The sequence below is a fragment of the Chamaea fasciata genome, unplaced genomic scaffold, assembly GCF_029207755.1.
Source record: "Chamaea fasciata isolate MVZ Bird 193981 ecotype frontalis unplaced genomic scaffold, bChaFas1.0.hap1 SCAF_12, whole genome shotgun sequence".
In the NCBI taxonomy this organism is placed as follows: Eukaryota; Metazoa; Chordata; class Aves; order Passeriformes; family Sylviidae; genus Chamaea; species Chamaea fasciata.
In genome coordinates this window covers 6,621,030-6,693,118 of record NW_027094097.1, presented here as the reverse complement: position 1 = coordinate 6,693,118, position 72,089 = coordinate 6,621,030, and the positions used below count along the sequence as shown (strand labels likewise).

The window sequence follows — 72,089 nt, the reverse complement described above, 5'->3', positions numbered from 1 at the left end:
ACAGCGTGACCAGAATTCCTGCATGAGTAACACACTGTACTCCTCCTGCAGGAAGGACTATACTTTAGCTTACCACACCAGCCACTCCTGAGAGACACCTCTGCAGCACATATTAGTGTGTGCTTCTCTTCTCCCCTCCCTTTTCAAAGTGCCACTCAGAAATAATTTACCCCCTGTTAGCTGGGATGATAAATGGAAGATATATTTGGCAACCTTCATACCAGGTTTCCTTCTTGGCACCTCCTCTAGCTTGTAAAACTCAAGATGAAATTACCATCCTACTGTCATTACTATTCCATTGCCACAAACCAGCTGGACACCTTATATAGGGTGTAGAGAAAAGAAAGGAGTAAAATAAGCTTTGGATTTATGTGTTGATTCCTACCCTGCTTTGTGGACACATGATGCAAAGCCCTTGGGTCAGATAACATATCATTTTGTGTAGGAGTAAACTAAATGAAGTGTCATGACATGAAAACTCAAGGCTAGTGCATCTTTTGGTATCTCAAGTCCAAATAAAAGTAAGAGGAATGTAGCTCCTTCCTGAGATGCATCTGCTGCATTGACCTAGTGCACTGTGTGGGCTTCAGAAACTAAAACCCAGACTCCTTGTCTTCGGCATGTGGCAAGAAAAACCTAATTATATTTTTGGTAAGATAAATAAATCATACAGTGTACTTGGCTGCTGTAGGACGCACTGAAAATTGAACTATTGAACGGGTCTTTAAGATGCCTTCTTGAAGTGGGAAAAAAGGATATGAATACGTATAATATTAATACTTGATTGTTTGTTGTTTACAAAATGAATAAGTTGTAGGTAAGCTCAGGAACAAATATTTTTAGTGAAAATGTGCCCCAAGCCTCAAACAGATGATTATAGCTTTAGAGAAGGTTGACAGTCTGCCAGGCAAAGCAAATCAAATCACAGGGGATCAGCACGAAGAACCTGTTGTTCTCAAAACCCAAAGTTCAGTTTCAAGGAACTTCAACCATGACAAATCATGAGTTTGTGGATGGCAGTACACCAGGGATGGGTCATTCTCATGTACTACTGATCCCTAGGGTGAGAGAAGTCCAGAGGGAAGGAACTTGAGTGACATTTCAGCTTTTATATCTCAACAGAGGACAGTGAACAGCTTTTTGGAGTGTGGCTGTCCATACCCCCTCCCCTTCTGATGTGGGTCTGGGCAGTGAACTTCAAAGCAGCATGACAAGAATATTGCAGAGATAAAATATCAGGCATAAGTCACTTATTTTTCCAAATAACCAGTGTTTCTCTTTTCTCCCCCAGACATTTATTCTTATCCTACTCTGTAGTAATAGCTAGAAAATGACATATACAGAGCTCCCTACCACAAAAATAGCAGCAAAAGAGAGTTATACTCCAAACCAGTCTACTAGGAACAAGTCTTTCCTTAGAAGTAGGAAAAAAGCCTACAAAACAGACAAAGCATGTGAATTAACTAGTGCCACAATTTCCAAAGCCACTGAAAGCAAAGGAAGATCCAAGAAAACACTGATATTTATAGATATAGGGGTGTTCTATCAGATCTTGCAATGTGACAACAACACATGTCAGTATCAGCACAGGTCCTGCTGGCAACACCTTGAAAACTATGCGGGGGTATAGAAAGTAAACAGCACTAACTGTGATTTCCATGATAAAATAAGAATGTAAGGAAAGTCTCTTGGGATCCATAATCTGGAATTGTCACGGGATACAGGTTGTCTGTCTTTCTGATAAAAGATGTCAGTTCCTTTTCTGGGATTTAAAGAGAAAGAAGCACTTGTGATTATTAGGCTGGCTGTATACCATGAGGGCTGTTGACAGAATCACTACAAACAGCAGATGTGTCTGCTTCAACCATCAATGTTGCTAAAATTTCTGCATCAAAAGAGCAGTGCAGCCGAGTCTCAGGCACAGAAAACGCAATTTCCTGACTCCAGAGCTCCTAATTTGCCCTAGTATGCCCAGTGGAACAAATCTAAAATTTCCTGGTATCTACACCGATCAAAAAGCATCCACTAGGTCATCCCACATTAGGCATCCATAATTTTAAAAAGCAACTGATTAATTAAGCTTGGAAAACTGAGGTGGTGGTTGTAGTTTTGCAGAGCTGGAAGTTCACACGGTGGGGTATGTGTTGTTTCATGGGGGAAGGAGGTGCCCACTGAGCCAGCACAGCTCACACGCTTTGTGGGAAGCTTTCCTGGCTTTCAGAAGGGCAGCCCAAGCTGCAAGATGCTGTCTTGAAAATTTATTAAGAAGTGCATCCCACACTGAGATTTATTATACTCAAGTATCTTTAATACTCCAGAAAAGACCTAAGACAGAAATATTGAACTCTTCTGCTGCCAGTACACTGAACAGAAAAGTAAGCCCTAAACAAAACAGGCGTTTTTCTCAAGGTTTATTTTAAAGCATAGGACTGAAAATAATTTTCCAATTGCCAGTAATAAAGCAGAATTCATATGAGCTCTCTGAAAACATGTCTTTGGTCGGCAGCAGCAGCAGCTCACATTTTGCACACCACAGCCTGGCTGGTGAAGATTTGCACAGCAAACATCAGGACCTGCACTTCTGTGAATTCCTAGTAAAGGTGCAGGGTGGAACCCCACTGTGCTTGGAGACATCACTCCAAAGCTTGAAATGGCTCTTTCCAGAGCACAGCGCTGGGCGTGAATGGATCTGTCACTGTGGGAAGGACCGTGCTCCCCTAACGTCAGACATCCTGCAAAAGCAAAGCAGAGGGACAGCAAACATGCTCTTTTCTTGTCTGATGTTTGCCCAGTTGAAAATGCACAGCTCTCAGCCACCCCACACACTTCCTCACACACTCAACCAGGGATAAATGAGGTTGCTCTTCAGTCTCTTACACGGAACCAAACAACGTGCAAACAGTGAAGTGCATAGTGTCACACACTGAGCTGTGAGTCATCATTTCTGCGCTGTTTTCAGGTGTACATCACTGCCACAGGTACTGGACTGGTTCCCTCCTGGACTACTTATAACACAGAATAACTCTGCTCAGATGAGCAACATTGCACCGGGGTATACAAGAAAAATAGAGCCTTTATTCCCCAGCATGACAACTGGGAGCCTTAAAGCATGGGTTTCAGCATTAAATTCTTGCAGAACACCATTTCCACCCATCCTGCTCTTTGTGACTCACATTTGCTTCACTACCAAGTGTGGGAGAAGTGCCTGGGCCCTGCCTGTGCTCCTGTGGCGTTCTTCCTGCTGACCACAAGGTCAATCCATCAACTTTCAGGCATAATGCAGGCACCCACAAAGCCCTCCCTGACACACACACCACTTCCAGACTGCCACACAGAAACACCATCATCCAAAAATTCTCGTTATGACTTTAATGCTCGTCCAGAAAAAAACCCACACAGTTCATAACAGTAAGAGGACCCAAGAAAGAGCAAACTCAAACATAAGTGGAGACTGGTTGACACTGAATAATAAAATCCCTACAGTTGATACCCAGTGCAAGGGCAAAAGAAGAGATAGAACTAGAATCCTCTAAAGCTGCCAGTGTTGATGCTGCTGACTGCTTCAGTTTAAGACTCTGAGATGAGCACAGTTGGTTAGAGCAGGGCACTAATAATCCCAAGATTGCAGGTTTGATCCCTGTATGGGCCAAGAGTCGGACTTGATAATCCTTGTGGGTCCTTTCCAACTCAGAGTATTCTGTAATTCTGAATTAGGCAAATATTGTTCATGCAAAGTAGAGCTATGAAGTGTTTAAAAAAAGTTCCTGTCATCAAGAATCAATATTCATGGTATTTCTTCACCTGTGTCCTCCTCTCTCTTCCCTACATCTCCACTGAACTTTTTTTTCACCCCTTCCCCAGAGCACACCAGCTAAATGCCCAGCATGTAATCTGTGTTGAAGAGCAAGTAATTTTATTAATTAATCCAGAAGCTGGATATTGCAATACTTTTCAGGCAACTTCTTTCTTTGGAAGCCTGGATGTCAGTTGATTTTATGCATGCGTGTGTTGCCAGGGGAAATCAGTGAAGAGACAAGTCAGCTTCCTTGGGGGGTGGATGCTTGTTGTCCAGAGCAGGGAGCTTCCAGGAGCCAGATCCAAACCACTGAAATCAAAAGAAACACTCTTTTTTCGTTGACTTCAGTGGGCTTTGGCTCAAATCCATAAGCTTTACTGACTCAGCACTGTTAGAAAACTCAGTTTTGCAGAATCAGAGGGACTGACTTACAAATGCCCACTCCCACTTCAATATTTGTCCTACCCTGAGAAAAGCATCATGTCATTTATTTTTCTCTTTTCTTCTTTTTTGAAAATACGTTCTGATTACACCAAAGGGGCAAATGGCCAATTTAACTGACTTGAGCCTTTGATCCTCATGAGTTACTTGTCTCTTCAGCAAAGTTCTCATTTGAAGTGCTTTCAGCACCTGATTTATTAACAGTCGGGTGGAGTTAGGCTGTTTTGCAATTCCTGAGAAGCTGATAATAAATCTGATTCTTGTATCACAGGTGGTGCTGATATTTTTAGCTGGGTTGCAAAAAAAAAAGATCATAAACTGAAACAAATGTTTCTATATTGATGCTTCCATCTTGGAGTCCAGAAAGTGACTTGTGTTGTCCATTCTGGTGGACATTTTGCCTTTCACAGATTTCCTCTCTGAATACTCTAAATTCAATCTTTTAAATGACTTCTCCTCATATTATACTCATAAATTTTATTTTAATAAAAATCGGCGCCGAACAGGCATAAACAAAAAATGCCAGAAAACCCACCTTAATTGTTTTTCAAACCTTTTGCACATTTTGTTTAAAACAGATGTTTCCCTGACTTGTCATTGTGATGAAAGGAAATCCAATATCCCCTCTGCTTTCCAGTGCAGAGCTGCAGAAACAAGGAACAACAGAGGAAGAGCAAGAACCATCTTGACTGAGGGGTGATTATTACAGCTAGAAAAGAAAGAGCAAGGACACATGTTGGTGGTGCAAGCTCATGTATTTGAACATTCTTGTTACCTTTTTTTCTCACAGTCTAGATTAATTTTAAAGACTGCATCTGTGTGGTTCAATACTCCAGCTGAAACAGAGTCAAATAAACTCCACCCACCTGTTGGGAAATATTCTGCAAATCCAGTATTAATGTCACGTTCCTAATTATATTTCACTTCTCCTGTTACATTTTTGCTATGATCCTGTCTTCACTGAAAGCAGCTTTCATCTTAAACAGTTTTTCTCTTTCTTAACTTCCCACTTACTCCCCCAAACACCATTCATGATCCACAGCCCTGTAGTAGTTCTGATTTTCATGGATAATCTTAATCCCACGTTTACAGTAAAGTATTAATTGTATGTTTTCTTTCAGTCTGACTCATCCTCGACTGTCTTAAACCATGCTCAGTTTATAAAGCCATCAGAAATGGTGTGATACACTTGAACAGGAGCCAAAAGCTTTGTAAAGATCCTTTGCTGCTTACAACAAAGCAAAACTGTAATTTTTTTCTTTCAACAAACTGCCATGTTGCCTTCAATATGAAGGGAATGTGAAGCAGAAGAGACCATTTGGATGATCAACAAATATTTCTCCTTTATCAGAGGGTATTTTCTGCCTGGTCAATGTGAAAACTGGATCCTTTACTGCTCATTGCAATTGCTGCTTGTTCAACAAACAATACAAGCCAGTGTCTAATATATGTAACTGCTAAAAGGGTCTTATATGCAAATGTCAGGTATTTAGGTCCAACAGGTTGGCAGCCTCATAAGTAATTTCAAAGAGGTCTTTTTGTTTTAGGGCAATGATGATTTTCTTCTCCAATGCCACTCTCTTATAATTTGAGAGTAATTACACCACAGATGGAGGAGAATTGATGAGAATCATCACTCCTCTTAAGGAAGCAGTCTCTAATTCTAACTTTTCCCATTCTTTTCGCCTCTTTTTGTCCCATACTATACTCAAGGAATCAAGAAAAATAGCTATATTGGTTTTCTTTTCTGAATAAACAGTGTTCCACGGATGTGCTTTTAATGTGAAACACAAGCTTTGTTGTGATCATTTCCTAAGCATGATGTTTAAATGGAAAATAGAGCACTTGGGAAAACCAGTCTGAATTCCCTTCCCCAGATGCAGCCTGCTGATGTAGAATTCAGATTTAAACAGGGAAGGAGACTTTCTCCTGTACTGCAGACATAAATCTTTTCTCAGCATTGCTGGAAAAGGCTCTCTTGCAGCTTACATAGGTGAGACAGCTGTGAGGAAATGAAGAGGGATTTGCTATGGGAGAGTTTTCTGCCTGCAAAAGATAAGAGTTCAAGTTGATAGGCATCCTACTGCACAGATGGCAATGAAACCACTGTGTTCTCCTTCCAGAAAAGCAGGAAGAGATAGGATCTCACTGTGGGTGCTGCTTTATATTTCATTCTCCTTACACTTTTTCAGTTTGGTTTGGGGTTCTTTGGTAGACAACTGCATATCCATGGAGAGTTTAAGATACTTAAGGCATTTCCTAACATTGAGCTCTTCTCTTCTTAGCACTGAGCTATGGCTAGATCTCTACTTTCCAGTTTGCAAAGCTGAATTTATCTGAGGGTTTGAGAAATCTTAAATCTTATTCTCACTAATCGCTAATGGGTTCCAGACTAGGAATGTCAGTCTCACTGATCTAGCAAAAATTTTACCTTACACCAGCGATTTACTCCCCAGCTGTCATCGTCTTGTTACCCAGGAGCTGCATGAATCTATCATAGCTGCTCTCAGAAGTGGGTAATTTGTGCCTCTGTATCAACACCCAGATGCCAAAAAAAGAGAAAAGGCCAAAGTGTTCTCAGTGAGTGAACTGCACTTGCATCGGCAGATCTCAGACCAACCAGCCTTCGCAGAGCAAGACAGTGCAGCCCCTGACTTGCTGCAACTGGCAGCAAACGTTTATAGCTGCAAGGAACCAAGATTGCAGGCAAAGATTTTTCAGATTAGCATGTCCTGGCTGAAGTCAGAACATTGTTATAGGGATGTGACACAGGAGTTACAGTGGCACGGATTTCCTACCCTGGGCTCCGAGGATGTTAATCTCCAGAGGTTTGAGGAAAGATTTGCACCAAGAGAGCAGAGCCAACAATCCAGAATGAAAATGTGCACCTCCTTCTGAACCTACATGCTTGTGCTGATGCAGATGTGGGCCCCAAAATCTGCGTGATAGCACTTCCCATGTTCTGCTACCAGCTGGGGACGAGAAGCAAGCTCTGAATGAAATCGCAGCTAAATTCAAAAATGCCAAACAGTCCTGTTTTTTTTCTAGAAGAGAGTTTTAGTTACTTGATTTACTCTGTTTTGTTAATAGTTGTAAGGAGAAGCAGGAATGCTGGAAGTGTTTGAGAGCTGACATGACAGAATGCCACAGCCTTTCAGTGTCTCAGTGGTCGGCTGTGTAAATTAGTAGCTAGACCATTTTACAAATGTATATTATTTACCCAGCAGATGCTGTTACGGTCTCTTGTGTAAATTTGTAATTAGACTATGTACTGCTTTGTGAAAATCCTTTAATAACAAAGGTGCCACTGGGTGCTGAAATAATTAAATCAAGCCATTTGAAACAACACTAGTTCACCACTTCAACTTGGATGATATAATATTACACATTCCTATAAAAAAAGCCAGAGAAATTGAGAATGATCAGCTACAAAACATCAGATACAAGGGATAATGTTACCCATTCAGTAGCTTTGGGTTTGGCATGAGTCTAGTGTCACAGTTGAAAAAGTTGCAGCCAACATACCAACAGCACAGACAAAGAACAGATGATCCATCTCCTCTGCCATCTATCATGCACAGCATTGCCAACTCCAGGGCTTTACCAGCACTGACATTTAAAACAAAGTATGTGTCAACCATATTAAATAATATACCAAGCTGTGGGTTATTAAGTGTGGGGTAATTTGACCACAGCAATTAAACTGAGATTAAAGAATGATAAAGGCAATGTTATATGCACTGTTCAGTGGGGTTTTTGGAACATATGGAGTCCTGAATATTTCCAAGTGTGAAAGCCACATCAGATATTAAGGCGCACGTCAGCCCCAATCAACACACTCCTCCCGTGCCCTCCCTCCTCCCCTTCCCCCTGTGAGATGTTGCTCTCAAATGGCAATAGTTTTCATTCCACATACATTCAACCAATGAAATGTTTTCTGACGTCTGTCTCCAGACTGCAGCCCAAGGAGTGTTAGCAAAGCAAGGGTTTAGCATGGTAGCACAGTAAAAACACGTTATTTGTCAGACTGTGCTGTAAGGCAGCAGGGAGTGGGTAATCCACGGACAGCCACCGTGCACACAGGCCACAGACTCACAAACCATTCATTTTCAGACCAATAAGCCTGTGGAATATCTACTCTTTCCTCCTCAAAGGGTTTCCTGATTGAAGTCTACACAGGGAATTTGCACACAACCATCTTGTCTGCACAGAAACAACTGTATTCAGTCCAGGCAAGTTAAATCCACAGAAAACTAAAATCTAAAGGGCACAAGGCAGCTCATCAGCAATCTGTTCTCACTTCATGTCTGCAGGCATTACCCCTTCCAGCAGGGTGGCCAGACAGAGAAGCAGGGAAGACCTCAGGTCTGCAAAAGCCAACAAAGGAGCATTAGAAAATCAGGGTCTGAGTTTCCTATGTATGGTCCTATTCCTAGAAGTATTTTACTATTTACAAGAAAAGACAAACTTAAAATTGAAGGTGAACTCGCATTCCCAAATTACACAGTTGCCAAACACCCTGTGAAACTCTCCCCAGGTATCTGGGGATCAGACTTGCTCAGCAATTGCAGCAAGTGTGGGTCAACTATAATGCACCTGGCTTTAATGTGCAGAAATAAAAATCCTAATAAAATGTTTGAAGCTCATAATCCATTTATAAACAATGTCTCTTAGGATGATCCTGATGGAGAAAGCCACCACAATGCTCCTTTATAAATACCTCAGCCCTCCCTTTTTAATATTTCCAAGTGGCTGCCTCTGGTACACCTTTGAAAATTTCAAGTAAACAACATTTCTCTAGTATTTGCTCACCCTGAACCAGAACAGAATTCAGGTATGATAAATTGAGGTTTTTGAATACCTATCTGTTTCTTAAAAGCCCCCTTTCCCAGAAAAAAAAAAATAAAACACAGAAGAATGTTAAAGAGAATTTAAAAAATTAGTTACAGTATTTCAGAAAAATAAGGCAACATCCTAGCAAAACATAAATGCAGAGAAATACATACATTGAGATAAGAGAACCTCAATTTAGAAATGTCAAAAGAGCACCTAAAATATTGCCAGGACTGAAAGAAGCACAAATGAGGGGAAAAAAAAATAAAATCCCCTGGAAATAACTCAAATAAAAAACCTGTCTGCAATTGCTAAAACAAAAGGAACATACCCAGACCTGAGAGGATATTGACATCACTAAAATTTCAAACAGTTTATCTCTTATTTGGAGGCCTTCAGACATACTAAAAAGAAGGCAATTCTTGCATGTCTTTTTCTACTTTCTTACCTGTAAGCATAAAAGTAGTTCTGTTGCAATAAACAAGTCTGTTCATATTCTCAAAGTTGAACACTTTTCATTTGAACTTTCATACAAAAGGAAAGGAAAAGGGAGAAAAAAGAAAATATTATGGCAACACTGAATGTAGTTCCATTGCAGTGACTCCGAAGGAAGGGACTGTTATTACAAAACCAGCCTCTTCACTAAAAAAAAATTCAAAAAGTTAACAAAATTGTCAACATTTTATATTTATATATATGACACAAAATGTATGCCTTCTGCATTTCATCTCTCTCATTATTTTTACTGTCCTTCTAAGCCACGTTTATATCATTGTTTTTCTGACAATATACATTTAATCTACTAAATTTCATTTGTGTTCTCTGGACCTTGAACACATCCCAGATACTACACACCACTCAGTAATGCCCAAATGGAATTTCCAACAGTCTATAAACCTACTTTAAAAGAGAAGATCCTAGTGTGAAGCAAACTGAATTTACCTCTGGTGAAGACAAAATTTATTCTAAGGAAAGAGCAGAGACCAGAACACAGTGGCCACAAAGACCCAGTCAGTCTGAAGCAGAAAACCGGACAACTTCTTCCTCTTCTGAAAGCTTCCTCTGGGTCAGGCCACAGCATGAACCTCTTGTGATACAATGAGTTGCTATTATTATTATAATATTTTTATTTTATTATATATGTGTAATATACATGTATATGTAATATATTATATATGCATTATGTATATATGTAATATATGTATTTATTATTATTATTTATCTGTTTGCTTATTTATTTATTTATCCTCTACCATTTACCATTTACCACTAGTGTGGGCACATATTTTTTCTCATTAGTTATTGTTTCTATGCTCATAGACCATGACAGTGAAATAGAAATCAATAAAATTAACCAGATTTTTAATAGTGAACTCAGAAAAACTTCTCTCTGCTGTAATTACAAATGCCAAATTTCATGACACTTTAATAACTGAGCTATAAACTTCTCAATAATGAGTCTTGTAATGGAAATGCTAAGCCTCTCTTTACTGCTGTGGCATGAACTTGCTGCTATAATCAGCTATTTTTATCAGTTAGCTGATTACACCTTAGAAAAATTACTGCTGGCAGCACAAGTCCTGTTTCTTTAGAGACTTTCTTAAATATTCCATGTGGTAATACAACTAAGAACTACAAGAAAGAAGGGTTGGAGAGTGAAAGAGGTATTTAAAGAAAGATGGGGGAGAAGGGAAAAGTGTAAAACTTAGAGGGCAAGGGGCAGGAAGAGGGAAATATATGCAATGAGTGACAGTCTACAGACTTGTCATTTCCAGCTCTCACTAGCAGGGAAAAGTTCTGGGTTGGTTTTTTGCCCTGGGCTCTCTCCGCCAATGAACCAATGCCCTTTGCCACCCTGGCAGTGTCAGCAGCTTCTGGGCTCCTCCTGGGCACCAGCCTCTCCAGACAGCCTTGAAGTCCTGAGTTCTGTGGATAGAAGTCTACGACCACCATCGCAGGCATTGGAAGTTTTCATTCTTGATCAAGAAAACTTGTGATCTCCTGGTCACTTCAAAGGATTTTTTCTTCTCCCTGGTTTCCCTGAAGACTTCAACTGGCAGATGCTCATTCACGGTAATAATGAGCCTGCAGATGCCTAAAGCTTCGTGTGACCCAGTTTGAGTTACATGGCACATATTATATACCAGTTTAGACCAGATAGTTTATTCCCTTATCTAAGCGAGTCATGAGTTTCTTTTACTGTTTTAAGTGTGTCCATGGTATGTTGGAAGCCTACATTATTTCCTGCATTAATAACACCTAATCAACCTCCAGTCATACACTCTGGAGAAGCAGAAGAGGGCACAGGAAGAATATCAGAAGTCTGTCTTTTCCTGAAAGGTCTTTAAGAAATACAAGGCACAATGCAAAGCAGGAATATTTTATCTGCTTTCTTCTCTTTAAAAAGTAAACCTAAAATTTTAAGGCTTCATATCAAATTGCAATTAACAGCATTACCTGTGCAGGTGCAGCTACATACTGAGCATCCCAAGGATTCAGTGGCATCTTCTCCATGTTAGTCAGTGGGAGCTGGGGACATGTCTACAAAAATCCTGCATTTCAACAAGAATTTTCACTTAAGAACTCTGTTATGACTTTGCTCAGCAGTGCAGAGATATGATAAAGGGAATCCATAAGACACTTACCATACACTGTATAATTATTGAAACATGCAGACATAATCCTCTGACCTTGGAAAAAAACTACAAGTATATGTAAATATAATTATGAAGGAGACATGGTTGCAATACGACAACATACAGTATTAAAAATACAAAAGGAAGGACATTCAAAGAGGGTTTTTGCATGTGCAGAAATTGTAGCTTCTTTTCTCTGCTAGCTTCCCAGCAGCATTGTGCATTTGCAGTTAATCGTGTCTGTGTTTATGCAGCCATATTGCAATTACATTCAAGTTTTCCTAACACATCCACATTTAAAGGAGAACCATAATGATGACCATTAGAGAGAGACAAATCCCGTACTGTAAGGAGAGAAAAGCCAAACCCCATGGATAAGTTACAAGATGAGGAGGCATTAATAGCATGGCTTTATAACCCTAATCTCTCAAAAATATTTTTCTAGCCCTATTCCTCCAAACCTTCAGAATTTAGCCCATTATCCCCTCAAACTGTTTTAAAACTGTTTAAAAATTCCTAAAATCTTTCCTAAAATCTCCTGCACTGTTGCAGAACTTCCTCCTGACTTGGACAGAGCCAGGATTAGATCCAAAGTGAACTCTCTCCTCAGCCTCTGTACACACATTGCACTGCATTTCTTCCAGCCTTCAAGAACCAAAAGTCAGAGAAAGACTTGTCTGTACCCTTTACATTCGAGCTCTCTTGTCTTCCCAAAGGACTCCTTGTTCCACTTTGGTAGTCCAAAGATGCTGGGAAAGTAGAAAAGAACACTAAAAAGACAAGAAGTAGAAATGACACGACCATTTTATATATTCAATCTCTACTAATTTCCCTGCCCTAGGTCTCTTAATTCCCTCAGATAAGACTTGAAAAAATACTTCTGCCTGAAATATGTCTTCACACCCCAACACTGACAGAATGCATATTTGCATGTACTAACTTGGCATAGGTTTAAAAGTAAGGAAGAAAGAAAAAAAATAAAAGTAAAATCCCTTTCTTTCTTGCAAAAAAATAGAGTCAATTGTACAAGGAGATCTATGCAAAAATGCTTACAGCAAGATGCACATTGCAACCCTCAGCCAGGCAGCCTCAGTAACATGAGTGAAGGTGAGCCATCTGTGAAGGTGAGGCATTGCCTCAGAGTTTCACAGTCAGTATGAGCACCACATCCTCAGCCACGAGGCAAGTATATCACAGGTGTATTCTAGGGCAACAGTAGTGGAGAATAGAATAGAATAGAATAGAATAGAATAGAATAGAATAGAATAGAATAGAATAGAATAGAATAGAATAGAATAGAATAGAATTACTCTTAAATAAAGCTTTTTGTGGTTACAAAACAATTGTAAGAGTTTTCAGAAAACTGCCCTCTTTTATTAAGCAGAAAAGTCTCCTCCACAATGCTGTGGAACAGCAATTCCCATAAGTGACTGAAGTATAGCCACCCTCTTTTTCCTTTTTTCTTTTATTTTTGGTGGCTTTAATTTGCTTGTTCTTTATGTTCATTGGCAGCCCTGCTAAAATGTATCTTTGCAACCTATTGTCTTAGGTAAGATTATATCAACAGCTCCAGAAGGACCACTTTTAGAAATAAATTCTGCTTTCCCTTATCATTGACAGGAATCACATTTACATATTCTCCTGGTGGAACTGATAATGCACCAGATGATTAATGTGCCTCGATGTAGTGATACCTGTAGACTGTTTGATCAATGTCTTGCAAAGAAAGTGTCTTTCATTCAGTATGCTCAGAGTCCAAAAACGCCCTGTGATTAATGTAACTAAATGTTTGGGGTCAGCTGAAGCTCCAGTTCTTGCTCCTGATTCAATATCAAACTAAAGATAGGTCACAGGAGAGTGGATTAGTCAAGTGAAGAAAAAGTCTGACCGTGCAACTTCAAACCATCTCCTTAAGAAAACCTAAAGGGTTCTAGTATTTTTTAGTTACCACTATAGTCATTTGCACTGCAAATTTTCATCTCATTTTTAAACAGAACAGCCCAACATGGTAAGCCTTTTAATGCCAAGATATTTTCACTATAAAAATAAGTGGGTTTGATTCAGTCCTTGGCATTGAAGTTTGGATTTATTCAGATTTATTTATTACAGTTAGTGAACCATGAAAATTCAAGTCTAAGAAGTTATTCCCCAAAGAAAGCACTTCATACAGTTGGAAGATAACAAAATGTCTAATGAATACTAGACCTTTTCTTGGTTTTATTTGATTACTTGGAGTAACACTGACTATTTCTGCTTGATCTTACATCAGCTGTTTGGTGTCTTTTTAAAAATAGATGTGAGATATAGGAAATACAGGGACCTGCTGAGGGATGACTTTCACTTCCACTCATATTTACTCTTCTCCTTGAATGTGAAGAAGGTATAAAAGCCATTCAGCTAGTATGGGGAAATGCCTCCTCTTGCCACCCTGCCAGCTCTTTTCCCACTTTTGTCTAATTTCAAACATATCCCTGACCAGGAGGCAAGAAAGTAGGCTAAGGAAAGAGCTCAGATGCACACTCTCAACTAGCTCCCTACATGGTGAACTTGGTTGCCTTAGACTGTCTCAATAGTCATAGGAAGTCCTTGAAATTCAGTGAAGATAAATCCAGGCCAAAAAATTACAAAGGCACCTTGTAGGATAAAGGCATCTTGTAGGACAAACACACATTGGAGCTGGAATGGCTACTGGTTCCAGGAAAATAAAAGTGATGTGTAACTCCCTTAGTCCCACGAGCTGCTGCACCGCACCTCCCTGCCCTCAGCTCAGCACTGGCTTCACACCCCACAGAAACAATGCCTTGTCAACATACAGGACATGTCCTGAACTCTGCCCAGACCCACTAATGCAGAAACCTTCTCCTATGCCATGCTACCTTTTACGCTATTGAGTTGCCTCTCTTGTAGCCAGACTTCACAAGGCCAAGTGGCATCGTCTGATATGCAACATCTGCCAAAAAGAAAGAGGTAGTGAGATCCACCCTAAAACGGCCAGTTTCCAATGTAGTTAATCTTACAGACCACAATGATCTCAAGAGTAAGCTGATAAAAGAGCAGGTAAGAAAACATGATGAAAAACTGATGAATTTTACTCTTCTCCTTATGTCCTCAGAACCGACTAAGGCACCATTAAAAGTATAGCCTGGGCCTTAAATTCCCGTGTTTCAAATGAGCATCTCTGGCAGCAAAGCCCAGTTTGTGCCTTGCTGAAATTCCCAGCTGATGAGGGCTCCAGGGGGTGACTCCTCTGAGCAGCCGATACCTGCACACTTTGCATAAGGGAAGATGGCAAACCTGGCACCAAGGTTACGCTCATGAAATGTAATCAGCTTCAGCAGCTTCATTTCTTACTTTCCTTATGGCAAACAAAGGTTTCTGGGCCGTGTCTTTAACTGCAGTGGTGCACAGGACATTCATTACCCTTTTTATAACGCTTTCCTTAAACACAGCTTAATCCAGTGCTTCACAACTGCACTGTGGCCTTACAGCATGAAAACTGATGAGAGCTTTCTAATTTAAGAAACTGTAAGAGGCTCTGAGATTGTATTTGTTATTCAAGAAAAACTCAAGACTAATGAAATATCGTAAATACTGATATAGTTGCAAAAGTTAATTAATGAAAAATAACTATTATGAAAAGTGTTATCAATAATTTTAGGAATAACGTACATGCATAATTAATGAATTTTGCCCAGGGGTAATAGCTTGCATCTTGGCCTGATTTAGTATGGAGAAACTGCATCATAATGAAAGGCAGAATTATCACATAGTATAACTGCTAGCTTTATCACTGCTTGGTAGGATCCTAAAACTGTCATCAAAATGTTAAAATTACACTCACTTAAACGATCTCTATAATACAAAACTATGTGCATGTGGATTTATTGCCCCAGAATAATGTGAACAACTTCACCATCACTGATTTGTAAAACGCTAATTATTCTGCTATAAAGATATACATCAAAATAAAACAACGTGGAACTTTTAAAGAGGGTGGGCTTGAGGCAGGAACTTTACCAAATATCCTCTCTTGATTTTAAATATGGATGAAATTATTTGTCATTTGAAAGGTTTGGGGTTTCCTATTTAATTTCTTGGGTAATTTTGGAAGTGACATTGACTTAGGCTACTAAAACATAAAGAATTTTTCATTTTTTGAGAAATATTTTTGATCTGTTTTTTTCAATGCCAGAATAAGAAGTTAAAAGTGACCTCCTTGCTTTGGGAAGAAGTTCAAGTTATAAAGTGCAATCAATCCCTGGGAAATTACCTAAACGTCTATGTCTCTTTAGGGACTAATTCTGTCTGCACAAACCCAAATCCAATGGAATAATAAAATGGAGTTACTTTATAACAGAATAAATGCATTGGGAAAATAAGTGGATGTTATTTACACACTCTTATATTTAAATTTTGTGTAGACACTATATACTCAGAACAAACCATTACATCTCTAGCAAGGTTTTGCTACCATGTTAGAGGTTTTATTGCACCTCACCAGCAAACCTGCTTTTCATCATCAAATACCATCTAATTGCATACGAGACTTATTAATGCACAATATAGCAATGTTTTAAATTATATGGGCTCATAATGGATTACACAAAATATGAACAGTGTTGTTCATCAAAACCTTAACTTCACACCTACCAACATTATTTAATTAAAACTATTTGTTAGAAGGAATAGATTTAATCTAGCCTTATCTCTAGAGAGTCTTCAATGTAGCCTTTAAGGGCCTGATTCCGCAAGGAAGCTTCTATCCTTTCAGACTTCATTTCAAGGTCTTAGGTTTTTAAGATTTTCACATTCGTAATTCTGCAAACATAAACATTTGCAGATATGAAGTCCTGATCCGAAATCCTAGCTCATACACTGTCTTCCTCAATCTTATGAATTAACAAATTTATTTAATTTATTATTAAGTTAACTAACAAATTTATTTATTATTTATTTGATAACAAATTTATTTAAGTAACTTTGCAACATTGACAAAGCTATAATGCAGTATGTATATATATATATGTATAAATACAGTGCTGGGAAACTGAGGAAGGAGGCACAATATGTGCGTAGTCTTCTTGTTCAGTAGCAACAAAATAGCAATAAAATTAAAATAACAGTCAACAGTGGCATTCAAATAGTACCAAATTCGGTAAAATCCGGGAGGAAAAGTTAATCTGATAGAATATTACTACTTATTGGTTGTTATGGTTATAGCTTTGTGGAATCCTTAGGATGCCTGTACAAAGTTCTCTAGTTTTACCACGAAGTTCAAAGGATTTTCACCTCTCTGTCTTCTTTTCATAGGACAAGGGCTTTTGTTAATTCCTGAATAAGTTATAAACCACTCCTCAACTCCATCTTAGGCAACTAGGATTTACCTAATATTCACTAACAGGATTTATTTCAGTTTCAAAATTAACTCGATTTTGTTGCAATTCATTAGAAATGCCACCCTTTTTCACAAAACGCTCAATTCTATAAAATCCAACCACATTTCTCTTTTAAAAAAAAGCATCTCTGCTGTACTCATCCTCAGGCAAATTAGTTTCTTTAAAAGCACATGAGCTTATTGGGAGGAACACTTGGAAATGATTGCTAAAGAGGAAGGTTGCATGGGGTACATCTTCTAAGACATTGAAGAATGGAAGCAAATGGGAGAGAATGAACAAATTAATGATTAAGGAAGATGATTTTTTTTTTTTTTTACTTATTCTGTAAGCTCTGTCCAGCTTGGCCTCCCAGGTTCGAGTAATCTTTCACTGTCAACATATGCCACGAGATTGATTCAATTAAGATTAGCGGCGCTAGAGAAAAAAAGTGGCATGGTTTACTTTTGATTAGTATTGTCTTTCCTCCCATCTCACAGTGGCTGTGACCCCGACAACCAAGACAGTTTAAATATATTAGATGACGTAAATCATTTGTCCAGTATGAATGAGCACAAGAGGAAACAAGCTTAATCGCCACTTATATTTTAGATGCTTTCACATCTTTGCAAGGATTCTCTTTTCCATTTCACATATTGAATTTAATTGACTTACGATTAACTCTTACTCATATCTAAAATAGGGGCAATGGTGTAGAGCTGGAAAAAAAGGGCAGGGTACTGAATACAGTTTACTGCATGAAGTAGTGTAATTCCCAATATAATTACCTTTGAAGGTGGATTAGTTTCTATCCCTCTTGCATCTGAAGTGCTTTAAGAGTATATAAAGGACACTTAGTTCCCATATCACACATTAGCAGGTAGATTACATTTGAAAATTAGCTGGAGACTCAGGGTGTTCATCTCCCTGCTGTCACCAGCATGGCCTACATTTTCTGCTGGTACAAATGGGATAAACTGTTCTGAAAACAATAGAACCAGACATACTTACAGTAGATGAGAATTTGACTGAAAGCCTGGGTTGTTTTTTTTTTCCTTACATCAGAATGAAGAAGGAAGCTAACTCCCATATAATCCATTCTAGAGAAAATTATCATGGCATTTTTTCTATTTTTCACAGTCTCCTAGGACACAGAAAGATGAAATAACTTAAATCAGACAGGTATCTTAGGCTTCATGGTAACACAGATAATAATAGGTAAAGGAGCACCATTTGCTACTGTAGTTATGTTTCTGTCGCTGTATAAAAAGGTTTTATTCAGTTCAACAAAATAGACCATAAATCTAGTGCACAGTGTAAATACATGTGTTGCCTTTATTTTTCTGGAGCCACCTATAAATTAAAGGTTAACTAACACATCTATTTGAGTTATAAATAAACGGAAAGAACAAAATCTTACCTTTAAGTGTTATAACACAAAAACTGCAGAGCAATGTTAGCCAACAGCAGCTTTTAGGAACATCATCTTGGCCAGCCAGAGGCTTATACTGACACAGAGATGAAGTTTCTTCTGACTTATGCCAAGATTTCAATCACGGCACAAAGATGTAAAAGGTACTTATTAGCACTCACAGTGTTTGATAGAAACATACATAAATCACAAACATTTCTTCTTGAGATACATGAGGTGGGATTCTTGTCTAGATCCATGTCAAATAATACTGGTCAAGGGTTGATAGGTAAAGGACACCAACACAGCCTTTTATCTTTGCCCCAAATTCATATTCCAAACCAGTCTCGGCACTGAGTGTAATGAAATCAGAAGTCTCAGTTCAGTCCCTAGTGGCATTAGTTCACATTATAAAATCATTACACATCATTTGACAATGTTGTGCACTGTTAGCATAGAGAAGAACTTGTTCTGTGTCTCTGGGGGAGACGGTCCCCACAGAAAAGATCAGGTTTGTGTGTGATGAGGAGGTGCAGGGGGGAGTGCAGCTGGCTGGTTGATAATGAGCACTTTGATGTTTAGTGTTTTTACTCCCTTAACACTCATCAAGACCAATATTTGTCAGAATACAAAGAGGGGAAAAAAGTCAAATTGTTGTTTTCTAAAAGGGCAACTGAGTAACATTTACCTAGTACAAGTTTAAAGAGAAATTCAGATGTTGGAAAATGCACAGAATGTATTAAAACAGCTTTGTCTGTTGCTATTCAAAACATCTTTGACTATTGGTAGGCTGGAACTTCAATGTAAAAACATTGATGTTTTCCTGTTTCCTTTCTTTTTTTCCTCTTTTAAAGGCAGATTTACAGCACAACATCTGATCTCATACACTTGTCACCATGATACTCTCCAAAGGCCCTGAAGACAATGGATCCTTCCAAGTCAAGAAAAGAGTGAGTGTTTGCAGACTAGGTGTCTAACTCTGCATCTGGGGGGACTGGAAAGCTCAGGCAGAGCCTGCCTCAGCTCACAAGACTCCCCAGCACACAGTGGGCTGTTTATAGCCTGCTTTCACAGCTTGCAGCAGCACATCTTTAATTGCTGGGAAAGAATCCTATCTTTAACTATAGTTGAAAAAACAAGTCTCTTTGTAGGCCACATAACAGGCTCTTTCTCAAGTGGGTTGAGCCACAATCGTAATTGGAATATAAAGAAGCAAGGACAAATAACTAAGAAGTTAATTAGCTCTGCAGTTTTAGTTAAATGCTACATTGGCTTTTCAGTCATGGAAAAATCCCCATTCCCAAGAGCATGGATGAAACTATCTGGACAGCTGCTGGAAAGCCCAGTCCCCTGGGGTCACCTAGGGCATTGTAACTGCAAAGGCTAAGGATGGTAACGTCATGGGAAGCTGACTGGAAGCCATCCGTTTTCTACAGCATGAGAACTTCCCCATGCTGGTCCAATGACAACTTGATGCAAGTCAAGACCAGAGAGCTGTCCTGTCAGAGCTTCATGTTCCTGCCCTGTGCCTCCCTGCTCCTCCAGTGGGATGAAATAGATCAGGGGAGGCTGGACAGGAGCCAGGGCCAGGACCATATTGGGGAGAGAGGAGCACAGGAGCCCTGCTTACACAGGTCCAACCACAGCAGCACCAATGCCTAATGAGTACGTACTGAACAATCTTGGCTCTGGCCTACCTTAAACATTACAGCAATTGAAGTGATTTACAGTAGACTGAAAAGCCTGTCATGTCCCTTGACAGAAAACTTAGGGTTGAAAACATCTGGGTCTGATTAGCAGCCATCAGCCTAGGGCCCACAAAAGCCATGGCTCAGGCCTAGAACACCATTAACATCTGGATTTGGAGGCAATTTCACCAAGCAAGTTGCATTTCCTTCTGTCAGCCAGTTCTCGAGTTCTTTGATTTGGGTTTCTGCCTCATTTTCATAATTTCTCTGAAATTAATATACCACGGCTTGTTTTTATTTGTAAGACTAATGTTCTGCTACAGTCTCAGTACCCAAACTGTTTTAAATAGAGCAACCTTGCTCATGCTTACCCTGATAAATAAAATCAGGAGACCTGACAATACTAAACACTCTTTAGCTAATTATAAGCAAGTTTATCTACTGTTCACCTCAGTGCAAATATTTTCGAAACAAAATTAGGGAATAAATGACTGTTCCGATTGTTCCAAGTCCTTTCTGCTTTAAATTGCTCCTCCGGCAGCTGTAGTCTGGGGGTGGGGGGCACGACGGGTCTTGGAGATATCTGGCTTCATTCACCATTCACTCTTAAATGGTGTAACAGTTTTATGGCCTTTCCTTAATGATCACCCATTGTGTAATGGATTGCCAATCAAGGATCACTTAATGACAAAACAGAATAATTTAACCCCTATTCAAATGACAATGCCCAGAATTGCCCACGTAAATGTCTTTACACAACAGAAACTTTTTCAGCTGAATGAGGTAAATAACATTAACAAGCTATTATCCTCTAGCTCTTCCTCGCCACTTACAAAAGACTGACCTTTGAACTTTGAACTTTTTCTTTGACTGATCGCCACCATTATAACATTTGTGTTACTCATTTAAAACTGCAGGTGTAGCCACTTACAATACCTAATAAAATGTGTAGGCTTCAAGGGAGGAGAAACTCGGGGCTCCCAGGAACAAAACCGCCAGAATTAGAGAGGGCATTTCTAAAGGATTAATGTCCCGTAATTCTCCCGCAGCAAGGAGGGGTCTGGCACAGCGGTGGCTTTGCAGCCCGTGTCCCATGGGGGCAGATCCTGGCAGATCCTGGCCTTGGAATGATGCCTCCCATCGGCCGGCTCCTTCTAAGGACACTTTGGGAAATGTCCCTTGGGTTGTTAAATCACACAGATAGTCTTAAAAAAAAAATAGTTATCACTGCACTGCTGAATACATCACCAAGGGAAAAGTGCATAGTGCACGCTGTCAGCTTCCCAGTCAGGGAAAGTTGGCGGTATCACTTTTTTTTAGGTGACTGATCATAAGCTTATGAAAACATGAAACATCACGAACGTGATGTTAAGAGACAGGAGCTGATGGGCAGGAGGTCTATGGATACCTGATTCTTCAGTGGAATAGACTTAGAAAGAGAAAGGAGGTATTTTCAAATCAGATACAACTCCTAAGAATTTATGATAGGCCAGTGAACATCCTAGGAGCTCTGCAGAAACTAAAATTAGTCAATACCTCGCTTACTTTAAACCATAGCCTGAGGTTTAGTGAACTGACAGAATACAGGAGGTACCTGCACTGCACCTCATTCCCTGTCTTTGATTTGAAAGTGAATGAGAAGACAACTTGCAGAGCAAAACTTTCACATGACACACAGTTCCAGGACAGCAAGGCAAGCGCCTTATTCCTTCCATGTGATCTTTACATTTTTTTAAAATACTGAAACCGATTGAAGGTGAGTGCACAAATATGTAGATGATCACTGTTTTTCACCAAAAGTGAATTTAAAAGGCAAATCAGTACAACACAACCACTTATTGGAACCAGATTTTAAATTTGTACAGTATTTATAAGCCTCGCTTTACAAGAACAGGCTCAATATATTTTGATTTATTTAGACAGTCTGAAATAAGCCACCTATGTTCCAGATAAAAGTTTCAACATTATGATCAATTCTGTGAGAAAAATATGCCCAATGTATTTGTCTAGTAATAAATTTAAAGACATTTGAACATGGTTGTGGATATACTGCAATTCCAGAAATAAGGAACTTGATCAAATCACTTTGAATCATTCATGCAATTCAATTTAAATAATTGAAATACTAACTTTATTAATGTTTTGAGTTGAAAATAATATCAAAATATGTCATGATATTTTAGATAATTAATATGTAGCAGGAGCTAATCTAATTTAAGAAAAAAATGTAAAATAAATTAGATGTTAAGAATGACCACTTGATTGTCACCAACATCTAAGGGAATTTAGGAATTCTAAACGTATACTGTTTTAATTTTTTTGCCACCTTTTGTACTGATGCCTCACAAAACCAGGCTGATCGCATCAGAAAAGGCTTATAGATCTCCTCTCTTGAGTAGCTCCTATAGTTCCATGCATATAAATATTACAAAAAAAGCCCCAAACAAACCAGAAAAAAACCCAACCAACAAAACAAGACTTCATACCTAATAACCAACCAGATAAGTCCTAAAGGCCTGGTCATAGAGCCTTATGCCAAAGAACCAGAGATGGAGTTCCTGTTTTGGTACACAAATACTCAGAAATTCAAATTAAACCATCTCTCTGTAATACCAAAATGGATGGCTCACAGATCCAAATGGGGACCAGCAGACCTGCCCATTTCAGACACTGCTTTCAACAAAGAACAAGTCAGGAGCATACAAAAGTCTCTAAATCCCTCAGCAGGTTAGCTGAATAGGATGGTCTTTATAATGAAAGACAAAAATCCACCTCCATGGTAAACACACTTCCGGCAAGGTCAGTAGAGATGATAAAGGAAGAAGGAAAAATACATTATTTTTCTGAGTAGAATCTGCATGTGTATTCCTAGGCATGTCCCTATCTCTGTTCTTGCTCTGCAAGGAGAAAATATTGCAGATTAGAGCTACTGGGACAGCGGGGCCAGAAACAGCTTCCACACAGAATCTCCCAGTTGCACTCCAGTTAGCAAAACTGGACCTAACTAATATGTCACACACCTTGATGAAGGGAATGGGAACAAAAGTTGCAAGACAATTCCAGTGTTGACTGATTCAAGACCAGACTCTCACCATTTCTGGTATCCACCTCCAGCAAGGAACGGAATCCCACTGACACTGTTTTCTTCCAAATTTCATTAACATTCTTGTGTTTAACATAAAACACACCCACACATTGTACCAGAAACAATTATATGCCACACAGAAAAGGTTAGGGATGCTTCAAATAATTGCCTACAGTGTCCCTGACACGACCAGCAAAGGGCTGAGGGAGAACAAAGGAAGTTTTTAAAGAAATCCACGCATATTCTAGAGGTTGACATCAGTTCAGTTTTGGAATAGATATGTTGGCCACACCAATATACACAGCTCGTACATTGAAGTATTTTCTTTGAGGCCAAAGAATCAAACGAGAAGTTTAGGGAGATACCGAATATTCAAAACCACTGATAGCCCCCAACTTTGCTGTGAGATGGGCGCAAACCACGCTTCTCGTAGGGCTTTCTCTACTTCCCCAGAACCCCTGTTACAGGTTACTTGAACTGCCTGGTGTCAGCCACAACCCCTGACCCGTGTGATGCTCCGGCGTGCTAGGGGTGAAGGCACACACATATCGTCGCACAGGGATCTGACACGGTCTTATCTCAGGCCTTTTGCTGTTGACATTTGTCACCGGTTCAAAACTTATTATAGCCCCCATCCCCGCTTAAATTTACAGTTACGTTTTAATTAATGGGGGAAAATGTGGTTATCTCCTCCGAGCAGCGCCCGGGCTTCCAAGCGTTTGTTATCTCCGGTGTGAAATTTAGGCTGACAAGAATCGGCGCTTCCCACGCCGCAGCTCCGCGCCGGCGGCCGGGCGGGGCCGGGAGCTGCTGCCCACCCCAGCCCTGCTCACACAAGTGTGCAGAGCACATCTGCCTGGGCTCCGGCAGCTGGGGCCGTGTGACCAATTCGGCGTCAGAGAGTGAAATTAGCGCTAAAGAGTTTAATTGCCGGTAAACAATACCGCCTTACGGAGCGGTAAACACAGCAGTAGGGACTGAGGGGGCCGAGCGTTCAATCACAGATGTGGCCGCTTCGGTGCTTTCACTAACGATCGCTAACGATGTCCCTGCCCGTCTGTACGGTCCGGCCGGGCTTTCGGCGCTGTCTGTCGGTCATTTACAGCCGCCTGCCGTCGCTCCTGCCCGGGCACGGCCCCGCCCGGCGCTGCGCTGCCCCAGCCGGGTGCGGGCTGCCCCAGCCACCGCTGCTGGGGGAACGGGACACTGTCCACCGCCCTCCTCGCACACCTAGACAGGGCCCAACAACGTCAGTAGACAGCATCGAGAGCGTGCTAGACACCTCTGATATTTTTCTTAAATAATAGCACGTTTCTTTCTTTAAAATTGCCAGCTGACTAAGTATGTGTGTCACGCCCTCAAAAAACGCACAGGCCAGGGAAGCCTGGGTACAGATGGTTTGGGAACAAGGAGTTGGTAGACGTGAATAATTCCCCAGATTTTGAGTGCCCTTGAACAAAGTGTTTCAGTTTATTGGAGGCAAATCTGAAGAGCTGGAGCAGTTTCTGCGCTGGCCAGTGTGCCTTAGTTTCCTCCTTCACGAAACAGGATGAGTTCGGAGGCTCTGAGAGGCTGTGGGGATTATCTGCAGATCCTGTGAAATGGTAAAACACACACACCAGCTGAATGAAGTTTATGAGGGAAGATACCGAATTCTTGTTCATCATTTTGTTTCTTTCTTTTCCCTTCACTCCCATTCTCATTGCTTATTGATTTTTGTTTCCAGCTGACATACGAGCGACAGCCTGCATTAAGACAACAGCAACTGAAGCATCAGGAAAGTCAACATCAGTATATACCATTTAAGAAATCTGCTGTTTGATGATGCACATTTACCACTCCAAGAAGTGCCTTAGGGAAATACAACCACTTCTGAAGGGGGACCAGTACTAGGTGGGTGGGCTTCAAAAAAGCACTGCTCTGCATGATGTCCAGTAGGAGAATCCCTTTCAAAAACAGTGAGATGGATGAGCTGTCATCAACCCACTTCATTCCCGGCTTTGCAGGACACTCATAAAATGGGCAAAGGACAGTTCTGGTTTGTTCAACACACGATAAAAACGCACAAAAGGTGATTGACATGAAGAAACTGCAAGTGTGGTAAATTAACATATGCTTCTGGAAGCACTGATCTACTAGAATAACTCAGGCGTGTGTATCCTCTAGCTGCTGAAAGACTAACCACCACTTTAAAACTATTGAAATCCCTATATATTGTGAGTATAAGCTCTTAATTAATTTGCCATATTACATGTATCAACAGCTAGACAGAAATGGAGCTTAACAGCAATTTATCTTCAATCCTGTTTTGAAGCCAACACAAATATTTCTACATTTCACCCTGCTTTTGACTCACTATGTAAGTAGAAGCAAAAGGGCCCAAACCACTGCTGACATTAACTTCATAAAAGGTGTAACCTGGCTTAAATCAATGCCATTGGCTCTTCTTGTGCCAGTAATGAACTGGGATCTCTGCCTTCACTCGTGACACTGCAATTAAGAGAATTTGATGCAAGAATAATTATGAATGAACTCACAAGATTCTCACCCTTTAGTGGAGTGTCACAGGCAACAGGTTTTCATGGTCCCAAGGCTGCCTTTCGATTGCTAGGCAGAGATATTCTCCCTTACCTGTTACGGAAAATCAGCTGTGCTCTCCAACCAAACACACATGCAGTGTACAAACCCTGTACAGAGGTTTCCACCGAGGTGTTCCCACTTCTGGACCCACATTGGAACAGGAGTCTCTGCTCTGGGCTCAGAGCAGCTCCTTCCAATAGCATTATCCATTGAGGGAGCACATCTCCAGCTGGGCTTCTCCATGCATAGATGCATAGGACACACTCATTAAAGCTACTAGAGATGCCATGGAATGGAAAAGATTAAAAACAAAACAAAACCAAGAACTAACTACAATACCACCACCTTCATACACACACACACACCAAAAAAAAAAAAAAAAAAAAAAAAAAAAAAAAAAAAAAAAAAGGGAACATATGCAGGAATGAAAATGAAGGATTCCCCTGCTTGTTCTGCCCAGGCTCTTCTGTTGAGATTTTCACCAAGAACATTACCAAGGTTTTTGTGCTGATGAACACAGGCACCACATACTTTGACTAGCCATTGCATTAGCATTATACCACCAGGGCTCTTAGCCTAGACTTGACTTGAGCAGGTAAATGAGGAATTTCCTCTGGATTTTGCCATTCAGCTCCATACAAATATTAGTAAGGCAACTCCAGAATCCAGATGCTCAGACCTGAGGAATGGTTACAGAAGGGCAGCTGTCTTCAACAGACTCAAGTGAAAGGAGAGGAAACCTTGCTGAGACAGCTGGTCCATATTTGTATTCTCCAGTTTATTCAGTCTTCCTCTGATTATTTCATTAGCTTTTCACTTTTTTAATGAGTGTAATCCCACAACTCCCCAAGCATGCACACTACACAGCCTGTCCCTAGAAATTAACTCCCTCTGCCTTTTATAAAGCTCCCTCACAAACAGACTGCTCCACACTGTACACACATATCCATGTAACTAGCACAATTTGCCAATTTGCCAAAGGGTAAAAAACTCTAAGCTCCCTTTATTTGTCTTGCTGCTGAGTGATCTCAGCCCCAGTGACTAAGAGTCAAGCAGCGAACTATGAGATGCCATGCTGCAGCTATACTCACCTCAGCTACAAGCAGCAGAGCTGCCATCTTGCTAATCAGCTTTAATTTAGCTGTCTCACAGTTTCATAAGTAAATAAAGACTTACTTAGTGTCAGAAATATCAGTATTTAACCGTAGAGTTAAAAAAGTATGGTAATTAAAAGGGTGCCACAAGTCACAGCTCTGTGCAATCCTAACAGATTGTAGGGTTTGCCTTTTTGAACCTCTCAGCACGTTTAGAAACTTGAGTAAAACAACAAAAGGTGTTAATAGCTTTAAGGGAAGCGTCATGCTGATAGATTGCCCATTATGGTTACCCACTCACAGAGAAATGGCAAATAGGTTTGATCAATTCGATTTTAATGCAAAGTGGAACTTGAAAAAAACAGCAATGAGCAAAGAGAAGACCTTTTGTTGCTAATGTGTCTGAAAAAAAAGGACTTAATTGAGGTCATAATAATATTATCAGTTATTCACCATCAATAATTCAGCCTTATTTATTACTACACGGTAAAGTTCTGTCAAACAGGAACCGTTCAGGCTTTGTTATACATGTTAACATGAAGCTAGCTGTTGGGTGATTGGTATATATTTCACCAGCTGCTCAAAACTGCGGGATAGCAAGAACTAATGATATTCTTTTTTGGTCCTTGCATTACACAATAGTTAATTTGCTGCATGCAGAAATATACGTTACAAATATAATAGTCCCACATAAAGTATGCATAATAAAAAATGCATTATATCTGAAACAGTGACTGACTAATCTTGCCTGAGCTATCTGTCATGTGGAAAACAATTTCAATTCCTGCATGATTTAGTACTCCTACAGCAGGAGAAACATAAATTCTGCCTTTTCACATAGTTCTAGTCACCTGTGATTAGTTATCTTTAAAAAATCTAAACGAACGTATAATTGTACAATTATAGATGCAAACTCCAGTGTTAAAATTTAAAATGTATTAGTCTTGTAAAATGGCTCATTAATCTCTGGGTCTTAAAGGACATACTTGTCCGGTAATGAGCCAAATGCAGGAAATATGTGTGTGATGGTGGATGGGGGAATTTTACCTAAGTTTGTTTGGGGTTTTTTTTTGTTTGGGTTGGTTTTTGGTGTTTTGTGGTTTTTTTTGGTTGGTTGGTTTTGGGTGGTTTTTTTTTTTTTTTTTTTTTTTTTAACCTTAAAATAATTTAATTCCTACAAAATCTGTTTACCAAACACAAAGAAGTTGTCAGTGACAAAGTCAGTTGTAGTTCTCTGGTCATTAACTATGGAAATAAACTGTTTTGAAGAGATTAGCTTTTCCTTATACACGATATTCATGGATTTATAACAGCTATATAATTACTGACTGGATCTGCAACCAGAAAGGTTGGGCAGGGATATTGATCGTTCTCTGTCTGCTAATGACCACTTCTCCGCTGCGGTGATGGAAGGAAGCCTTCTATTAGATTTTTACCACCACCCTCAAGGAAGGGGAAAGAAAAAGAAAAAAAAAAAAAAAAGATCATAGGGGCACCTGTGCAAAACAAAGCGTATCGCACCTAGAGACGGCCAGGCAGCTCTCGGTGCGGGCGGTCCGGGAGCCCCGAGCCCGGGGCGGAGCGCGGGGCAGCGCCGGGGCTGATGGATGCGGATCCATCCCTGGGCGGGGGGAGCCGGCGGCCCCTCCGGGAGATAATCCACTTGGCAGCGGCGAGATGGCTCCTTGAAGGAGCTAAAGTAGACTGACACAATGGCCTGCGAGGCATTAAAATGTAGGAATTAAAAACTGTTAAATTGCACAGAGGGATTCTTAACCTCAGCCCTTTGGCAACACAGTGATGTTTCTTCCCTTTTCCTCTCCCTCGCCTCTTCTTGAAAGTGATTTGCTTTCTTTTTTTTTTTTTCTTTGCCTTTTTTTTTTTCCCCCAAATGCCTCACTCATCAGACCACACTAATTCTAGATGCCAGTGCCCTTCTCTACACAAACAACACAAACCCTGTTAATGAAGGGAATAAAGCATTTGAAAGAGTCCCTCGAAAAATAACTGTCTTCTCCTGGCTGCTTCTGCCCCTCTCCTGCCCCTCTCCCTGCCCTGTTCCACAGCCATGGACAAAAGAGCCGTCATCACCAAAAAGCACATCTGGATTCTTGGATCCTTTTGGTCCTGCAAATGTAAGATCTCCAGACAAGCCTTCCTCTGCAACCGGGGCTGTGCAGATTCCCTGCACCATTTGAATGAGAAAGGTGAAGCTCTGTGTTGTTTAAAGCGACAACCAAATGTTCAAAACTATTTTAAACTGGGGACAATTACTGTTTGCCCTGGAGCTTAAATGGATATGGGCTTTTAATATTTTTTCCCTTTTTTTCCCCCCTTTTTTTCCCTGAAACACAAATTATCCTCAGGCTCAAAAACTGACATGTGGTTCCTGACAATAATAGGGTATCACTCAGCCACTTTGCAGAGAGCTGCCAAAAGAGACGACTCTCCTTCCCTAGCTGGTGGGTTGGTTTGGGGTTTTTGTTGTTTTTAAACAGCGTGACATTTTAAAAGTTATTAGAGAATTAATGCTGCTTTTTAATGAATAAAGCTTTATAAAACTACTGATATGGAATTAACATAAGTTTACCTCTGAATGCAAGTCTCTTTTTTTTTTCTATTTTACTACCCATTACTTCATTAAATCAACACTGAAAAAGACTAGCCTTGCCAAATTTCTCACTGCACATTCCACTGTTTGCCCATGACAGTATTTGAATGTGCTTATTATTTCTAGTAAAGCCCTTATCATTTTCACTGTGAAATTTAAATCACCCTGATCCAACTCTTCTTAGCTAAAGTCAGCTTTATCAACCACAAGAGATGTGGGATTTTAAAAAGATCTGAGTAAATTCACATTGTTTGGATAAACTCATTCAGGGGTTCAGCAAATGAAAGCTGAAATAGATATGTATTCCAAGGAGGTTATGGACTGCTCAAAAACAAAGAAGTTAAAGCATAATTTAAAAAAAGGGAAAAAAAAAAGTTAATAGTATAAGTATCTTTTTAATGAGGGCATTCACAGACCAGATTTTGAATTGGTATTTCTGTGCCTTCACAATAATTCAAGTGAAAAGGAAAAAAAAAAAAAAAAAAGAAAAAGAAAAAGAAAAACAACCCAAAACATTAAACTGTTTACACAAAGATTTTTTTTTTTTTTCCTACAATCCACTCTGCTATGTTATCTGGTCAGTGTTGTGCTATCAAAAAATGTTAAGGGCTGCATTTATGCATTATGCCACAATTTAAGTAACTGTGTATCATGTATATTTAAAACCATCTCTCTGTAGTTTTAATTATCTCAGTCTGCAGGGAAAAAACGCAGCTCCCATGCCTGAGACCGAAATGAAAGTGCTGCACGCTGACAGCTAAGATGTCTGTCCTAGCTTGTTGAGATTTCCTGTAAAATTTGCATTGAAAAGGCAGCTTTAAATATACTTAAAATAAAAAGAGCATTTGCATCTAATTTGCTACACTTGCAGTATTAAAGTTTTATCTGAATAAAGACATGTCAAATGGATTTATATAGTTAAGCTGATAGCTTTTAAAGTCAACACAGTAACATCAGCTAAATTCAACAAAGTAATGGCAGCAGCTAATGGCATTTATTAGTTTATCATCATTTACTTAAAAACCATAACACAGATCATTTTATTTTCACATTACTGTTTGTGATTCTTTGACTCAGTTTGTATTGATTCCACAAATTATGGCAGAAACTGACATTTATCTAACAGAGTTTTCCAAGCTATAAATGTTGGCTTTAGTGGGAAGCAATTGAACACTTGCCACACAATGGTTTGAGCCATGCTAGAAACAACCATCTTCAAATAAACACATTTGGCAACCATTTTAAAATGCGATTGTTGCTTGTCTGATAATGACAGAAGGGTTTTTGTTACTGATAAGGCTCTTATTACAAACCTCTGCCTATGTAATCTACAGCTTGATCACACAAAGTGCTAAGCACACTCACCCAACCCAGCAAAGACCTGAAGCATTGAGCTTTGTTTTGAAGATATGCATAATAGCAAGCAAGGCTTTTTACAGTACTTCTCTTCTGCAGACCTCAAAGAACTTCACAAAAGAGATCATCGCTGTTTACACAAGAGGAAACTGAGGCTGAGAGAATCCAAATCACACCCAGCGCTGCAGTGGGACTTGATGCTGTCCCAGTTTAGCGTTCTCCACACCAGGTTTTACTGCCACCTCACCCTCCTGTTGACTTCACAGTGTTATCATCACTTGCCCAGACTCCAGTGGAGCTACCTGCCAAAAGTAGATGCTTATGATAAAGATTGTTGAAGGGTCCAGAATGTTACAGAACAGTTTTTTGACTCTAAATCCGTGGTAAAAACCAGGATTTTTTAATGCATTACACTCTCAATCCTGCTATAGTTGCCTTTCTAGCCCTCTTTTTAGCAATAATAGATGAAGCCTAAAAATTTACCATGAAACATTCAGCAATATTTTATTGCCACCATAAAAATTAGGCACATATCTTAGACACACGCATATCTTGGTTTGTAAATATTATGGGCGTGGACACCTACATGTCAACACTCAGTTTTACAACTGCATTTGAAAATGACATCAAAAGTTTCCAATCATCAGATCTACTCTCCTCCCTGGTGACATGTTCTTCAGTGGAAGAAAAAAATCCAGCTGAGCTGGAGATGGGGTTTATTTTCAGAACTATGCACGGAGGTCAACATTCTTGCTAACAGGAGGCCCATGTCTAATTCCCCATGTCATATCCTAAACCCTTAATTCCAAAGAATCACCAGCTTCTCTCTTTTTTTCTTTGTCTTTGGGGATTTTTTCATGTGATTTTTTTTGGGTGGGCTTTGTTGTTGTTTTGTTTGGTTTGGAATTTTTTGGGTTGAGTTCTTTCTTGGGATTTTTTTTTTTTTGGTGGCAGATCATATTCCCAAGAAAAGTGACAATCACAAGTCACATTTGGCAAGAATTTGAAATGATCATGCTTTTTTCATGCATGATCATTTAATTATTTTTTTTATTATAATTCTCCCACAGCGATGGGCTTTGTTCTACTTTGTTCTTCTGTGTCCTCACCCTGAACTCTGGCTTCTGTTTCAGCGCACATTTGTAATTCTCTGTCCCTGGGCTGAAGAACTCAAACCTCTAGCTCACCAGAACAGCCTGAGACAGCTGGAGCAATGGTTTCTGAGGCATATCCATCCTTCTTGAATCACCAACTCACAGCTGGCCAACTTTCTTATGTGTAAATGGTGAATTGGGCAAGGAGAAAGAAGAAACTAAAAACTGTATTGATTTTCACTTGAAGCCCCAGTCTGACCTCATTCAATTCAACAGGAATTCTGTTCTGATTTAAACAATGCCTGGATCATATATTTATAAAGTTTTATTTAACTGAAGATTACTTGTGAAAAACTACTGCAAAGATTTATTTTAGGGGAAAATTGAGTAAAAATTTTACCTATTTTTCTGTATACGCTCTCTTCCTTCACCTCAACAGGAACAGAGTTGTAACCTACTAAAAATGCACACCATATTTTACAATTATTTCAGTCATTCTGGACAGAATGACAACTCGAGAAGTTTCCATTGTGCCACGGAGACATGAGTCTTCATGAGAGTGTTCTCCTCGGGACTGGAGGGGAGATAGTGCCTCTAAGCAAGACACCTCCTGAGGGGAATATTATGGCACAAGTGTTCTGAAACAAAAGCCCAGACCCAGGTAGCTACAGCAATGCAAACAGCATCACTGCTTAAGAAGTAGGGCAGCTTAAAGGAGGAGACAGAGTTCTATTCAAAGTCAGAGAGAAAAAAACAACCTATTGGTTTCCATCCAAATGCAAATAGAAAGCCAAGGTCGCAGCTGAAGAACTGGTTCCTGCCAGCTCCACCTGAGGAACAGGGCATTTTACACAGTAGTAGTTAGAGCCTCCAGATGGCTTTGAGGTACAGCCCCTAAGCAGTTTAGTTTGACCTGAAAACCCTAGGGCATGGGAGACGTTTCCCATCCCTGATCACAGACATGGGCTGGGGGAATTCCTGTGAGCACTGATCCCTCTAGAGTAACACAAAGCAGAGCAACCTCACTAGGTTCAGGTCATTTCAGCTGTACCTCACTACGTCACGGTGAGTTTTCCTTTTTATTTCAATCGTTCCATACTTCAGACAGCTCATTTCTAGCTTGTGCTAGCAATGACCAGTCTCCATTTTCATTCTCCCCCGCTGAGACCCTTCCTATCCCACCCAGGAATGAAACAACAGCACCCCAGCTGGTATCTATATGCCAGATCCAGCGCCACATTCTCAACCGATGCAAATTATCCTAACTTCATTTACTCCAGGGGAGTTCTTGGTGTTTTCTATCAGATAAGAATGTGGACTTTAGCATTAATCATGTGCAGAGAAAAAATCCACCATTTCAAGCTTCATTATGAAACAAGTGCTACATTAGCACTGAGCATGGAAAATTTCAGAATTTCCCTTTAATGATCTTGAAGATTATGTGCAGCAGGAAAGAAGAAGTGGAAAATCTGTCATAAATATCATTGAATATTTTTAATAGCTGAAAGCTAGGCTTTCTCTAACACCCTTTCCTGAAAAAAAAACAAAACAAAACAAAACAAAACCAAAAAACCAAACAAACTAGAGACTATCCATTAATTAGAAGCAAGGGGATTGGTTTGTCATATGCTGTCAGCGAGACAGCACAAAACAGAAAGACAAAGTTCTCAGGCCCAGAGACAGTATAAGCTAGGAAAAAAAAAAAAATAGCTAGGCAAGCAGAGCTATTTGAAAATATATTATGTGTAAGTATGGAAACAACTGAAAAATCTCAGGATGCACTTATTAAATATTGTCTGTTGTTGCTTGTTCTTTTCTCAGCCTCAGCAACCCTTTTAGTCACTACACATCATCTGATGGTGCCAGGAAATATCTGTGATGGGGACTTGCTTCCCAGCATCTCTAGTGACAGCTGCAGACAGGTTACATGAGCGGAGGCTGCAGCGGACTCCCCCCACTCCCTCGTTTTGTGTAGCAGGTGCAGAGAACACCGTAATTCTGGGCAGGCAGCAGAGGCTGCTGCTTGCACTGACTGTTACTTTAACTTTGATGAAAGAAAACGTTCCTCAAGTCAACCTTTTCCAAGTCCTGGTCTCTGCTCAGGCACTACCCCAGTCTGCTTCAGATCCTCTGCACTTCCCACACCTGAGGAAGGCTTAGGCTTGAAAACCCTCTAACACCATCCTGACCTCAGAACAAGAGGCAGAGTCCCAGTTTCTATCAAAGCAGCCATGGAAATGGAAAACGTTACACCTCTGCGCACTGTCTTAGCAGGGTCTCATGAGTCTAAGGCATACTGACACAAAACCTTGACAAGTGTCCATGTAATAAGGATAATGTTTGACAGGAGGACATAAAGAACTATTCAAGAAGGTTGTCTCTGTGATAGTGTTTCTACAAGGAGATGAACGTACTTCCTTAGATGATTGTGTGAAATAAAAGCATCTTCTGCCTTTCACAGGAACTGGAATTCTATTAATTCCATGTAAAAAGAAAGAAACAAAAAATATTATTGGATATTTTCTTCTATGGGAAAGAAACTAAGCCAGCATGTAGTGCTACATTTCACTGAAGTTTTTAACAGAATGAATACCCCAGAAGACTTCACTTGAAGAAAGGAACTGTCAAGTACTACAGCCTTTATAAAATTATCAGGTTACTTTGAATGCATTTGGGTGACGGTTACAAGAGTTTTTTGCTTGGCTAAATTTTATCACACTCCCTAATCATGCTGCCAAACATAATTTCATTGCTCTTGTCTACAATAATTTTAGTGTCTCTATTTCCACAAAACTATATCCACCTTGTATCCTTATCCCACAGAAATCTTTGAATGTAGGAAAAACAACACTTTTATATTTCTTTCTTTCCCTTATAGCCTTTTAATGACAAGCTACCCCTCTTTTTGGAGTCAAACTTTTGCCAAACAAAAAAAAACCAAACCACAACAACAAAACCTTTTCAAGAAGGAAAGGAATGAATATGCAAACTACACAATTACAAATAGACAAATAAGAAGAATAACAATAGCATTGTAATTAAAACATTACCATTTAGCTTATGGACTGATTTAATGCTCCCCTTCTCCAGTATTTCATTTAGAGTTGAAGGGAGGAACAGAAATCCCTTGGTCTCAGCTGCTAAACCAGCAAGGCCTCAGACTTCGAAAGGAAGTCAGTTCTACCCGTGCTTGGCCTGTGAGCTCCCATGTATGTGTTTACTGAAGAATGGTTCCCACACACCAATTACATTTCATTTTTTAATACCAAAAACTCAAGTCCTGAGAAACTGTTTTACGCACTTATCAAATAATGTGCCAATTTGAAAAAACTATCTTCAGTAATCTGCTAATCAGTCTTTCCTACTATGGTCTATTCTATTGTCTGTATTTGAGATAATGAATATTAAAATTGCACAATTCATCCCACAGGGTGTTTTTCAAATTATACAGAGCACAATAGAATCCATTTTCTTGCTGTTGAAATTCCGCCTTCTTCAGGGTGGAAACACAGGAGATATGGATGAGTGGAACATAACACTGTGCAGCAGAGGGGAGGAGAAACCCACGCCAAATATAGCAGGGCAATCCTTTAATCCTGCAGAAAAATGAAAAGGTTCTTGGATCTTTGCAGCCTAATTTGATATCATCAGCCACTGTTCACAAAATCAACCATGTCTGTGCAAAGAGAGCAGGTTGTGTAAGCAGTGACAAGATCAGCATGCAGGTTCCTCAGCCTCACACGTGTACTTTGATTTACGTGCTGGGCAGGAAGGGATATCCTACAGGAAGAGAACAAGCACATATTTGCACGTGTAGGTCCAGAAGACAATCTAAACAATCTAAATTATAGAATACAGCCTCAAAGAGGTGAAAGACAGCAACACCCTGGCCAGGTGCTGACCACGTATCCCAAAATGTCTGTTCTCTGGAAACAAGTGAACAACACAGGGTTTCACTGTAGTTTGGTTTTATAATAACATTGTTTCCATTTATTAAAAGATAATTATTTAAAATGGCAAAAATTCACAGACAGTAAGTTGAACAAAACTTTGGGAAGTAATCTCTAAGGGGCAAAACTTCTGGTGGGTTTGGTGGGAGAAAAGGCCCAGACTGAAGGGTGCTTTCAAAGGTTTTAAAAACTTTACCTCAAGAAACTTCCAGCTCCAGAATCATACAGAAAATCTTTTCCAAAAACATATCTTGAGTGCTTGTTCATTTATCATTGGATAGGTAGAATATTTAGCTCACACTTCCATGCTGTTTTCAGACCAGAAGAGAACCATCTACATTTCTTCCAAAAACCAAAACCAGAAGTTCCTGTAGTGGGGCAGGCATAGAGGCTGAGTAAGGCCATACTCTGTGGCTCCAGTAGTAGCTCAGTATCCCCTTCCCTCCCATTCAGAACTTCTCTGGCTTGGTCAAGATCAGACTTTTTAAAAGAAATGGAAAAATGAAGTTTATCGTGTTAACATCCCTCCTTCTTTAAGATATACTGTACAGGTCATAACTTATCCTTTTTAATAAAAAAGAAATAAATTTACCTTCTGAGTGTCATTTCTGACCACTACTGCCCCTTTTCGAAAGCCACAGGGCTTCACAGTAGACAGCCTGATGGAATTTCAGTTCACATCTTAATTTTCCTCCTGATAAAAGAGACAAGAAGTTCCTTTCAGTAAAAATAAAATTTAATATGGTCCTCAAATTTGATATATTACAACCTCCGACCTCAGCTTAATTGTTCACAAAGGGCTAACGGTACCACTGGCAAGTAAATGACTTCTACAGAGTGTTGCAACTCTGATAGCTGAAGAGAAGGGGAGCAGCAGTCTGACAGATAATCAAAATTTTTAATGTGAACCATAGTGAGAGAGGTTATTCAGAGCACAGCCAGACTGTAGGAGCCTTCTGCTGCTGGCATAGTAGCTCCTTAGGATGAGAAATGCTTAAACATCATCCTCACTCAACTCGGTTAAGTGTTGCTGCTGTTAGTCACCAACCAATGGAGTCTGACACTTCACAGCAGCAGACAGCAATGATCTGGGATCTGCACAGACAGGAACATGCTACTAGAATTTCTTTGGGGCCAAGGCTGCCCAGTTCTGTGGCCCTCAAGAGCTTTTCTTAGAGTCTGACAAGGAACCAAGGGAAAGAGTATGAAGGCAAAAAGAAAAGAGTGCTGCAAACACACCCACCCCTGGCCCATGGAGGTTGACCTTTTAAAGGCTAGTGCAGAGAGCAGGATTTTAGTGAGGCAGCTGGGTCTCCCACAGCCCACTCACGTTTGCAAAGGGCCAGAGGGGGCAAGGCAAAGGCTGGGTGGAAGAGAGCAAGGGGGAAGAAGTAATTTTTGTCCTGGTTGTTTGGTTTGAGAAGTTAGGAAAAGACCAAATTTGTCCCTGACTCTCCTCTCCACGTGCTATCCTGATGAAGTCCACAGACATCCAGGTGCAATCAGAGCTGGTGTACAGAGAATGAACCCATGGAGTTGGAGGGATCATATCACCAAAGAGGTCCTTACTTCCTTTTTCTACTGAGAGCACGCAATACAAAGTACTCAGTGGCTGGGAAGACAACATGACCCATAAGCTGATTTACCGTATTGTCTTTATTATATTGGATAAAAGCAGGAAAACCACATAACTTATCCCCCCAGCTGATTTGGCTGCTACAGGAGAGATGGGTCAGGCGCCTACACAGGTGAGCAAATGCTCACCTGCACAGTCTAAAGCGTTCTAGTTGCTCCAGGATTGAAAAGCCAGCAGCAATAAAAAGCATTTCTTTTCTCTCTGTTAATCTGGGTAACACTTTGCAGCAATATAACATCATAAGTGAGTATGCTGAATAAAAATACAGTACGGTGTGCAAGCATGTCTATAAAGAGAGGGCACTTGCCAAAGTGCTGACTGTATGCATACATTTACACCTTACCAGGCACCGGTCATTAGCAGAGGTACTTATACAGAGAACTGCTGAATGCAGTTTCCTCCTTCCCCTCCAGATTCAGTGTGGGGTCAGCAACATCAAACAGCTCCCACAGAGAGCACTCGCAGCCCCCCGAGACCACCAACAATTGCGTTTGTCCTGGCAGCTGCTGCTCCCCTCAGGGTATGCTCCCCACGAGCTGCCTCTCAGGAGTGAGGCTGCAGCACAAAGGAACCCAAACTGTGTCCTACCAGGAAAGGGAATTATAAACCTGCCGGCTAAGAGCATAAATGCTTGATGCCTCCTCCCCAAAACAGGCAACAGCAGCCTCTGCACGAGCCTGCACGGGCTCTCCCCAAGCCGTGGAAGGGTCTGTGCTCTGTGGGATCACCCTTGTGAGCACACCCCAGGAGCTGCAGCACCACCCCAGCACACCAACTCTGCTCCACACCACGGACAACCGTGTTGGGCTTCCTGACAGGCGAAAAGGATGGTGAAAACAATGCCTGTCTTCTTGTTGGTGAAAGGCAGCTGAGCTACCCACATGTGCAAACCAAAGGGAAAGAACATTTCCAGATCAGAAGGTGTCTGCAGCTCAACAGCCAAAATCTCCAGCCTATTTCTAAATTAGGGATGCTGATATATCCAGCAGCAGCCACTAGTCATGTTAGCTGTCTCAGTGTCACTGGAAAGCAACTACCAGAGCCTTTAGAAGTTCATATTTCAATTTTAAAGCTGAGGCTATTTTAGCTAATGTCCCCAAGGCAATTGTCTGGTCAAATGTCAGAGTTTATACTGCTAAAGGAAATCACTATGTTTATGAGATCTCTGCAGTTTGGGAAGCACATTAAACCCCATTTGACTTTCTCAGATTATACTGTGTTGTGGATATCTTTTTTTCCCTGTGTTTGGAACATATCTCAATCTCCTTGTATTCCTATGAGCCATTGAAAATATCTCCCTCTGTCAGGTTTAAATATGAGCTTCATCGCTGTAGGATTTTTCTCCACTAATTCACTTATTAAAAAAGACAAAAAATCTTTCAATTGATGTTGTTTCTGTATGCATCCGAGTCTGATATCCTGCAAACTGGCAATTTATTTACTTTTTCATGAGCAAAACTTTGCCTGAATTTTGGTATTTTGTGACTAATGCTAAGCTTCAAACTTTAATTTAGCCCTTCAGTGCCCAAGATTCCCCTTCCTTTTTGTCTCTCTGGCCTTCTTGGGTTTTTTCCCTTCTCACTGCATTACTGACAGCAGGGATTGGCAGTTTTGCTTTGGCACAGCACAGTGCAGGTGTTAACCTGTGGCTGCAGAGGAGCTCTGCCAGCTGCCTTCCACACGAGTTTTGCTCTGCCCATGTTCATGAGCTGGTTGCACCTCAGAGATTCCCAGGATGTGTAATTTGGTCTAAGGCATTTGGAGTTTTACATATCCACTCAAGTAATGTGGCTTGAAAGCATTTCTTGATTTGCAGACTTTAAAACCTCATACTTTCTCCACCACTACACTAAAGTGCTTGTTCCTCTGCCAGGCCTGAGTCGTTAAAACTCTGCCTTTTTTCCTAGCAGTGGGCTTGTTCTCAGGTTTTTAATGTCTCCTCTAGTTTGGGGTTTATACGTGTCAGAGTGTCATGACACCTACAAGCTAGCATCAAATTCCATGTACAGTTAATCCCACTGAATTTGTCAGTTCAAAGAGCTTGAGATGCCCAAAAAACTGTGGAAATGTGTTTTTTTTAAGTTTGGTCTTGACGGAAGACTTGGCCAGAGAAGCTGGACTCCTACACTATGTAGAAGCACTGATGATGGACATAAATGTGAAAGTTCCTATCCCAAGGAGCTTTCTTCCCAAAGCTTTTAACTTACAGGCCTTACATTTAATTTTGTTAATATTAAAGGCTACCTCTACAGTAGCCTGTGTTGAAGACTATCCTTTACAAAACCCAATATAGATAACACACTGTGTGATGAAAAGCTACACCTTTAAACACAGAAGAGAACAAACTCACTTTTCTGCTTCCATGGAAGACAGTGGTTCCTCTCCTCCACACTCCCAGTCCCCTGCACGTGGTTATATGACAGGCAGTGGAACAGGGCTGCAGCACGCAGCACCTGCCCACACACAGGAGCTCCCATGTCTGAAACAGGACAATGTAAAAGGAGCATTTTAGAAGCCAGAGAGAGAGGGCAGTATAGTTTTTCTTCCTATAGTCAAGGTTGGTTTTATTTTAGCTTTGTTCTTCTCATATTTCTGCTAGATCCTCCCCATCTTTGAAAAGCAACAGGTACCAGATGCTAAGAAGATAGCACTGAGCTAAGCCTAGAAGCTAAATTTTCTGATTATCTTTCATATAATGAACATCTGTACTTTTTAGATTTATCTAAACAAGTACCTCCATTTCCTTCGGGTATATTTTTTTCTTCATATTATTGGCTGACACCCAAGTCGGCAAAGTATTTCAGTGCCATCCCATTTCTAGGTTCAAATAAAAATTAAAAAAATTAAAAAGAAAGAAACAGTGTAAGGTTGATCACACACTTGTTATTAAGTCAAAGCCGGATTCAAGTGTTTGTGTGAGGTAGAATTATCTCATTCTTTTTGTCTGTGTCTTTCTGTGATCTACCAGTCAAGTATGTGATTGGATTTCAGCTCAACAAAACCTTAAATTACACACCTATTGTGCCTGAGCTAAGCCTAGTTTCACAGCACTGGAGAAGGCTCCTCACTGCTCTTTTGGCACTGTTCGATCTGGCTTCTGCTATCATCCGCAGGTTGATGAATGAGTAATAGGATTAGAAAGTCTCATCTCTGAAATGCTATAATTGTCACATTTGGTGAATTGACAAAGGCCTGGGCGATGGAGAGGTGCTCCATCATGTAAAGTCATACGTTCAACCTGAGCTCACTGGCCAAGGCTAAGAGAATGGGAGGAATAAAAAGAATCCCTTCAGGTCCCCATTTGTCCAACATACACAGATATCTCACCCTCTAAATTAACCTTTTATGCATGAGTTTGTTGGAAGGCAGAGTGCTCTGCCTCTTAGAGGCTCTTATCTCTCTGGAAGGGAGATGATATACTTGTTGATTCTTTGGTTAGTGCAGGAGATTAAAAAGTCTAGGAGGGCTAGAGCAGGGGGCAGATTTTCTTGTCTTCCCCAGCACTCTTCAATTCAAAACACCAGGGGAGAGATCTCCCCCCAGGCAAGCAGAAAAGAGCAGCTCAAGCCAAAACTCAACAGTTGAGGATCTGAGCCCCTGCATTCGTATGGACTGTCTTTCCATCCACCTTCCTGGGGTCAACTAGCACACTGGTTCTGGCAGAAATTCCACACTTTTCTCTCTGTAGGCCCACCTCTATCAGCCAAGATGCATCTGAAAATGGACAAAGTTTTCAGTGGCTGCTATTCCAAGTCTCTTCTAAAAGGGTAGATTTCCAAAGAAATTTACAAGTCAGACTTGGGTAGATGTGTTACTAAAGTACATTGGGGACTTACCTGCCTAAATATCTATGTGAACATAGTATTGAACAGCTTAACAGCAGAAAACAAACTGAGAGAAAAAAACTTTTACTTATCCTTTCTCCTATTTACTATTTTAACTTCCACTGCTTACAAGCAATAGTGAAAATCCTGTTTTTAAATGAACTATGAAGAATTTAAAAAGTAAAAAGGAGTAGTTCTCTATTCCAAAGTACCATCAGTACTGCCTTCTCCTGAGAAATGGCTTCATGCCATGCCTACAAATTAACACAGAACTTTATTCCTGTTTCACCTTTTATTAAAAAAGAATTTCAGAAGCCAACATCACTTCTGCTGAAAGAATGTGTCCCCAAATGCTCTACAGATGCAGCATGTGAGGTCAACACTCGCCATCCCCTTTCTCTGTCAGTGTGAGTTTCACTTTAATTACAAGTGCATGTTTTGCACATTGTAAAACTACCCCTGGCTCTGACCACCATAAGAAAAAGAACATTTAGCTCAGGAAACAGTAGCTGACCCTGTCTGCTCCTTTTCTTCCTTGGCATCAGCTAAGACTATTAACACCTTATGTGTGTTGCCTGTGTGTCCCACATATGTGTGCTCTGCATCCATTTCATGCAGTACCTGTCGTAAGTGCATCCTAAAAGCTGCCTACTGGGAATTCTCTGCTTTGTTTGACTCCTCTTCTTGCTGTCTTGCTTAGCTACTGAATTCATCTGCTTGACAGAGAAACCTTTCTATGTACTAAAAGCTTTGTCCTTGGAAAGCTGTGACATTAGACTTAAACACATAGAGGCCTTTTTCACCTCCCAGTTCACTTCCTAATTATTCATTCCCAACAGAGGAAATCAGGAGAAACCTCAGCAGCCAACGTAAACATTTTGTAGTGGAAGGCAATTTTTTTTCTCCCCAAGAGCACAGTGAGGCCATGATAGTTGAGCTCTTTACTGAGAAATTGCTCTGGCTTTTGAACAACAGAAAAATGGCCAATAAGAATTTTTTTTTTTTTTTTTGGTGGGAAAGAACTAAAACAGAGTAAAACAGACCACTTGATGGTGACTGTTTTTCTCTGAGACTCCTTTGGCAAATAATTTCAGAGAAAAGGTCCAAGTCTCCAACGTGTGTTCCATTTAGAATTTTCATTTTCTTCCTCCCCAGATCGGAGCAGCTTTCCTACATGCCTGGCTAGTACCTTGTAACACAGGATAAGATCACCCAGTAGCTGTTGCTTTAGAGATTTTCCACCCAAAGTGGCAGCTGCTCTAAAGAATCACTTTCCACTAAACCAGTGTCTCCCTGGGGGAGCACCTTCCCCCTCTTCACGCACTCAGGCTGAGACGGTTGCCTTAAGAGCACTTGGTTATTAATGGAAGTAGGTGCCCTGTGCAAATAATTTGCAGAAGCAGGGCTACAGCCAATATTTTTCCAGTCTCACTGTAACCTTAACTGCAACACACAATATTGGCCCGCTCCCAGGAACCATCAGTGGGAAGCGCATACAGCAACAGGCCACCCACTTACTGTTTTCTTAGAGAAAGTTTGCCAGGAGTGATATGCAGCTTGCACCACCTTCCTGAAACGTTTCCACACTCCCTGAGCTTGCGCAGGGCTGCTCCTACCAACACCTCCCACTCCAAACTGCCCTGCTCCACCTCCTTCCACACAGCCCAGTCTTCTCCTCCAATTGCTTCCTTTTTCCTCATCACCTTTTCCTGGCTCCGTGCCTCTCTTCGTGCTGTTCCTAACGCCTGGGACAACCTCTGATTAATGTTCAGCAAACAGCCTCCTCCACAGATCAGACCACACCTAGCATGCTCTTTCTCTTATGGGCATCATTCTGTCTCGTGCCTTCCTCCTTTCCAAAGAAGAGCCTCTGAGTCGCTTAACAGTGAACAGCACCCTTTGTTTCTTCAAAGTTACATAACAGTTTGTGAGTGTGCCTCTCTGCAAGTACCACCAGAGCTTTGCATCTGAGCAGTCAACGGGACAGTTTGACACAAAATTAGCTACTGGCATCTATAAACCAAAGGAAAAGTACAGCACCAACCCAGAGCTGCACTGTGTTTTAAGAGTTTTTGTGTACCTTTTAATAACCGCTGATAAATACCATCACATCAACTGGTAACTATTTGTTTGAGAACTAGTGCCATGACACCGTTTTTTCTTCTCCAATTGCCCCAGGAGTCACTAGTAAGTGGAAATACCCTCAGAGCTCTGTCGTTAAGGGAGGAAAAACAATGCAATTAAGCCACTTTTGTGATCTGTTGCTGTGCACTGTTTTTCTGTCAGCCTTTTTTCTTCTTCATTTTAATGTATAGGTAACTTACTCAGTTAGCTTGGTTTGGTGCATTATGCCATATATCTGTCCCAGTATTTTGTAAAAAGCATATCCAGGAGTCATTATCATTGATAATGGAACATCTAAAATAAACTAAGAACTGAAGAACAGTTTCTTTTAGTAACTGAAAATCAACAAATATGGTATAATTTTTAGCTGTCTTAGATGGCTTTATACATATATTTAACCTTTTGGGGCAAAATTTAACTTTTCTTGTTTGAGAAAAGGTGAGCTAAAATGGGAAACAGTTGGGTGGCTTCTCACTGTATTAAATTCACTTTTCTCAAGACCAGCAATACTCCCATCATTACTCTGTTTCTGTATTAAAATCTAATTCTGAAAGTTTGACAAAGTACACGTTTAACACAGGTCAGCAGTATATTGACAGGATGTTAATTTTAAATTGTGTCAGCATTTCCTGTCTTGAGTGTTAATGTCAATTAGCACCTTGCTGCATAACCTCCAAGTCCTCCCTTATTACCGGAAAGTGGCAAAGCAACAGCAAAAGCACTTCTATTCAAAACACCACTCACTATCAGCCAAACAAAGAGCTGTCATAACAAAACCAGCGAGGTGAAAGTGCCTAAGCTGCTCTGGATTTGAGGTTAGAAGCCTTAGTCTTTTTCCTTATTCCTGATATTAAAAGTATAAGCGTGTCAACTTGGAGTGAAAGGCTAATTACTTTTAGGATCTTTGAAAAGTGTGTTACCATTCAAAATCTCTAAGCCTGACATAAAGCCCTTGGCTTTAGATTGCACAGTGTATAGCTCACTGTAGGTCATCCATTAGTATCCTTAACACATTCTGAAATGTACAGTCTTATTCTGGGAAATGGGAGCATTTCTGCACACCTGATTTTTTTGGCATTTCCTACGTGATGTGGAAAGCACAAGTTCCAGTCTCCAGCATCTCAGTGACACCTCACTCCCAGTGAGGTGCCACTGAATGAGCCTGGTGACTTTGTACATGTGTTTTTAAACCACTGTATAAGGACACCTTTATAAATGGCACAAAACTCTCAGCCTCCTCCATCATTTGACAGCAGTTCACAATATAAATGTGTATAAGAAAGTCTAAATGCTACCAGATCTAGGCCTGGTACCTGTTCTTGTATTTATCTACCTGTTAAATTCAACAGTGTAGGCACTGTAGGGTGAAAAAATCTGACTTAAGCAAAAGCTCTTCCATGATGTCACCAACATCAATGCCTGTCTTTCGCAGAATATAGATGTGTTCCCAGAACCACAATACAAATCTCAGAACATTCAGCTTAAATTCTGAAGAAAACTAACTGGTGTTATAGACATTTCTGAAAAATAAATTTTAATGCAAAAATAGAAAGTGTTGCAGTCTTTTCCATCAGCTCTAATCCCAGATCTTGTTGCCTGTTAGGACAAAAAAAAAAAAAAAAAAAAAAAAAAAAGCAAGGATTTTCATCAACAATTCAATGTAGAGCCTAGTGCTGTTGAAGTCAATTAGTGTTCACATTTTGAACAACAGCTGTTTACTTTTAAATTTGACCTTGGTCACTTTTGCAATTTTTAATTATAACTAGCTGGTCCTTACAAAGAAGTAGTTTGGAAAGCACGTTACCATTCATCTTGAGCATGACAGAAAACAGGAATGAGAGAGAAGCATCATACAAAATTATTAAGGATTAAAATACATTATTTCTATGCAAGTCAACAGCTCGATAGGCTTTAGCCTTAGCATTCTGCAGTAAGCTACACCCTACTGCACCAAAATGTAGTTATTTCATACTGAATAGTGCGTGGCTTTTCACTGGGGTGAAGTGGGCCTTTACTGTGGGTGTGATCATTACCCTCTGTGCCCCAGGTGAAATTGTACCAGCACTCACTCCTGCAGCTCAGGCACTGTGTGTGGAAACCAGTTGCTCAAAGTATAAAATGCATTTTTCATACTGGCCCTCGGCAAGCACCGTGTGCTTTGGTTCCTACCTTTGTTCCCCTGAGCAGCAGCCCAAGGTGTGGCCGGCATCACGCAGTAAATCTCTTGCTCCGGAGATCTGCTGTAGAGATAGATGACACAGGCATTATGCACAGACATTGCACTGGGTGCCTATGCCCTGCCAGATTCTAAACAAATTGGCCAAACAAATTAATGCCACACACCCTAAATTGGCTGAACAAATTAATGCAACACGCCCTTTGCACAAGGGTGTCTTTGAAGGCCAAAGACCATGCGTGTTGCAGCGAGATGCATTCTACTGAACAGGGTGTTTCAAACAAATCTGTTTTGAGAGAAGAGAAACAGTGTATTGTAGTTTCAAGTTAGAACAGGGCTTTCACACAAGAGCTTTTCAGACACCAACACTCTGTGTTGACATTTAATTACTAAACTCTTAAAACAAATAATTTGTATGAGCAAATACTCCTCAATCATTTCATAATAATGCAACTAGTGTTTCTTGGCAGTCAGAACAAAACCAGAAGCATGTTGAAATCACACACACAATGCCTTGTTCTGACATGGGAAGAGGTGCCAGATAGAGCAGTGTGAACCCTCCAGGCTGCTGGAGCTGATGGGATTCGGGAACCGAGGGCTTGCAGTTTTGTTCCCAGGGGCTGGCAGCAAATCAGCCCCAGCAGGTTCACTTGGAGGTTGGAGTTTACTGAATTTCATTCTCCAAACAACCCTCCCTCCTGCTGCTGAAGGTCCTTTCTTCCACCAAGTCCCAAACCTCCCAGCAGAGGATTAAGGGAGTGTGCATTCTTGAGGCTTGTTGGGCAAGAGAGGTTGCTGGAAAGGCAAGAGCCTGGCAGAGGAGCAGTAGATATGTGCTTTTTGTTGCTCCCTGTGTGCTATGCACCCTAATCAATGGAACATTTCCTTCCACCTACCTTTCAGTGTGATCTATTGCAACACTTGCACATCTCTGCTCCCAAGCAGCTAAGCTCAAAACCCATTCTAGCCAACATGTAAAACCCACACCTTCAGTTTCTCATTTCCTCTGTCAAAAGGTCTGACTCAGTGCAGCAGAAAATACTGGAATGGTGCTGATCTTCTTTAAGTCCTTCTTGTTCTCATGTTGCTCTAATTTTCTCATCAAGCTCTTCAGGACAATGTCTAAGACTTGTCAAGAGATTTTTCATAAAGCAGCAATACTGCTCTCCTAACACATGGCTCCACATTCAAGACTATCTGCTTACCTATGTAGCCCCTCTGTATCTGGGACTTTCATGAAGAGTGATGTAAAAAGAACAAATTAAAAGAAACAAATAACTTTCTGATGAGACTTAAAACAGCTGCAGTAAAATAGCTTTGCAAGTAGGAATCACAGCTTTGGCTTGCTCTGTTTCTCCAGGTCCAAGCCTCATTAATATGTTATTATACAGCATCTGCTAGCTAAAAGATCTCTGCAATACAAGTGATGTTGTTTGGTGTTTTGGGGTTTTTTTTTAAGAGTCAGGAGTTCCTATATTTAATGTGAAATAGCTTTTGGTTTGAGTTGTGACACTGAGATCAACTAGGGGCCCTCCTTCCTCATTTTCCTTCCCTCCTTGCACTTCCACCTGCCTACTCCAAGTCTTCCCTTTACTCACTTCTATACTCTAATCTCCTTACAACTTTCTCTCCTTCACACAGTAATCCTGCCACTCCCCAGGCATCTTCTTTCATGTGCATTTCCACTGACACATCCCCCCTCCACCACTGTAGTGTATACCTCCCTCCTGTTTCTGTGTAACTGTCCTGCTGCTCTTAAGTAAAATTAGTGAATTGCAGTGGAAACTTGAGAGACAACCCATTTATACAACCAGTTGAAGCAGCAGATGTTTTCAGTGGTACAGGATCTGGCCTGAGTTTAATGTCCAGACTTCTCCTACACTGGAGAAGGCTTCTTTGTGGACACTTCACCTAAACTGCCTTCTGGGCCAATAATGCTTTAATAATATTCCAAGTTTGTATTAGTGGTCTCCGGCTGACTGTGCCTTCAGTTAGTGGACCTCTTAAACACTAAGATTGTGCCAGCATCTTGCCCTCCTCTCTAATTAGGAGCCACCTATTGTGTTCCATTTTCCTCTCTGAAAACTGCTGCTGCAGCCTTGCTATCAGCTCAGTATCGTGCCATTAGTCAGAAGGGCAAATGTGTGGTGTCCTTGACATGTCAGCTAGAAACGTCTGGCCCCCTGTCTCTCTGGGGAGCCAGCCTATAAGCTCTGTAATGCATTTAACCTCTATCACCTCAGGGAGTAAGAGTCTCCGCAAGCAGTTTGCTGCTGCCCCACCCTAAGCTAACTCATTTACCTTATTTTTCCTTACAATGTTGAATAAATTACACTCCACCCTTTAAAAGTTATTATGGTTAGTATATGACTTGCTAAAGAGTTGTTTATAATTCCTGTAACTCTAAATTATAGCTTTAATCTCATAACACAGAACATTAATAAACATGGCAAGGTGCTTTGAATTAATAGCCTAACTTGTATTCACATATTTAGACATGCATATATTTGTATACTTCTCTTGCCATATTACAACATAGAGGCCAGATTCTGATCTCCATGTCAAAGGAGAAGGAAAAAAAATGAGAAAAATAAAAGAGAGAGAATTAACATTGTAGGCCATCAAAAGAAGTATAATGCTTTGTTAAAATTACTAATTTCTATTGCAAAACACTGACCAGCTGGCTTTCACAATGCATCCACAAGAAAGAATTTGATCTGCATTTCTGTTTAGTTTTCATTTGGACAGGCTGATCTTTAAAGACAAGTGTACTCTTTCTGCAGTCCTCAAAGGTTTATTAAATTTGATAAAGGCCCAATCCCTTGGTTGTTGATAGTTGGTGCAATAATGAATCCAGCTGCTTAATTGTGAATGTTTAAAGGAAGACCAATTCTCCAGGCAAAAACAGAAGATATGAAAGAGCCAGTGCTGCACAAATACTTGGAAATTCCTTGTAAAATTCATTCCCGTTTTTATACTTATTAACTTTTCACATCTTTTTTGTGTATTTGTTTTACCAAATATTCAAAGCACAAACCAGGAATGTTCTCCCCTAGCACGAAAAATTATGAGGACCCATAGAAAACACATTCCAAGATTGCAAACCCAAGAACTCACAACTAGAAAATGTTATTATTCTTGACAGGGAATTTCTACATATAAAACAAAAAATATGAAGTGTCATGAGATTTTCCTTAATTGAGTTATGCCTGAGAGAAATGACAGTTGTAGCCATTTGGAAACCACAAGTTTGAAAACGAATGTGTTTAAAAGCAAAACAAAACATAAGATTAAAAAGGCAGCCTAATAATCTTGAAATTTCCTGAATTATTCACAGCATCAAATAATTTTCATAAATAAAACAAGAAATGCAGAGGCCTGTGATTCTGGACAATGGAAACCACAGTCCTGCCACAAGCCAGGCCACATTTCCTTTATTAAAGCCAACCCTGGAGTATGAACTGCATGTTTTTGGTAGTGCCCATGTGCATGAACCCCTTTGCAGCACTAAACCCTCATTTCAAAGGTTTGGAGCCAAGCGGGTCAACTTCTTACTGAGCAACATGCCACACATTCCTCAGAGGCATCACCACCTGGGGAAATAACTTTATTTCTTGCTATGACCAAAGAGAGAAATATTTCCGGATCTACCTATGCAAAGACCATTTTTTTTGTTTGTTTTTAGGTTGTTGGGGTTTTTTTTTGGGGGGGGGGGGGAAGTAATATTTCATGATTTTCACTGCACCATCTTGGATTTTGTTGGTTTAACTTTGTTAAAATGTTTCAAGCCCTGTAGCTAAGTGACCTTAAATAAAAACGTTTCAACAAAAGGGGTTTCTGTTAGGCATCACAGTAGTGGAGAAAAGCCTGAAACATTAAGGCTTCAGAGCTGGAAGATACACAGAAATGAAGTGTAACTTTAATTTTTGGGAAGTTTGTAAGCAAATTATTCATTTTAGTGTGTTTGTATGGAGAGGAGGGCTCCTAGTTATGACTTTTGCATGCTGTTACTGGCAATACTAATGTAAATTTTAAACTAAACTCAGTACTATTTATTAATTAAATCAGCTCCACCCAATTCACACAATAGTGTATATTAACTGCTATCTGACTTGGAAGGATCAGTAAATTAAAAAATTAAAAAACTACATTTGAAAGGAAAAAGGGGTGACGTGCTCTGAAAACACTATTGAGAGTCCTGGGATAAGGATCTGCATCAGATCTAACTTTAAAGCATTTGGCCTCAGGAGGGAGGCTTTAGCAGTTGAAACTCATCCTATTCCATTAGATAGATTAGTCCAGGGCACAGGAGTCTTTCACAGCCACTGTGAGAGTATATTAGCTACAACCTGCCACTGGGAAATGGCCACAAGGAGCTGGAAGCTCCCTTGTTCATGCCCGTGAGCAGGTACAGAGACCTGGACACATCCTCTGGCCACACTTTTGCTGTCTCACTGCAGACCACGGTCACTGCAGGTAAGGAATCGATTCCTCTAAATGCAGACTACAAAGGTGACAGTGGAACTCTGCTCCAGCCCAAGGGAGGCTTTATCAGTACACAGGCAAGGCCAGACCACTTCCACAAGAACAAAGGGATGAACTAGACATTTGGAAATAGTGGTAAAAACCCCAACAGTGTAAAAATTGAATGCTTTTAGGGACAAATACTGATAATAACTTTGCAGTGAAGTGCAAACATCTCAGCTGACAGTGACCTGGGCATATTTGTCATTCATAAGATGGCAAGCAAGCTTGCTGATGTGGGCATAAAAAGCAAAACAAAATTATAGAATATGAGTCATGTCAGCCCTGGAAAAATGGGCCAAGTCTCTGTACCACATGGCCTGGAGAACTGGGTATGGTTCTCCCCACCTAGGGCATCAGAATTAAGGCAAATTCAAACTGAAACAAGAGTAGAAAACAGGAAAGTAGGAAGCTCAGGGGCATGAAGAACATATTCTATGACAGGAGGCTAAAAGCCCACAGCTCAACTAGGAAAAGAAGGCTACCATCTAATTGGTAAATATGTAATGAATGCTGCATGCAAACACCCAAAGTATAGAGCAATTATCCTTCCTGTCAAGGAAAAAAGGGGAATAAATGACCTGAGGTTGGGAAAGCTGAGAATGATCATTTCCCAGAACAGCCAAGAGGAACAGCACAGGGCATATAATCATAGTATTTAATACACATAATAAACATATAATCACAGGAAAAAGAATAGTGGATGTTCAAAGTTAAATGAAGCAAGTGGTTACCAAATCTGTGCAGTCTACCAGGAGCTACAGGAACCCTGTAACCAGTTGGGAAAGTCTGGTGCACTGATGTAGAAGAAAATAGAGCTTTCCTGGCTTGGAAAGGGGCGTCAGGGCAAGTAGGACGACTGGTGAATGAAAGATTTTTCCTTCTCCCAAGCTGGTGGGTTCAGTTTCATAACCCCCAAAGCAACAACACCAAGATGTTCAGCAATAACAATGTTTTAGGGTGTCAAAACCAAAGATATGACATATTCCAGTTTTAGTGTCCTCACTGAGCTCATATTCAGACAAATATTCTGATTATCAGCTTTCATTCAAAAATAAAATAAAAGGAACATCTCAAATGCTGAAATGGCCAGTAAATGAACCCTACTTCCCCAATTTTCTTTTTCCAACTGCTATGAAGTGCTATTAAATTGGTTTACAACACTGGGTAAAAGAGATTTTCTGCTTAATAAGGAAATACCTAATAATTGGTCATAAGGCAAATGACATTAACCAGCGGGCCATTTGACTCTAAATGATCTTAACCCTGAGGATTTTAACTGCATCAGCCTCTGCTCTTCAAGAGGTTTTCATTTCAGGAGTGAATCAGTGCTAAAATATTACACTAAGGATGGAAGAACACATTGGGTGTAAATTTGGAGGCCAGTCAACTACTGGAAAAACCTTTGTGCACTCTATGCATCACTTTGGAAACACTCAGGACATCCTGGTTCAATTTCCCTGCTATGCCTTGGAATGTTCCTTGGACACTGTGGACAAAGGAGGGCTGAATCTCAGAAGATGAAACCCCTACAGCCAAGACTGAGGGCAGAGAATGGCAATTCTGCAGACTAAAAGCAAGGCAGAAGACAAAAATTGAGAAAACGAGAGGTCCACATGTGGAATTACTTAGCTAGTAATGGCCAGAGTCCAGTGGAAAAAAAGATCCAACAAAACTTTGTTTTGGAAACAAAATATATTTTTAAAAACATACTAAAATCAGTTTTCATCAGTTGCAGTTGAAGTTCTTTCAGTTTTGAGCAAAGATTATTTCAAACACTGAAAAATGTGCCTAGCACATCTATCAGTGCAGTTTGCATTGGTAGAAGTCTGCTGTTAACTGCCTCCAGAGGGTTTGAACAATTCGCTATACTTAAACAAGGTCTGGATACTTTAAAGCATTGCTAGGTAAAGAAAATATTTCTCAGGTAGTGGTTGTGATTCAGATCTCAGCTCCTTCAAATCCCTGTTCTCAATCTATCTTGACTTATTTCTCTACCAGCTGCACAGACAATTTAGGCTTAAATAATAACATATTAAGAAAATAATAAGAAAAGTAAACTACAACTATTTTAAGCTCACATATCTCTTAGAGAGTTTCAACTTTTCTCTGGTAGTAAATATCACTGAAAAGCAGAGGGAAACGGTATTTCTGTGTTGCATGACAGTCATCTAAACTCTTCCCTGCTAGCTGTGTTCAGCCTGTATAGTATAAGCCACAACTGTTTAATTATCATGTGTTCTGCCAAAGGTGCAGCCAAGGCTGTTTATAAGGAAACTGAGACAGTAAGCCAAATTTCATTTGCACATCAGACACGCCTGCTAGCAAGCAAAGCCAAGTTTTAGGTACAGATGAGATCAGTAGTTCTGTCCTCCAGGGAAGGTGGCTGCACCTCAAAAATTAATGAGTAATTTTTCAAATTGATGTGAGGTAAACTAGTTATTTTCACAATTAAGTGCTTTACCAAGCATTTAGGAAACGGTAGTTCCTCATTGGATATCCATTCCTGAGGTTCAACTGGAGAAGATACAATGCAAACCCAAGGTTATATCAAATCTATGTAACCGCTGTGTGAATACCATTGGGACAACATCTCTTTGTAGGGCAGGGAGAGGACATTCCATATTCTAAAGGCACTGGAATCCAAGCAGAGTAGTTTTCCTGACCATAGTAAATTATTTTGCTTACTTGCTATAAAGCTGACCTTTAAATTACAAATTGTCCTAATAATTATTAGTTACATCCCTTCTGAGTCCTGCACTGGTTTATAATAATAATCAATACTTCCCTGTTCCACTGATGAGGAAATGATGAGTCAACACACGAGACTGGCCTTACTACTAACCACAGAGTCAGCAACTACATGCTGGTCCACTTCTCCTAGCCCACCTCCTAGACAGCTTCTTCCTTCCTTTCCCTCTCTGATGGGGCCATCTCTGCCAGACTTTCCTAAACAAAAGTCTTCCAGGGATTGTCAGGATGACTATGACTTTTCTTGTGATAATAAGATATGTAATAATACATAGACTTGACAAACTGAACTCGCAGCATGCTGTATGGGTTTAGGTAAGGTTTTATTCCCCAGCCAGCCTTATTGTGTTCTACCAGATAATCAGTGCTTAAATACTGGCTGATCCTGTAATCCTAATGTAAAGTTCCCTTTAAGGCCAGAGGTAACTTTGCCTGCAAAAAATCTGCACTTTTGCCCACAGATAGACATGTTCAATGAATTCCTATCAGTTTTCACAAACTTCACCACAAACCAGCCTCTTGGAGCATTAACTTGTCACAGCTACTTGTGAGCACCTTCATACATTGCAACCCACAGCACGTTTCTTACCCAGGATAGACACGCAGAATGTCCTGCCGCATTTCCTGCAATCACAGGTAGAACAATGTGTCCATACTGGAAACCAGTGGAAGTAAATCTACTCATGCAACAGTGTAAATGCCAACTTTGTTGTTAGTGCCTTCTGTGCTGTTTATAAAAGGAAAATTATTGTTGTGTTTTGTTTGGATTTTATTTTGGGTTTTTTTTTTCATCTATATAGAAAGAAAACACAGAGTTTAAACTGACCTGATTTGGAGTACACTCAAAGTTTCAGGTTAAAAATCCCAAACCAACACAGAGAAAACAAATACAGCCCAGGCAACAGAAATGAAAGGCCAGCTATCCTTGCTATGCTGAAGACATCCACTTTTATTACATTACATATGATACAAGTCCTAGCTGTCAAAATCCTCAGGAGCACCTAAACAGATAATAAACAATCAGTAAAAGACTTATGGCTACATGTTTTTCATAGTATTGAAAATCACCTGGGAACCATATTTTAATGGAAAATACAGCTTGATGGAGACAAGCTTCATAGATTTATGAAGAAAGTGCAGCACAAATCAAGTGGAGGGTTTAGCTTTCCAAAAATGATATGGAGGTGCTAGAAAATAGCACCAAAAAAAAAAAAAAAAAAAAAAAAAAAAAAGGAAGTAAGGACGAAGAAGGGCAAGCAAAGGGGAAGGAAAGAAGTGCCCCTCTAATGATTTATGCTGTAGAGAAGGAATATGCCTACTAGTGATCCTGTTACCTTTACTGCACTTTGTGATTGTTATTCTTCCCCTAAGAGAGGCGGTCATGTTACACACTGACAGAAAGTTACACCTCTTCAATGTGATTTGTCCACTTAAAACAACATTTATCATGTTGCCAGTTTATAAATCATTTAGGCCAACTAGATTAAGGCTATAGGAAGCCAACACTCCTAACTGATCCTCATACCAGATAATTCAGAGACCTGAATTTGTTTACACTAAACCTTATCAGCCAAAACAGCAGAGTCCGGTGCCAGCTGAACTCTGGTTCCTCCGTCTGAGTGAGAACACGAGGCGAGGTGCAGGTTTAACACACTCAGAGATAGGCTCCTGCTTTGAATAAAAAGGTACCTCCATCAGTCCACACCATGCCAGGGTCCTGGAAGGCTTCATTTACATGGACAGCTCTTCCTCTATGCTTTGGAGGAGCAGAGTGTCTCCACAGAAATAGGAGACAAGCTGAAGAGGTTGAAGGTTAGCTCACGTATTTTATCTATTTTGTACATGAGCACGTGGAAAATGTCCATTTTTAACCTATGAAAGTGTGTTGTCCCCTTGTTGAATACAAGACACAGACCTCACTGTGTTTTTCTTTTGTGCTGAGCATATATTCCAGTAAACTGAAATAGTCAAACTTGAAATTGGCCTTTTGTCCTGTTAAAACTCTTTGGGCACAAAGAGGAGGCTGTAATACCAGCCTGGACATATGATCCAGCCTGCACCACTGGCTACAGTTACCAGCTCACAGAAACCTCCTCAGACCTGCATGCAACACAACAGCTCCTACACTGAATGCAGTTCCCAGCTAAAAGTGGGATTGTAATTTCTCTTTGAATAAAGTCTCCAAGTCCACACTTCTAATGGCACTAATAGATTGAAAAAAAAAAAAGAAGAAAATTTTAAAAGCTAAACATTAAAAAAAGGATGAGCTTGGATCCAGACGATTTCAAACTCATTGAGAAGGAATTAATAACTTAGGTTTGATGATATTTAGTCGTAATACATCTAGTGCAAAGGAAGAGGAACTACGGGGAAAGTCTTTGTCCTAGAGGTGATTTTTTTAAATCCACAAGGAAAGCTACACTAGTCTGTGTAAAATAACAGCCAGCCAAAGCTCTTCTGTGGGATCTGGAGGGATGAAGCTCTTCAGTGTTTTGTGATTGTTGTTGTTTTTAAAACAGCAAACCCTTAGACAAGCAAATTATTCTTAATGCAAAGTACTGGAACACCATGACCCTATTCACCTGAGATGATCCAGGATGCAGACTTATGCATAGTCTTCTCCATATGGCATCACAGGCCTCATTTTGGTTTTAATTGAAGGCACATCGACCAAGATTAATATGCAAAAAAGATCTTTTCGTGAGGCTGATGCATAGCTGCCTTTGACACAAAGGTTTCATCCTGAAACAAAAAGTAAGCTGTGCATTTCCACAATTGCCTTCACAGCTAGGAACTGTTATTTTCAGTCATCGTGATTGCTCTCCTTTCTGTACCTAATTGATTTGAATCCCTCCTTTGGTTTGTTCTTTTTTCTCCCGCTGGCATCTTTTACATTCCAGGTGTGGAATTCAATCCCATGCTCTTCTTGACAACACCTAAAATTCCCAGCACTTTGCCAAAATGCACTTTGCCAAGGAGTTTTTCAAAGATATGGTGATTGTCTCCCGAGGAGATGGCTATACAAAGACACTTGTCTGCCTCTGACAGCCTGACCTGCAGAGGTACTAATATTTAACACTGAGAAAGGTTAAAAAGAAGCTGGAAATACACAGCTGATTTTCCCAAACCAGCTACTGATTTAGGAGCAACCAGCTCACGATACCCTGAGTCTGTTTTTCAGCAGTGCTCAATATAATGCCTTCACGTATCTTAAAGAATGTTGACTACTGACATGGGGATTTGGATATTTATTGTTTGGGTTAAGCTGAAATAAGAGCTATACATAAAAATGAACAGAATTGTAATGAATGAAGAAAGACAACTCACTTCTCTGAAGAGTGAAAGAAACCCAAACATCTTCATAAGAAAACTTCCCTTCAGTGAAAATGACATTGAAGAGTGGTGGTCTGAGACCTCTAACACCCTAGAAGTTCAGCAAAGGTCTGTCTGCATCACCACAGAGAGAGAAGTGACCAGTCATCAAAAAACATCATGCATAAAGTGTTCAGTATTTTAACATTTTCCATAGATCCTGTTAAAGGCAAACTGGATTTCAGGACAGATGGGTGTCTGGTCACTGTATATTACTGGTGTTGGGCTGTTAAGAAAGCTTCCGGCAGAATGAATTCAAGCAGACAGGTGAGGACCTGATCTGACATGAATGGAAACCCATTCATGGGTTCTGGGGTGAATGTACATCTGATACAGGAAAGGAGATACTGAGAGGACGCTAGGGACACAAGTACAGTTCCTCTCCAATAATGGGCCTGAGCACTCACATGCCAGACAACAACAGGAGCCACTGAACACCAATTCCTACAAAATCCAGTTTGGAAACATGAAATATACAGGTTTCCAGATTCGGGACCTTCGTCTTCAATTGTTATTTGATTTTTCAAGCCATGATCCACTATATTTGTACAGGCCATACAAATACCAGAAGACAAGAACAAGCCCCTGCACAGCATTTGATAAAATTGCCTCAGATAGTGGGAGAAGCCATGTCTAGGGAAGGCTTTCCAGGTATATGTAACAGAACAAAACAACCTTGCTAAACAAGGTTGTGGTGTTTAAGCAACTAATTAAGAGATGCACAACTTCTATGTAATTCTGTAGAAAACAGCTTGTAGGATTTTTTATAATGTAGGAAAAAAACCCCTGCAGTTCTAATAAGAACTTCTATATTTAGAAACCTCTGCATTTAACACGTCCTTGAAGAATCTCTTGAGCACTGAAGATTTAATGGCACTTTTGACCAGAGCTAGAGCACACAGCAGTTTCCACAATGGGAGCTTCATTCTCCCTACTGAAGTGCCTCATTGCTCTCCCACAGCACAAGATACTTCCTCTCAGTCCATCCCCAGAACATTGCACAGAGCCAGTGTCTCTGATCCAGTGTGCCACAGAGGGGCTGCCCTTCATCTGTTCAGACCTGGAGCTCTGACTAAATCTTTGAAGCACACAATAGGTGTTACAGAAGTTTTTAAAGTATAAATGAGGGAGAGAAAAAGAGAGGGCTAAAATTATCAGTACAAGAGCATAATGGAACAACTCTTTTTTGTTTTTCAGGAGAAATCACTGAATTTCTTTTCACAAAGGACTCATGTAATAAGTTAATTAAATAGATGCACTACCTAAGATGTTTAACATTAATTTAAATTCAGCATAACTCCTCTGGCTTCATTTATGCTTCTCTGTACTTACACCAGCTCTGGACAGAATTTAACACAGGAGTTTAATAGCTTAAATTCATTTCAAAGAAATGCCAAATAAAACACCTGCCAAATGCTTAGTCTGCAGGTCTGTTTCTGAGTTTCTCTAGCCTCTTGCCTCTCTTTATTATACTCCTGCAGAGCCTTTTCTTTCATATGGGAGATATTCCTGAACACTGAATCAGAATGAATTACAAAACCTCCATCCTGTTATACTCAATCCAGGACTTGACTCTGGATTGAAGGAAAGCCCCTCATTAGGGCAACAACTGTTAGAGCAAAAATAAATGACCAACAGCAAATACAATTGTAAGTGAAAGGAGAAGGCACCATTCTCCTGCCATGACCATTTGTGGTCTGCCACTGCTCCCCTGAACCCAAGTGTGTGTCTCCCTTCTGCAGCTGTGTCTGCAGAGAGCCTGGGCCCTTGGTCTGTGGCTGGAAGCAAACAGAAGTCACTTATCACAGCAAATCCCAAAACCAAGGGTTTCTTTTCATCTGCCACACAGAGCACTATGACCCAGGGAAAGGGATGCCAAAATCGAATTATTTCTGGTCAGACCCACTAAGAAAAGACATGGTGCATCAGACAAACTAACAGCAGTGACAGTGCTCAGAGATGGAAGGTGATCAGCAGCACACCAGAGCTTGTGTACCAGAGCACAGCTTTCCAAATTTTGATTTATCATGTAATAGGAAAGATTTCTTGTGAAACCTTTTCCATGTGCAATAATTTCCCAAGAGAAATTAGTTCTATTAATGGAGACTTTTAAAAAACAAGACTTGAAAAAGCTCTAGGGAATATATACACACTAGAGGGAAAATTCCTGGTTGGGAATAGCCATTATTCCGTGACCTCCCAGGTCTTTACCAGCTCCAATTGCATTACTTTCAAGAGCTTGGTACCGAAATGCTGTACAAAGTGACACGAGGTTTTCTACTCATAACTAAGGTAGAAAAAGTATTTTGCAACAGAGCTAAACAGACTTCACAGAACAAGAAAAAGGGTTTGCTTTGTTTCACCTTCTTTTACTGGGAAGTCACTGCTGCTTGGTTTAACAATAGACAAGCCTTCTCAGGTGATGGGAGGAATGAAAAATGGGAGCAGTTAAGAACCCCTGATCACTGAGAAGATATTTGAGACAGAGAGCTCGATTAACTGCTAGCTAAGAGGCAGAGGAGAATATCGTTGCTTTTTGCCACTGTGCTTCAGCATAGCAAAGACACACACAAGATCCAATCTTGCATCTGGATCTGAATTTCAGCAGCCACAGCTGGGTAGGAGTTGACATTTAATTTGTCAAGGGTTTTTTTGTAATTGGTTAATACTAATACACACCATAATCCTCAGCCTGCCTTAACTGAACTTACATTTCCAAGAATGCCACACAGTTTAAAACTACTGCAACTACTGTTTCTCTGCTGAAAGAAATGCACACTAGAAATTTCACCATAAAATCCTGATTCATAACTACATCCTACCTATACACATCCCCAGGAAACACATGAATTTTGCCTTAGCCCTTTCTGGATCAAAGCACACCAGAGCAGATTGTACCTGTTATGGCAAAAAGACATGGAAGAAAAACCTTCCGACTTTACCCTCTTGTGAATGGGAGGAGCCCACTCCTCTCCACAACACCAGCAGGGATGGAAGAGAGTAAATCTCTTTGATTACTCAGACAAAAATTCATGTGGATCTTAAAGTCTGCCCCTGCACCCAGTATCTGTGCCTGAAAATTTGCTAGACTTGGAACACTGCTTGTAGATCCTATTGCAATCGAACCAAGAAGACTCAGCAAAATTCAGGTCAGAGTTCGAACCTTTTCTTCAAATCCTGAATTCTAGGTCTGAATATCTGGTTTAGGAGCATGTCTATTCCAAAACTATCAGCATGAGTAAGATGAAAAGTAGTGTTTATCCCTCTTCAATAACAATTGTTTGAACAATCTGAATGTAAATGGACATTAAATGCTCTCCTGCAAGTTAAACCACTCTTCAATTTGATCTCCCTAAATGTCAAAGCCTTCTACCTATCTTAGGCCTTTTGGAGATGTGAGTGCTGATCATGAACAGATCAGCCAGAGGGCAGAAATAAGTCATGGAGAAGAGCAAAAATTCTTTCAATAATTAATTCGAATACAGGCTAAATGTAAACTGTAATGAAGATTTCTACTAGGGAAAAAAGCACCCAAAAAACTGAAGAATCACAATTTTTTTAAATAAATTAGCACTCCACGATTACTCTTCCACACACAAAATCAGAAAAGGATATACTTTTTGATCACTCCGAAGTTTGTCACTCCTCATTTCAAAGGAAATGGTGTTGGTTGATTGTTAGGACTAATGATCATCAAAATTTGAAAATATCTGAAAACTATGTTTCTAGCTGAAATTCAACTTTTGCCTTAAGTCAGCACACCCAATAACACATTTAAATGCTTTATTGAAAAGTAACCTTTGAAAAGTGCAGTTTTATATCTGTGATAAGTTTTTGAAAAAAGTTGTAAGTTTATCTCGGAGAAACACAGAAAAAAAAAATTTCTGAATTGAACATCTCTTTAGCTGCTGCCTCTGTAGAAGACTCTCTAGCAGAGGGAGTCTGCTAGGGAAGACTTTAGAATGACACTGAATCACTGAAATAGTTCCTTCACAGTTTTAGTCTCATCCCCACAAAGTCTTTTAAGAAAAAAATTGGTTAAAATGTGCTATAAGTATTTAAGGGAACTGAAATAGTCTTATTAGTTTCTGTTCTTAATGAGAATTCAATTAGTATCAATCTACACAGTTTTTTTGTTCATCAACCCCAAATTAGATGATTTGAGCCAACTAGGGATCAATGTACATGTTTATTTTCCCTTAGGATTTGCACCCATGAAGGAGCACCGAGAGCCTTAGAAGGGCTAAAATGAGAGTACTCCAAGAGAACAAGAACAGCCCTCTACTACTCATTTTCCCCATAGTCTCTTAGCACAGTCATATCCTCTGAAGTTAGAGGCACACATGTATAGTCTGGGAAGTCTTCCAGATTTCTTTTTAAGGAAATGAAGTTCTCAACACTGGCTGCATTAAGAAGGGCATTTTTGGTTTTCCCACACCAGCAGCAGTGCTGAGCAGGGCTCTGAACACACACTTGGAGGTGGTGCAGCGTGCAGCCCTGTCCTGGTGGAGCTACAAAAGCTGTCATCACCACCCCAAGTCTGCTGAGCATCCAGGTTTCCCAACTCTGCCACATCACATGTCTGTGCACTGCTCTCAACAAAACCCATCACAGAGCTGGCCACGTGCAGCACAGCTCTGATCCAGGATGCTAGCCTTCAATTGCATTTTTTTAGTGAAAGCATAACTCTTTTTGATAGCTATTTCAGCTATTTTGACTGTGAAAATCTTCAAAATACATATTCATCACATGAAAACATGCTCATTGCTAATGACAAAATCTAAAGAAAATCCAGCATTTCCCAATACCTAATTATCCATGGAGCAGAACTATTTGGACAATGTGCTAATGCCACAGCCTGATATTGGTTTTCCTCCCTCAAAATTCTCATTAGTTCTTCTCTTGAGTGCCCAATCCTCCAGCCTTTCCTACCATAAATGTTATGAGATATTTCAACAAACTGGGAATATATTAAGTAAATAAATAATAATTTTAAAAATCCATGGGATTGTATCAAACAAATTAGGGTAACTAGAAATCTCTGTACCTTATGATTGTACCCTTGCTAACTGATGATGGAGACAGAAAGAATAAAGATCAATATGAAGGCTAAACTGAGAATACTATAGGAGAACAAGAAAAACCTCACCTCCTGAATCATTTAATTGACTAATATGAAGTTATAGACATTTGTGCAGATAAAGACTGCTTCTCTCATCTGAACTAGCAAAGACCATCACACCAAATGCAATGTCAAAATACAATATTCAGTGCGTACTATATTTGCTTGTGTCAGATTTGAGAATGTCTCCATTTCAAAATGTGAAGAAGATATCACTGAATTGCCAGGGTGTTGCAGAACTCTTGCCACTTGTTCACAGCGGAGCGTTTGGGATTAAAACATTTCTGGTGAATAAATTAATGAAGTAATATAAAAATTGACAGCTCAGCTATAACATCTGCTCATCCATAAAAAAGTCACTCCACCCAGCTGAGTGGGTGAAGTAAATATTACAAGATTGAATTAATGTAGGTACTGATGGAAATATGACCCTTTTAATCAGCATAATTTCAAAATAAATTCCTAAGTAATAAAAATTTAAAACACATATGCTATAATGAGTGGAGTGAGATGGTCTGGATTAATCAGCCATGGCTGTACTCTTAAGTGAGCTTGCCCCATTAGTGCCTAATGCTCTTCTCTCCCACCTGCAAGGAAGCCCATAGCAACTCACATAGAAATCTTGCTTATGCAACAGCTTTTTGAGCCAGTATCCAAGTGTATTCGAAATGATCTGAAAAAGTTCAGTCTATATCAAGCCATTTCACTTTTCAACAAAGCACTCACAAATGACAGAAGACTGGGCAGCAGGGGAGCACCAAACATTTGAAAAATTATCTGAAAAGAATCTGAAATGAAAAAGACCTCACCAAGAAAGCGCAGCTTGCTACTAGCTCAGGGCATAAATGCCAACTCAACAAAAAGAAGCACCAGCTGAACTTTAAGCAGAGATTTCAAGACATCAGGTGTCCAAAAGCAAAGCACCCCATCTTCACTGACATATAAAGGCAGAGGGAAAACTGGCAAGAACTCAGAATTTCAAGTGTACAGGTGCCATGGGAAAACATAAGTGTTGTGCAACTGCAAGTCCCGGTTTAAGAGTAAGTCCAATTTAAATAAGAAAAACATAAAAAGACACAAACACAGTGTTTTTTGGTGCATCCCCCTCCTTTAAAGGAGGGTTCTGTGAATCTGTCTGTTCACCTAATGGTTACAGGTGTGAGATGTCAATGCTGTTCTGACCCTAGTGCACATAAACACCTTAATAACAACATTTCTCTGTCATAACCACATCAGAGCTGCAAATGTCCATGCATACACATCTTGCACCAGGGCTGTTCACCTGCAGCAGCATTACAGTGCAAACTGGTTGACCTATGTATGTAATTTTACTATCTTCACCGGCTGCATTCTCTTCTCACTGATACGCTCAGTGATTATTTCTTGTCTTTATCTTTTGTGCTTGTTTGTTTGTTTATTTAAGTGGTAGCAGTGTAGTGACCATGACAAATAGCCTGGAGGATTCCAAACAGTTGTGGGTTTTCTCCTTTAGCAGCTTTGTAGCAACTCTTTATCAGCAGCTTCTTCATTCCTGCACCTTGAGAACACTCCCATTGCTTTGGGGATGTTTTTTCTTCCACTGATACACGTGTATCACTCACCCCAACATTCCTCCAGTCCCTTGATGGATCTGCTCAGGGACTGTCTGAGAGCACAACGGGACTTGCTGCAGGGGCCTCTGAAGGGCCAATCTCCTTTTCATTCATTTACAATTAACTCCTGGTGATGTGTTTTAAGAATGAAGCTCTGAGAAGACCACTCAAAGGAGCTCAGACAGGAAAACACTCTCTGCAAAGATGCTCCAAATGTCCTTAGAGACTGCTAACATAAATCTACATGCTGCTGTCAGGAAGCTCCTGCATTTTGGCTCTCCTAGGCATAAGTTTTTCCATGAGGGAAGTCCCTTGCCTCTCTAACTGACAGGAGGAAAAAATCAAAAGACAACCAAACAACAGTAACAAAACTTGTTCACAGGGCTGCTGTATTCAGAGAACAGCGTGTGGGGTTGGGGGGTTAAGCATTTTGGTTTAGTTTTAGAAGACTGACCTTACTGATGACACTGAAGCAGCTACACAAATTATGTTTAACACTGCAGCTTCATGTGTATTCAGAAGCCAGCCTAAAGTTAATATAGTGCATTTTCAAAGTTACTACACAGTGCATGTTTAGAAGTCCAAATGGAAGCCATTCCCTTTGCTCAGCATGTGAGATAAACCTGTTAAATTAGAGATTTGTTTATATTCTGAGCAGGTAAGAAGAAAACAACATACCTTCTGCAGTTCAAGGATTGTATTTCTATAGTGGCCTACAATACATTTGCACTCTGGCATCACATTTACATTTTTAACTCTTGTGCATTCTGCAAGTAGCTGGAGGAGTTGTTCTGTTTAAGCCTTTTGATAAAAAGAAAAGCATTTCTACAGCCATTAGACTTGTTTAGATCACCTTACTAAATTCAGAAATCACAATTCATCCACAAAAAACTGTGTTTCCCAAAATCTATATGCACTGGAATTTTGTTGATAGGCAAAGTCTAAAGAGCAGAACTCTAACTTCTGATTTCACAAAACCTCCTTTGAGCATAGTATGGTTTCCATCAAAGGCACATTTAGCAACTACCTTTAGCCATAGCTGAGGTCTTCAGACAACTGCCCCATATAAATGATAAACAATGGCAAGAAAACAAGTTTTCAATTAATACAACTGTAAACTGCTAGCTTGGTCAGAATCCAAGGTTACAGAGTGATGCTGAGCCACATCAGCAAGTGCATACAGATTATGGAAGAGATGCAACCTTGCGCTATGGAGGGCACCTCGGTTGTGTTTCATATGTATTCTTCACAATTCTTACCAGGGATGGTTCCAGCCCAGGAACAAAACCAGTCTTGCTCCAAGGGTATTGTATGTAAAGATTAACAGTGTCAAATGGTGACAGCACTATCGTAAATTCCAAGCACACAAAAACTAAGATGTTAAATCCTATCTCTATAACTTCTGTTCCTCTCAATGCGAAATTCAGAAGGTGTTGAATGGAAGTGATCACAGAAAGTAGTAGCTTGATTGATAAAGTCCCTATCTGGTCATTTACGATCTGGCTGAAGGAGAAGCAGCTTTTGCCAGACAGAAAAGCAATTAATCTGCAAACAAGCCGAGGAACAGCAGGGCTGTGCATTGGAGTCTCAGGCTGCTGGGAGCTCATGAGAGGAGATAAGACTGCAGCCTGCTATTTATTGTACATTTTAATTAAGTGCTTGTTAACGGCAGTTATCTTAACAGTCATAAAATTACTGTTGTAATGCATTTTGTTTGAGGAAAAAAAAATGGAGGGAGCCGAAGGACTTTATGAAAGCAGTCACAGATTGCTTTCACTTTAAATCAAAGAATAAATTCTGAAGAGGAGGGATGTTGCAATGATCTAAGCCGAGCCACTAATGGTTATTTAATGTGGCCATCAGTGTTTGTAAGTCCCCAGCATACGGAACATACACAATAGCCTCCAAACCCTCTTTAACACTTATTTGAGATGACAGGAAAAATGAAACCGTTTGTGCTTTCAATGGAAAAGCAATCATTGGTACATTATATTCTGCTTGCCCTATCATGCTAATGCATGGTAAAAATGTCACCAAATGTATTTAAGGACCTGATGGAGTGTTGCTGTTTGATTCCTGTTACTGGGCTGATTAATAAAAATCTTCAATTTGTATGTAAATGCAGTGGGGTTTCATATCATCCGCATACCTGCACCTGGAGAAAATAATAAACTGAAGTTTAATGCAGCAATTATAAGCATTTATGGAACTCTTTAAAGAGGCTGCCTGCCTCCCCTGACCATCAAGATGAGATATTCACAGAGGAATATTACTGATGCTCAGACAAGCAGGGCTGCAGATGGTCCCCAGTGCAAATGCTGCCAATGCAGATTAACTCACTGACTCATACTCACTTTGGTACAACAATGTAAGCTACTTATTGTTAGACAAAAGTGTCATATTTTTCCCTACATCTGAAATAAAATCAAATTTAACTGTACTTTGGAGTAGTGGGAAGGGTGGTAATTAACATTTCAAATGAGGACTGTTTGCATCATTTACACTTTTCCTGACATCACTTAATTCCCCTGTGCATATGTTCCCATGACAACATCATCACCACAGATAAAAATTGCATTGGTACAACAGAAACTCTTCAAGATAATATGACAACAGCTGTTTGTTTATTTTTAAGAATCCCTCTAATGATCTTCAGACTTTTTACCAGCAACCCCCTAATGGCTCATCCTTAATAAAACAAAGTATGCAGCTATTTGCCTCTTCACAGATGGATATTGGAAAGGGCTTGTGGTTTGGGTACTAATAGAATAATAAGTACCATGTATCGGATATGGTCATGTGGAGGAATACATTACAACATACACAGATATCAGCTTTGATGTATGCCAATGCACAAGCTCTGCTCACACAGCAATCCTTGATTAAGTTCCTGCAACATGGATGTTCTTAGTTTGTTGTAACCATTTGCTAATTTGCATTTGCAAATTTCAGTGAATGTGCTCCAAATGAAAAACAAACATATTCAACTAAAATCCCTGTGAGACACTCCACTAGTAAAATATTGTTCTACTGTTTAAACCCTTCATTTTTATTGGAGTGCAGCTCTTCACTATTAGCAGGGTACCAATGTGCTTTAATGACTGTGATGCTTCTCACAGATTACAGCCAAAGAATGAAATCAATGAGCTACCAAAAGCACAACTACAATTAGTCTTTCATTTAATAGTCCCAGACAAGGCTTTAACTTATCCCATCCACAACTAAGTGCTCTGTTGACACTGAAGAGCTGTTTTTATGCTACTTCCCAGGGTGCATGATCAAACCACTCTCCTTAAGGAAGTTAAGTGGAAGATCACCCTTGTTTTCAATCCAGCCTCCAGCTTGTCACCAAACAATAGTTTTCAGGCCCAGCCGTGGCACATTTGGCTGGCACACAGCATGCACTGCTCCCTGCTCCTCTGAGGTAAAGGCAAATGAATATCCTGCTCAGGGAGTCCTCCAGCATTCGACTAAAAAGCACACCAGGAGTTATTTTTGGGCCTGCTTTTTCACAAGCAACTGCTCTAGAAGCAGCTTCTTAGCATGTTCATTAGGAAACTGAATAAATCCTTTGCAAGAAAGCCTCTCCCTCCAGATGCAGCTCTAAATTCGGATTCCAAGCAATTTTCTAGCTGCCAAGAGAGAGACATTGGTATGAGAGGTCTCCAGACTGAAAGAGAAGTCAGAATCCATTCTGAGGGAAGGGAACTTGGCAATTGCCCACCAAACCATTGTTTGTTTTGCCACCCTAAATAGCAAGTGTAGCTTCAGACAATCAGCAGCACAATCGCGTGTGCTGCAGAGGAAGAACTGTACCACCAGAGATGCTTCACAGAGCCATCAGTCACTATACTCACTGCTCAGGACATGTCAGATAATGGCAGAGGCTAACCAGAAGGTCAGTGAAAGCAGCCCCAATTTCCTGACATGCTCACAAAGATTACCTGCTTTTAGCCAGTGTTCCATTCAACCTGATAAAAATAAAAATTAAACTATTTTCTATTGCATCTGCAGCCAGTGAACTTGCAAGAATTCTACTCCTGCTGCAGTTTTATGTGTGTTACTAAATATAAGTGCCATTGTTCCTACACACCACTCTGCTCACCAGTGCCATTCTGGAAGGATTAGGGAGGAAGATGAAGCATCATCCTCACCGGACAGACTGACTGAATGACTAAGATGATGAGCTGTATGATCAATGTTTGAGCTAAACTCCATCAAACTAAACTGGAATTCTATTGTTATTGCCAGCAGACTTCAGATTAGAAACCTGAAGTCTCAACCAACTCCACCTGTGCAGTTCTGCCAATCTCTTGGGCAGAAACCACCGTGGCACCAGTGTCCTGCTAGTGCACTCCCCTTGCTCACCCCTGCACAGAGAGCCATGGAGCTGACAGGAGCAAAACCTGTGACACTCCACGTTGTGTGCTCTCAACAGAACTGGCAACTAAATTCAGATGATAAAGTCTTCACTGACAGTGAAAATACAAGAAACTGAAATCCTGCCAGCCAGCTTTCAGATGCCACACAGGCTCTGCAGTAATTACTAAAAAAATAAGTATATGCCATCAGTATGAAAGATGAACATCTGTGCAGATAAAATCTCATCCTTAAATAATGTATTTAGATATGCTTTGAGTACTTCTAAAACTCCACCCCAACTTATAAAATACTGGATTTCTGCAGATTTTCTGGCCTCTTAGACAGTAAGTCCAGTTTGTAGTCATCACTTACAGTCCTCTTCACAGCTCACTACTGCTAAGGCCACTCAGACATTTGCATGCTCATCTAATTATATTTGTTAGAGCAGGTATTTGTAACCCAGTGTAGTACAGGCTGTAGGGTTGATATAGTAACAGCAGCATAAACATGCCCTACTTCTGTACAGCACAGGGCTGGCCTACATGGCAGTGTGACTGTATAATAAGCTGCAGCATTCAGGTGTACTATTAACTCCATGCTAATTACTGCACATTCGTGTGAGGTGAGGGATCTTACTCTTATGCAAAACACAGCAAACCACCTCACACAAATGCACTTGTACATCTAGTAGCCTTGCCAGTAAAACAAATTAAACGTGCCTGGGAACACTGCAGGGCACCAGGGTTGGATGGACACAGAGCTCACATCCCTGCACCATCAGGGCAAACCGGCTGCCTGCAAACCCCATCCTGCCCCAGCTCCCAGCCACAGGCACAAGGCTTCAGAACAGGGCAGCTGGCACTGGTCAGAAGCCCATCAAGAACCCTCCTGAGATCTTCCCAGCATGGCTTTCCATGTGCCAGTGCCTGGGAATGCTCTCCAGCCTTGTTTAATTTCCTGCTCTAAATGTAGCCTTTTGTCTGTGGGGGGGAGCAGGGTGAGCACCAAACCTATTTGGCAGTCACTCTTCCATGCAGGTAAGCATTTTTCCACTCCTGGGTATGAGAAATATCAGCACATTTGCATCAAATTAATTATCAGCAAAGTTAAAAGTAGCAAAATTGTTTAAACAAGGTGTTCAAATTCTTTTATTCTCCATTTGGAAAGCTGGTTTTACTGTTCTTCTGCACCATGTTCAATGGTTTCATGAATCATTCCCTGTTGAAGTCCATGACTCTACATGGTTTGGTGGAAAAGAATGGGTCTTATTACTCAGAGTTTTATTTTAGTTTTAAATGACCACTGTAAGGATAAATTGCCTTGAAAAATACCTCCAAATCATTAGAAATACTTCCTAACCTTGCCATAAAGATTTCTTTTACCACTGTGACCTTAATGAGAATGTTTCCCTTAAGAATTGTGGAGAGTTTTATGAGAAAGCAACAACAAAACAGTGAGAAACCTTGGCAACATTGAGGGGGAAAAAGATCAATAAAAAGAAAAACAAAAACCCCAAACAAATAAAAGAATCTCTCAGAAAAAAGGCCAACACCAACTTTTAAGATGACCAAAGTCTAATATCCTCTCATTTGTAAGTTTAATTTGTTTTCTGTACTATTTTTATCTGACTGAACTGCTATTATGTGAAGTACAGAAAAAAAAAAAAAAGTCTTTTACTTAGAAGAATTCTTGACCAGCTTTCTCCTAAATATGATATTCTTGGGAAAACAGGATATCACTTTAATAGATGGAAAGAACAGTCCACAGCCACAATACACAAAACCTGATCTACAGCCTTAGCTAACCCACTGCCTAGTGGGTTAAACACATGCCTAGTTTTAGGAACGTGACGTATTCCCTAAAAGCCACTGATTCCCCTCCACGGACCTAAATGTGCAGCATCAGGTTGGGCACCCTGCCAAACCTCTGCCCACCTTACCATAAAACCCCCTCAACCTACCTCCAAAAAAAAGTGTAAACAGAGGGTCCAAGGGAACAGCACTAAAGGCACAACCCTAAAGATGGTGAGAAGCTATCACAGCCACTCGTAGCCAGAGAACATTCTGGAGAAAACCTGATCCCACTGAGACCCACAGGTCTTCTGTGCTGTTCCAGAGGACCAAGAGTTCTCTCAGTGGGCACTTTTTGTCCATTAAAATCAGAGCCTGACACCCCTAAAAACCCACATATGGCATATATTCTTAAATCAGATCATTCCACTAAAAATAATTGTTCTTCCTTTAAGGCACATGACTGCTCTTTTGCTAAAGTAAAGGCTGCATTCCAAAACACCACCACACAACATCGAGGCCTTTCCAGGTGGGGCTAAGTGAGCAGTCTTCCAGGAGGATTCCACAGGTCCATGATGTCCCAAGAAGACTCACACAGGTCCATGTTCCCAGCTCAGAGGTGTCCCAGGGGCTGAGGGAGCTGGCTGGCCTCAGTATAAGGCCACAGAAGCAGCCTTCAAGCTGCCACTCTGAGCTGGCCTGCATCTTCCCTGCTAAGAAGCTATTCATAAGGTCTGGAATAGGAAGGGTCAAGAGAAAACACTAGTGGTTTTGGTGCATTTCCCACATTCATTCAAACACTTGTATTTCATTAAGTATTATGACTGGATGTTTGGATTTTTCAGAAAAAAATCCCAATGTTTTCAATTACTTTTTGTTAAGATTTCTATTCAGTGGAAAAGCTTTTTCCCCCTCTCAAAAACTAAACTCTTCCGTGCAAAAAATGTCCAGCCTTGAGCTGATTGACAGTTCTGGAAGGGACAGAGAAACATGTTCACAGTTCTTCCACCAATTGATACACTGAGTCTTTGCTTTAACAGGTCTGAGACCATATAGATGTTTGGAGTGAAAGCTATGGAACTGAATAAAACAAAGACTTACCGTTTTATCTCCTAACATGCCCACTTTTAGAAGATCTCTATCCATCTACATTTCACATACCTCTGAAGAAAAATATTCTATTTCTGTGCAGAAGAGTACATTCAAAGTTCAATATAATGACCAATATTTTTTTCAGAGATCCTAAAGTGCTCTGCAGATTTTACAGACATGACTATATAAACAGGGAACATTTTACCAACCTCTGAATTTAGGTATCTCAAACATGGAAGACAGCAACCATTTAAAATGGCACCACATTACCTATATATGAGTTGAGGATGAGTTGAGGATATTCAAAAAAAAGAAACAACCAAAAACAAAACAAAACAAAACAAAAAAAAAACAAACAAAAAAAAAAAAAAAAAAAAAAAAAAAGGGGAAAAAAGTTACTAACTTAAACAATCAAACTCTAGCCAATGCACCAAAACTTGCATGCCTTCTTCTGCTAGAAGCACATATATTTCTTTAGTGAAATGGCCACAAACTCAACACTACATGTCTCTGAGAAATTTATCATCTCCTCCATCCAGTGTCCCTCCTCGTTCCCATCACTAGCTATTACATTGATTCAGCAATTGACTCCAAGGGAAAAATACCACTCACTAATTACCATAGAGTGGTGTTCATTCAGCACTTCAGTTTTCCTTGGAGGCCTCTTACCCAAACATTAACCCTCAACCAAACCAACCTCAGCTGTTTCAACATTCTCTTTTCTTTTTTTTAATATGTATATAAAACAGAAGAACCAGACCAGTTGCAGTCAGACTTCTTGGCAATTTAACATTTTTAACCAAAGTAATTTATAAATTATGCCAGTGAAGTATTTATTTATATGAAGAATTTTGTGGGTTATTTTAAGGGTGGGATTGGAACTGCTTTAACGTAGTAAGTGACTGAGAAATCTCTGAATGTTGTCTTGCATAAACTTCATGCTAGCAGCAATGATACAGAACAATTTTGCTTTTGTCGAGGACATATGTACATTTTAATTAAACACTTTAATTATGAAACAGTTGCTTATATAGCTACGCAAACTGAAAACGGTTTGGGTGTTAGCTCTTTTTTTTGATCTGTTCTAATATAAAAGATAGTGTAATTCAAACATAACAAAACCAGAGTGTTCCTCTCCCTGCAGTAAGAGGGGAAAGACACACAGCAGGAACTAAAGGAGAACTTGAAAGGCTCCGTGCTGGCCGCCTATCAGGGTCCCCAGTATTTGCATACCAAAGGTAGCAGACATCTGGGGGAGAGTCTGTGCGGTGCCTCATCGCCTCTTCTGCGGGGCTGTGCCGAGGGAATTCCGCCCCAGCCAGCAACGGGGCTGCAGCCCTTTTATGCTGCTCTGGCCTGTTTACCTACCACAACGAGGTCAGAGCACAGGAAGAAATCTTAACCCTACGTTTGAGGCAGAGAATGCTGCAAACCTGCAAGGACCTGGCCACATGTGGGGTTCAGTTTTGGGCAGCAGCTCTGCCAGCCGGTGCTAATGTAAACCCCAAAGATAGAACAAAAAAAACTTCTCTGCTTGAATCGTACTTTGAGACTAAAATCACGCTGGAGGAGCACTCTGAGACATTCTAACAGGCATCACAGAAATGCTAAGTACTCTTTTTCCAGGCTATGTTTAGAAAATTACCGAAGAGCAAGATGTTACCCCTCTGCCATGTATGCTGTATTTTCCAAACTTACATCAATTACAGTCAGGTAAAAATGGTCACACATAAAGATACACTCTCAGAGTGAACACCACATTATTTCTTAATTTTCT

The 72,089-nt window shown here is 40.2% G+C and overlaps 2 long non-coding RNA genes across 2 annotated transcripts; both read right to left on the bottom strand.

The window, feature by feature from the left end:
* Nucleotides 1-24,150: 24,150 nt before the first annotated feature.
* Nucleotides 24,151-27,121, bottom strand: LOC136295889 (uncharacterized). Its single transcript, XR_010722828.1, has 3 exons — nt 26,934-27,121; nt 25,811-25,893; nt 24,151-24,856 (listed from the first exon to the last, which is right to left on the bottom strand). It is a non-coding gene; the product is annotated as an uncharacterized lncRNA (long non-coding RNA).
* Nucleotides 27,122-36,230: 9,109 nt separating this feature from the next.
* LOC136295741 (uncharacterized) lies at nt 36,231-45,769 on the bottom strand. The gene is made up of 3 exons (XR_010722786.1): nt 45,701-45,769; nt 36,540-36,641; nt 36,231-36,315 (listed from the first exon to the last, which is right to left on the bottom strand). It is a non-coding gene; the product is annotated as an uncharacterized lncRNA (long non-coding RNA).
* Between the last annotated feature and the right edge of the window lie 26,320 nt (nt 45,770-72,089).